At 36.1% G+C, this 68,614-nt stretch overlaps 4 protein-coding genes and 1 non-coding gene across 9 annotated transcripts in view; 2 read left to right on the top strand and 3 right to left on the bottom strand.

Annotated features, from left to right (window-relative positions):
* Nucleotides 1–7,916: 7,916 nt before the first annotated feature.
* Nucleotides 7,917–29,133, bottom strand: LOC106096387 (phosphatidylinositol 4-kinase type 2-alpha). 3 transcript variants are annotated; one of them, XM_013264117.2, is made up of 7 exons: nucleotides 28,686–29,133; nucleotides 27,538–28,531; nucleotides 9,881–9,999; nucleotides 9,477–9,607; nucleotides 9,216–9,411; nucleotides 8,274–9,157; nucleotides 7,917–8,123 (listed from the first exon to the last, which is right to left on the bottom strand). In XM_013264117.2, exons 1-7 carry the CDS (start codon nucleotides 28,806–28,808, stop codon nucleotides 8,048–8,050), a joined length of 2,523 nt encoding a protein of 840 aa, XP_013119571.2. In that variant the 5' UTR covers nucleotides 28,809–29,133; the 3' UTR covers nucleotides 7,917–8,047. The 3 variants fall into 3 exon arrangements, with proteins under 3 accessions (XP_013119571.2, XP_059218483.1, XP_059218484.1); XM_059362500.1 differs by lacking the exons at nucleotides 27,538–28,531; nucleotides 28,686–29,133 and adding an exon at nucleotides 19,182–19,517; XM_059362501.1 differs by lacking the exons at nucleotides 27,538–28,531; nucleotides 28,686–29,133 and adding an exon at nucleotides 14,093–14,349.
* Nucleotides 21,161–21,233, top strand: Trnak-uuu (transfer RNA lysine (anticodon UUU)). Its single transcript has one exon. It is a non-coding gene; the product is annotated as a tRNA-Lys (tRNA).
* Nucleotides 29,134–30,483: 1,350 nt separating the features above from the next.
* Nucleotides 30,484–33,020, top strand: LOC106096347 (coiled-coil domain-containing protein 174). The gene is made up of 2 exons (XM_013264048.2): nucleotides 30,484–30,571; nucleotides 30,634–33,020. Exon 2 carries the CDS (start codon nucleotides 30,735–30,737, stop codon nucleotides 32,463–32,465), a length of 1,731 nt encoding a protein of 576 aa, XP_013119502.2. The 5' UTR covers nucleotides 30,484–30,571; nucleotides 30,634–30,734; the 3' UTR covers nucleotides 32,466–33,020.
* Nucleotides 33,021–33,037: 17 nt separating this feature from the next.
* On the bottom strand, nucleotides 33,038–36,463 carry LOC106096356 (uncharacterized). The gene is made up of 8 exons (XM_013264060.2): nucleotides 36,227–36,463; nucleotides 36,026–36,155; nucleotides 35,715–35,896; nucleotides 35,251–35,375; nucleotides 34,369–34,610; nucleotides 34,108–34,308; nucleotides 33,829–34,037; nucleotides 33,038–33,768 (listed from the first exon to the last, which is right to left on the bottom strand). Exons 2-8 carry the CDS (start codon nucleotides 36,152–36,154, stop codon nucleotides 33,540–33,542), a joined length of 1,317 nt encoding a protein of 438 aa, XP_013119514.1. The 5' UTR covers nucleotide 36,155; nucleotides 36,227–36,463; the 3' UTR covers nucleotides 33,038–33,539.
* Nucleotides 36,464–47,524: 11,061 nt separating this feature from the next.
* LOC106096396 (hexosaminidase D) overlaps nucleotides 47,525–68,614 on the bottom strand; it is a 141,832-nt gene continuing 120,742 nt past the window's right edge. For all 3 annotated transcript variants that reach the window (XM_059363463.1, XM_013264131.2, XM_013264130.2), the window contains exons 2-6: nucleotides 51,380–51,520; nucleotides 50,704–51,249; nucleotides 50,486–50,629; nucleotides 49,160–50,317; nucleotides 47,525–47,923 (exon numbers count right to left, since the gene is read on the bottom strand). In XM_059363463.1, coding sequence (XP_059219446.1) covers nucleotides 47,681–47,923; nucleotides 49,160–50,317; nucleotides 50,486–50,629; nucleotides 50,704–51,249; nucleotides 51,380–51,520 — 2,232 coding nt within the window. In that variant the 3' untranslated portion in view covers nucleotides 47,525–47,680. The remainder of the gene's footprint in view (nucleotides 47,924–49,159; nucleotides 50,318–50,485; nucleotides 50,630–50,703; nucleotides 51,250–51,379; nucleotides 51,521–68,614) is intronic.

Here is a 68,614-nt window from a genome sequence, read left to right as displayed (position 1 = left end):
ATTTAAAAAAACCCATATAAACGAAACCTAACGTCGGTAATCATATTGTAAAATACATTTTGTTGGAAAACCTGTAAAACTTTAGTGTTTTTCTTTTCGAGGCGAGGATACCACAAACCAACCATGGTATAACGCGTTTGGACCACTTGGTTAAGGAGGACATTCATCAGATACCTTTAGGTGTGAAGGCTGCACATTGGTAAGTTGAACTTATATAGAAGGCATCTTCGCAATATGCCTCTACGAAATGAATACAACACTAACCTATCTCGACTCTGTCACACTTGCTGTCTCTTTCCAATACAGGCATGTTTTTTTAGGGCTAACCATTTGATAATATTGGGTTGCCCAAAAAGTAATTGCGGATTTTTCATATAGTCGGCGTTGACAAATTTTTTTACAGCTTGTGACTCTGTAATTGCATTCTTTCTTCTGTCAGTTATCAGCTGTTAATTTTAGCTTGCTTTAGAAAAAAAGTGTAAAAAAGTATATTTGATTAAAGTTCATTTTAAGTTTTATTAAAAATGCATTTACTTTCTTTTAAAAAATCCGCAATTACTTTTTGTGCAACCCAATAGTTTATGCCATTATATATCCAAATTCGGATTTAGTGTGAATTTCTTTCCATTGCCCTGAATAAAACTCTCTTTCTAATAAGTTTCGATTTATTTTTCCGTTTTATTTTTGTTTCGATTATATGTATTGTATGTATATGGATTGAGAGATATACCATTTGCATTAAATATTTTTAATTTTAATCACAATCTGATTTAAGAAATTATAAAATAAATACAAAAAACAATTGTTTATTCAGTTCAGTTTATGTGACACAGACAATTGTTTTTAAAAATAAAAAACAAGAGAAAATAGTGAATTGATTTGATCAATATCATGCTCCCGACTGTTCTCTGACTATGATTGCAATAAATAAAATGAAAAATATTTTGCTAGAATAGTGATTTTACATATTTTTGTTTAAGTTGTGTATGGTTTCATATGTTAAAGAATATTTCGTAGTGTGGTTATAACTAATTTAGGTGATAAAAATGTTCAATAGTCTTTGATGAGAATATTAAAAAAAAATAAATAACTCAAAGCAGTGGATATGAATAAAATACAATTACAACAATCGCAAAAAAATAAAATTGTATAAAATAAAAAAAGGAAAAGCGTGCAAAATTCGGCTATATCAGATTATCGATCGATTTTGACCGTAAATGATAGTTGTTGGAAGTCATAACAAAACACTACATGCTCAATTTCAGCTAAATCGGACAAAAATAGCGGCTTATATGGAAGCTATATCAGCTTCTTGCCCAATTTGGACCGCTCTTGGCACGTTTTTGGAAGTGATAATAGAACATTACATGCAAAATTTCAGCCAAATCGGATAAAAATTGCGGCTTTTAGCGGCGCAAGAAGTCAAATCAGGAGATCGGTTTATTTGGGAGCTATATCTAAATCTGAACCGATATTCCCCATACAACCTACATCGATATTAAGTATATTTGCAAAATTTCAAACGGTTAGCTTTACGCGTTCGACCTCTATCGTGATTTCGACAGACGGGCGGACGTACATGGCTAGATCGACTAAGAACGACGAGACGATCAAGAATATATATACTATTTCGAGGTGTTACAAACAGAATGACAAAATTAGGATACCGCCATCCTATGGTGGTGGGTAATTCAAGTAAAAGCGTGCTAAGTTTAGCCGGGCCGAATCTTATATACCCTCCACCATGGATCGGATTTGTGAAGTTCTTTGCCCGATATCCCTTTATAGGGAAACAAATGATAATGGACCTATACCATCAGACATATGGTATGCCCATTGGGAAACCCTCTTTCGACCACTACTGCGGATGATGTGTTATTGGAACTGAAGGCGGAAAATATAAAATTTATATCAAAATATGTGCATGATTTATTCGCCATCATAAACAAAAATGATGAAACGCGTATATTGGGACTTTTAAAAGCGCACCACACGAAAATAAAATTTACTATTGAAAGAGAAAATCTGGGCATTTAATTAATAAGCGAGAACGGCAATATAATTACCGATTGATACGCGAAGCCAACAGCTTCGGGACGAATGGTTAACTATCAGCCCAATTCTGAAAACTCCCAGGGACTACATTTTCCCTCGAATAAAATCCTTCTATTCTGATTGAATGGAAAGAGGAAAAATATGAGAGAGCGAATTTTGAATTCTCGAAAACAGCTGTTTTTTTTTTGGCTAAACATTTGAATATTTTTTTTTTTGGAAAAATGAACATAAAATGGAGAAATGAATAAATTCAAATTATAAAGGTTGCCAAAAAAGTTTACAAACATGTTTAGTGTTGCTTTTGTAATGATTTTTTTTAATATTTGTTTTGAATAGTACACAATTATGGCCTACAGCTTGTCACCATATTTCTGTGTTGTGATAACAACTTTTCGTCTTCATCCAACAATTTGATGCTTCGAGAGTGGTCTGAACAGATAAATAGATTGTGTCGAGTTGTTGTTGTTGAAGCCACATTTTCATGTGGATGTGGCGATCCACGTCAAGCTCCTGGGAACAGGGAACAGGTTGGCTTATTTAAAGGAGCCACTAACTTGCCTAGTCATAATGAGCACCATAGGCACTCTGTATATGTGCAAGCGCCAGTGCCACCCGACCTCTCACTGAGACTTTCCCCTCGATACCGTTGATTATGCGCGACTGCAGTTACGGCTACTCCGGATGGAGCATTCCACTATCCGCAACCTGTGACAGCAATGAACACCACATAGATCGGAACTCAATGTTCCAGTGTGTGTGGTGCTCTCAGCTATTCCGTGCCGAGAATTTGGCACACATCCTGCATGTTGGCGTTTTCCCTTGCCAAAGGAGTAAAGGCGGCTGAATCTACTTGGGCATAATACTTTAGTGTGTAGTAAAGAGGTTTGCTTCTCCTTCGTCGTCATAAATGCTGTGGTGGTGTGCATGATACGGCGCTTTATCTAAAATTCTACTTTTATGGAGCTAAAACTTGAAGATCTAATCTAAATTTCAGGGCGGTGGCCGTTTTTATTCTTGGTGGTTGGGACGGCTGGTGGAAATAGTACTGCTGAGAAGCGACTTTATTCCTACTTCTGTGGAATAAATGCTGCCAAATGTGGCGCCAATTATTTTTGAAAAATTGACCACAAATATTCCATTAAGAAACAGGCAGAGACTTCTTACATATCATTAAGTGCCGCCCGATTCTACTTTAAGCAAAATGATAAGAGACCCTCTTTTAGTATCCGACTCCGAATGGAGTGCCATTTAGCGACAACTCTTTATACATATGGCCCTAAGAATATTAAAATATGAACCACAAATTTTGAAATCTATGTATATTTATATACCAATTCTAGAATGCTCGTATTTTGTCAATAAAATCGAAAAACTTCTATGGTGGGTACATGACATATTTAAACCGGGAGAATCTAAAAACATTTCTACTTGATTTTTATGATAAAGTGAAAAATAATTTCCATACATTTTAAATTGTTCTTAAATAGTAGGAAGTGGTACAATTTAAAAAAAATTAAATACATAATTTTTTATGCTAGCTCCCTTTCATTTGTTTTCCCAAGTTTTATCGTCTCATTCTCCCTTTTATTTCGACTCAGAATAGCTACATTTTTCCCCTGGGAGATATTTTCCTTTTTTGAAATTTGTTTAGAATAAGGGGAAAAGGGAGTATCGATCAATCTCATTACAAAAAATGGAAAGATCAGAATAATATATATATTTTTTTTTCAGTGTATCATACATCCCATCACTAACAGAAAGCAGTAACATACTCAACGTAATAAATGACAAGGAAATTGCAATTGGACACAAGTCCAACAAGAGATTGAGAGAACTATTTTCTCGCAGAAAAACAAAAACAAACTGCAAGCGAACAACGTAGTGTATGAACTGACATGTTGCGGCAGCGAAGCAGAAACTTGTGGTCGTGTGTATGTGGGAACCAAAGAGCGTAAGAAAGAACAAGAGCTGGCGTAAGAGGGCAATACGGGATGACGAGTGACAAAATTTAAAGACACAACATATTTGAATTGCTTACGATATTTCGTTTTTACTTTATTCAAACTTTCGGTTGCAAAGAAACAAAGCAAAATGCGAAAAAATGTTCGAACGAATGCCCGAATCAAAACAGAATAACCCGAAAATGTTGCAACCCTCAATGTGAATCCAATTGGAATGCAATACAAATGTTGTGTCTTTAACGCGAGTTATTTTACGGTACGGGGAAGACAAAGCAGAAACCCTCTCTTGTATTGGATCTTATACTCTTTGGTGGGAACAACCAAACGAAAGCTGCGTGTGCGACTTACAGAACATGAAGCAGACGTAAAGAAATGAAAAGAGACAATAGCTAAAGCAAAGAGAGAACAAACGCTAAACACCCGAGAGTCTGAGGATACAGCAGAGGATAGACAAAAGTATAAATACAAAGGAGGATAAAGACAATGCGAAATTACAATATTCAATACCCATAGCCTAAACAGTAAAAACCAAAGAGCGTAAGAAAGAACAAGAGCTGGCGTAAGAGGGCAATACGGGATGACGAGTGACAAAATTTAAAGACACAACATATTTGAATTGCTTACGATATTTCGTTTTTACTTTATTCAAACTTTCGGTTGCAAAGAAACAAAGCAAAATGCGAAAAAATGTTCGAACGAATGCCCGAATCAAAACAGAATAACCCGAAAATGTTGCAACCCTCAATGTGAATCCAATTGGAATGCAATACAAATGTTGTGTCTTTAACGCGAGTTATTTTACGGTACGGGGAAGACAAAGCAGAAACCCTCTCTTGTATTGGATCTTATACTCTTTGGTAAAAACAGGTAGTGGCAGTTGCCCAATAACAAAATGTTGAGTGCACCATCTGTCAAAATCGGTGATTGGTGCAACTCTGTTTTTGTGTATGTTACTAGTTCGCGCCATTTTTCGTTGTTTGTGTGTGGTATGGCTCTTAACAATAATACACACACAACCAAAATTCGTTAACAGATATTGCACTCAGCTGTTTATGATACACTACCTGGTAATTATGTCATGCAGTAAAATTCATATTATATCAGGTTATCAGCCGATATAGACCATTATTGGCACAGCTATTGAAAATCAAACCAAAAACCATATGTGCCAAATTTCAACTTAATCGGTTAAGAATTTCATACCAAAACATCGCGTGCAAAATTTTAGACAAATCGGATCGCACTCGAGAAGCTGAAGAAGTCAAGACCCAAGTTCGGTTTATATGGCAGCTATATCAAAACATTGACCGATTTGGCCCATTTACAATTCCTATAGCAACAAAAACTATAACAACATTTTGTACCCTCAAGAAGTCCTATCCTTGTGAATATAATAAACCTTTGCAGACCAAATGGAATGTCTTGAAGCGGTGATACTGGCGTTTCTTTTCCATAACGATATCTAAACGGCAAATGATGACATTTAAGAGACACAATGTACTCTCAACTGTTAGAGTTTTATCAAGCTTCTGAAATCACTTTTTTGGTCAATACAGCAATGCGATTGTGGGTGTTTTCTTAAAGTTGACATCATTGTTCTCTCGTACTAGATGGCGCCAAACGGGTAGTGTTGTTGTGTAAAATGATTGATGCATTTGTTTTTGCTTGTTGTTGTTGCAAATCACAATTTTAAATAAAAATGTGCAATAATTGTTGATAAAACGAATGGAGAATTTATGATAAATTTATCATAATTGCAATCTTTGCAAAAACAATTGGTTTTTTTATTAATAATTTCCATCAAAGACATTAAGGCCATTACTAAGTTGTTAAATAGGTTTATAAGTGATGATAACCTCAATATGATATGTTAACTAAAAATTAACTAGAAATAATAATAATAGGCTAACTACTACAAATTCTTATAATGATATATGAAATTATTAAAAAACATATGTGTATACGTATGTAAGTGAAAAATAAAAAATTAAATGGAATGACTTTTTAATGGCTAAAAAAACAAAAATAAGTATTTTAAATAAGAACTTATAGAACAATAATAACTAAATATTGTGGTATTAAATTTTAATCGATTATAAGTTATGTTCTTTTATTTAGATGAAAATTATTTTGTTCTTGATTTCATGTTTTTCCCTAAAAATGTCTCAAGTTGTTTCGTTATTGAAAATGAAACCCACAACAGACTATGGGTAATTTACCCGAAAAAACTGCCTTGGAGGGTTCTTGTGAAAAGGCAATAAAGTATAAACAATAAGTTGCGTCTAGAAACAAGAATCTTTTTATGGTTACCCACACTCACTTTCGTTGAAAAATTCACAAGATAAGCTGTATCAGTCGTATCGGTCAAGTTGTTTAACGTAAGGTGCTTTGCGTTCGCAAGCTATGCTTAATACATAAATATTGAATTATGGGAGATTGAAAAACATGATGAGAAATTTTTACAAAATGGCGGTCGCATATAAGCCCGCAAAGATCATATGTAGGATTTAATCGGGCGAGGCAGATATCATGTTTGCACCAACATTCCATAACGGGGTACAACTGGAAATGGTACTTTATATGTTCTGACATCCAGCCCTCTTTTTCTCAAATAAATGAAGTAATACGAACCAATGAAACAAACTAAAATGATGCCGGCAATAGTTTCAAGTGTTGCCACTATAGTAGTTTTTTTGCCAAAATATATAGTTTATTGTAGTTTTCAAAAAACTGAATAGAATTCTCAGCTTTAAGCTAAATATTCTGTTCAGCTTTTCAGGCAGAATGCTGTCAAACTCCATATAAAAAAACGTCGGCGGAAAAGTAGTACTCTGTTTATAGAGAGGAAAATGGCAAAAAACTATTATAGTGGCAACATTTTGCCGGCATCATTTTAGTTTGTTTCATTGGTTTCAATTGTTCGTATTACTTTATTTATTTGAGAAAAAATATATAAAATAGAGAAAACAATAAGTGCAGGTAAAGAAACGTGTTTTCGAAACAAAAACATTTGATTGATGTCAAATTTCGCTCGCGAAACAATTACAAATTACAGCAGCTATTCCGAAAGCAGAATAGAAAACCAACCCTAAGGCGAAAACATTGCGCCTTACCGGAGAGAATTACTCTTTGAAATGAGTTCTTTGGCTCATATGAGGGCAAGAACAGTTAAAACTTTGTTGGGTGAGATAAGACAGGAGGAGACAAGAACATACTCGATAATTTATTTTCATCTACGTAAGAAAGTAGTAAAGTATGAAAGTAGTAAAGTAAGAAAGTAGTAAAGTATGAATTGCAATGAAAGCTAAAATTCCTAAAAAGACGGGACAAACATTTTTAACTTTTAAATTTTTGAGCTTACAAAACACAAATTTTTCATGAATTATGGACAAGGGGAGAATTGTATAAAATTCGTGTGATAAAAAAAGAACCATATAATTTTTAAAAAATTAATTTCTCGTAAAGAAAAAGGAATGCTTATCAGAAAAATTTCTAATATCAATTTTAAAGGGATTTAAGGAAAAACAATTTAATAAATTTTATAATTACATTTTCATTGAACTAAAAATAAAACAAAAATAATATTATGCCAAAGAAAATATTTGATTATTTTTTAAATATAAATTTTACACAATAAAATGTAATGTAATGTGTGTAATATCTATGAACAAAAAGAAAATAAAGATAGCCCTAATTAAATTAACAAAAAAAAAAAAAATATATTATATATGTATTTTTTTAAATAGAGTATATATGTATATGTATGTATATTTTATATGTGCACAATGAGACCTTAATAATATTACTTTGTATAATTATTTAATATTTATTTTTTTGTTTTAACTTTTTTTTTCATGAGAATAAGGAACGTAACAAAAACTTTACACAAACGACATGAGAAAAAAAGAGACTATGGTAATGTGAATTGTTTTCGAAACGAAATTTAATCCACATACAAAGATAATATATATAAAAAATTGTTTGTATGTATGTATGTTTTTATTTGAAATGTGGCTGTTCGTATAGAAATGTTAGCACCAGGAAAAGAAGGGGCTTTTATTTTGGAAGCGCTGTGTAAATGAGAAAAAGCCACGAGATGCCCTGGATCTGAAAGTAAAAAAGAAAAGAGGGGAAACCTTATAAAACCTTCTAATAAAAGGTATTGTATAGAAATAATTCTAAGATGTTTTCCATGTTACTTTGGGACTTCAAATAATCCTACTCCCTCCAAATGTTCAAAAAATATGTCTTACTTACCTTTCTATGACGACGGCAGGCATTTGTACCAGTTGTACCGGTGATTTGCCATCTTTTAATGCCTGTGTTAAATTTAGAATTTGTCCTCGCATCACCGACATTTGTCGCTCGAAGAGACGTTTATCGAAGCCCTTATCCTGTTGAAACAGATAATACAAATCCGTACACAATTCCTCAACGAAATTCATATCGGATAGTTGTGGCAGTACTAATTGTTTGATTTCTTCACTAAATGGCACTTTAGCCTGTGGCAGCCAGGCCCAATGATATGGATACGCGCGCCATGAGTCCGGGTGTTTGAAGGGAAAAGCCAAGCCATTATCAATGGCGGCTATTTTAATTTCAGGCGAATCCACCATACTCCATTCATTTCTTTCGTGAGCTTTACGCATAGATTTCTCTTCGGCCACAGCTACGTCGCCACCACCAAAACCATTTGAGGAAACAGACATCGAACTGTTGGTGCTAGAGTTACTTTGTAAAGAACCCGCATTGATATTGCTACCAATATCAACGAGTTGGCCACTGCCCACAGCGATGGGTATTTTAGTTGTTGTTTGTTCGTTATTGTTGTTTTGCGTTTCCACTGGGTCGGTATTAATAATCGTTTCGGTTTTAACCTCATTCGATGATGAGGAACTGGATGCCAAGGTTTTGCCACCGGTGCCATTGACTTTCTTGGTTATTTTTGGTTGGACATATTTGATCAACCAATTGTCGTTGCCACGATCTGTGTTGCGTATTATATAGTCTAATACCACCAAACGTTCGAATTGCACTTGAAAAGATTTTGTTAAGGCCTCGGAGAGGGGTTCCTGCTCGAAACGCCGCAGCCAGTAATCGGCATCTTTGTAACCCTCGACAAAGGTTTGAAATGAACCAGTCTAAAATAACAACAGGAGGCATTAAAAACAATACAAAAATTAAAATCCTTATTGTTACCTTTAGAGGTAAACTCATGCGATTGAATTTTGCTGAAGGATAATGCTCCTTGATGCGCCTTTTTAGTTTGGCTTTTTGTCGATCTATGCGAGCATAGTTAAAAGTTTCCGCTACTAATCTTACCACTCGGGTCTTTGGCACTACATTTAAGTTTAGTTTACGATCCACTAAACTGGCTCCAGCTTCAGATAGATACCTGCAAAAAAAAAAACAAGGAGGCATTATATATCTTGAACCTGAAAGCACAAAACAAATTGTTACCCTTGATTTGGTATCAAACACGCTCGTCCAAAACAACAAGGACAGCATAGCTTATGCATCCATTTGGTCCATTTCGGATTCAGGCGCCCATAGGGCTCCTCATCCTTAGGTTTGAAAACAGCCAAAACTTTCTGGAAAATCAAGCAAAATTAAAAAAAAAATATTTTTTTGGTTGAGTTTTTTCTTAATTAAACTTATGTATTTGTTTTGTGTGACCTGCTACCAAAAATTAATCAAATAAAAGCTCTATTGATCAATTTCCCCGTTTAGAAGTCATATAAAAATTTTTATTAGCTTTTGTTTCAAACAAAATTTATTGAAATCTTTGAGAAATTTTGTCAAGAGAAACCCCTAAGCTGAATTTTAAATAAATTTCTTAAGTTAATTTATTGTTAAAGACTTACCCCGGATGCATTTTTGACAAAATAAGAGCCACTGCTGCCCTGATAAATACGTTCCGGCATAACGCCATGTTCAATGGCAAATTCGACTTGAGCAACAATTTCGGTAAAACTGGGATCATCTGCAAAATACATATAAAAATTATGAAACATTTAATTAAATGTTATAGAGAAATGTAAAAAAATTGTCACAATTGTTACTGAAAAAGCAAAACACTGTGTTAACAGATCTCTAGAAGCTAGACATGAGCCCGCCTATGGAGCTAGTCAGGGACTTAAATTTCTTAAGCTCAGATTCTTTTTGGTGTATGAAGTACTGGCCATAATACGCATAAAAACTTTAATCTTTAACATTGGCCTTACATGAGCCTAGCTAAACCGACCAAATACTCGGCCTGGGGCCGAATTACCGCATACATGAATGAGTAAAATCGTTCGAAATTTGTCTATTGTGAATTATGAATTTTATTTTTTGAATGAAGATTTTTTAAATCTAAGAACGCAAATGTTCAAATCGATCATAATTCGTGAAAAATTTTGAATAAAAATATCTATAAATGCGGTATAACATCCATTATATACGATAAGAAGTTTCATTCCATACGAAAGCACACTCGATCACGTATGCGGTAATTCGGCCTCTGATCTTATTGCTCATTTCTTACTTATCTAATAATTGTACTATACAGTACAAAGTTATAAAATCCCTGTTTTATTTGGTAGTAAAGGGTGATTTTTTAGCCAATATCTTATTGGCAACACTGGTTTAAACAGCTCACGCACGTTTCGTGTTTTGTTTCACTGTCAAACATATTCAGTTTGGTCAATAATTTAACCATGAATCGTCAAACGAACAATGCTTGCAAATTATGAACTTTCTTAAGAAAGCTAATCGCGTAAAATTGTGTTCAGCGGCGAAGCTCATTTTTGGATCAATGGGCACTTATATAAGTGGAATCGTCGATTTTGGAATAAAGTCACAGTTTGGTGCAGTTCATGGGCTAGTGGCATCATTGGACCGTACTTCTTCAAAGATGATGCGAATCGTAACGTAACCGTGAATGGTGAGCGCTATCGTGAGATGATATCCAACTTTTTTGTGCCCAAAATGCAAGAGCTTTACTTGCATGACATGTGGTTTCAACAAGAAGGTACCACATGCCACACATCACGTGAAAAAATCGACTTATTGAGAGGCAAGTTCGGTGAACATTTTATTTCACTTTCGGGTCCCGCCAATTGCCGCCTAGACCGTGTGATTTAACGCCTTTAGACTATTTTTTGTGTAGCTATGTTAAAGCTCATGTCTATACAGACAATCCCGCTATAATTTTCGCATTGTAAGACCACATTGAAGCATTTATTCGTAAGATACGGGCCGAAATGTTGGAAAGAGTATGCCAAAATTGGACTAAGCGGATGAACCATTTGAGGCGCAGTTACGATCAACATTTGAATGAAAAAATCTTCAAACATTAAATTATATGGACCGTTCTATCGATTCCAATAAAGATTTCATTAATTTTTCAGAATTTTATGTGTTTTTTAACTTTTCTATAGCTCCTACAAAATCTTCCTTTATATAGTGTAGTGAAGTAAAAACTACACGTTAATTAAATCTATGCAATTTTTTACATATAAGTATGGCTTACTGTAGAAACACATCTATTGTGAAGCGACCCTTTGTGAATAAATTGATATATAAAATTCTGTCCGGCCATCTTTATGCGTAATTATTGTTGTAAGTTCACACGAAACTCATACCCATGATTTATAAAACCTCGTTTATACTGCTCATTAAATCTGGATTTAAGGATCTCGTCAACTGATGTTATAAAGGGAGAACAGATAATCGAGCCATTAAATCCCGATTTTAAAAGCAGTGTAAACGGAGTTTTATTAGGTCACCATTCACAATTACTAGAAGTAATAAAAACTACATAAATTGATTCACAAGTACATGCATATACACTACTCCTATAACTATTAAAGGCGCATTACGTTCGGCCTGGCCGAATTTTATATACCCTTCGCCATGCATCGCACGTGGAATTTTTTTTATATGATTTTTTCATATATAAAGGAGTTTTATCAAGAACCGTATATGATACGAGATCGGAAGGTCACTTTGTTATGACTTTCCGACACTCGTATCAAGTAATGGCAAAATAAATTTTTATAGAAAGAAATCGTTCGTATAACTTGCCCACAGCGACGCTTTGCGAATAAAACAATATAAAACATTGGGTCTGGACGACCTTAACGCGTAAATATGTTTGTGAGTTCACACGAAACTTCTTATTGGGTAAAATTTTTTTGAGTTTTAAAAACCATTCACAATAACTAAAATTAATGAAAACTATAGCTGCAATTAAATTAACAAAAACTACTTTATTTAATTCACAAGCGCATAAGCAGACACTAACCGTATAAGAGGTAAAATCGCGTTAAGTTCGGCCTGGCCTAATCTTATGTACTCTCCACCATGGATAGCATGTGAGATTTTTTCAAATAAAGGGTGATTTTTTTGAGGTTATTATTTTCATGCATTAGTATTTGACAGATCACGTGGGATTTCAGACATGGTGTCAAAGAGAAAGATGCTCAGTATGCTTTGACATTTCATCATGAATAGACTTACTAACGAGCAACGCTTGCAAATCATTGAATTTTATTACCAAAATCAGTGTTCGGTTCGAAATGTGTTCATTCACCGTAACGTTGCGTCCAACAGCATCTTTGAAAAAATACGATCCAATGATTCCACCAGCGTACAAACCACACCAAACAGTGCATTTTTCGGGATGCATGGGCAGTTCTTGAACGGCTTCTGGTTGCTCTTCACTCCAAATGCGGCAATTTTGCTTATTTACGTAGCCATTCAACTAGAAATGAGCCTCATCGCTGAACAAAATTTGTCGATAAAAAAGCGGATTTTCTGCCAACTTTTCTAGGGCCCATTCACTGAAAATGATTTGCAAGCGTTGCTCGTTAGTAAGTCTATTCATGATGAAATGTCAAAGCATACTGAGCATCTTTCTCTTTGACACCATGTCTGAAATCCCACGTGATCTGTCAAATACTAATGCATGAAAATCCTAACCTCAAAAAAATCACCCTTTATATAGGAGTTTTATCAAGTAATGGACAGATATGGACCGTACTTGTCCTGACTGTTAGAAGTCATAAAAAATACAACGTTCAAAATTTCAGCCAAATCAGATATTAATTGCGCCCTCTAGAGACTCAAGAACACATCGTGGTGTGGGCCGATGTAGATCATACTAAGCACGATTAATAAAATTCATAATGTAACTAACTCTACGTACGGATAATAATTGGCCTTTTGGAGGCTCAAGAAGTCAAATCTTAAAACCGGTTTATATATCAGGTTATGGACCGATTTAGATCATACTCGGCGGAGTTGTTGGAAGACATAATTATGGTTATGAGTTCACTAGAAACCTAAACCAATGTGTTTTTGTTAGCTTAAAATTTAGTTAAAATTTAAAGCTATTCACAATGACTAATGGTAATAAAAACAACATTAATCAATTCACAATTACACGAACACAAAACCTATAACTATTTATGAAAATATTACTGAAAAAATTTGTTCGCAATATAAGAATGCGACCGGTGGCACGTTTTCGATTACGTTTTTTGTAAAAATATTCGAAAGGACATAACATTTCCACAAAATAATTTAAACTAAAATTCACTTGGATCGATGGTAGTCAGAATACCTTTAGAATGAAAAATCAACAACTACACAAACACCAATTGACCAAAATTACTTTGATTTTTTAATGCCTATAATTTGTTTGACCTTTTAAGGAAGGCACAAGTAGGCTCTTAGCTAGCGAGAGAAAATTAACAACTTTTTAAATATTTAATGTATGTGCGTCACACATACCCCCGCTCAAAAATGTTTAATGTTTGTGGCCAATCTACACTTTCAAACTATGGATGTATGTTAACCACATTCTCAGTTTGACATACACATTTGCCCTGAAGATGGGAGTGAAGAAAGGTGGTGAATGAATGGATGGATACACCCGCGTTAATAAATTGACACAACAGTCGATGAATTTTCACTTTCATTTTTTTATCATATAATAATCAAATGCGGGTTGGTAGATAGGTAGACTATTTCATTTACTTATGAAGATTCATGGGTAGTAGGTTCGGTTGTGGTTTTCTGCAAATAGTTACCCATGAATTGCGTTGTGCTACTATTTCCAGATGTTACATATTCGTAGGAAATTGTACTATGCAGAGAAATGTTATCCATGTTGATAGTTCTTTACCGAAGATAACTAATGTTTAGTTTATTTAGCTACTTATCCCCAATTGGAGGAACAAAACACCTTAAATAAAATAGAAAATTCTATTAACGCGGCGTATAGTCTCTTTATATGCAACGTCCGTCTTTGTTTTTCTTAAGTGCAATTTTTGCAAAATCGGATGAACTACTAAAATTTGTTTTGTTCTCCTGTCTGTTGTCTTACACAATGTATTTGCTGTTGCTGCTGTTTATGTGATTTTGCTGCCAGGGCTGGGATATATGTTTTGCAAAAACAAAATATTTTGCTTGAGGACTTTTCCCCAGGAAGAAAAATATTGGGTTCTAGAAATATGGAAATAACGTTTTTCCCGCAGGGGATTTTGTGCAAAAATAGCAAGAGAGATTAACTTCAGTCAGACTGACAGGAAACAAATGGTGTAGGAATTTACATATATAATAAAATGAGACCAACAAACTTGGCGGATAACAGACACTGCAACAAGTCATCAAGCTAGTTCTTCCCCAGCTCTCTCCCAGAAGCTGATAAAGAATACTCCATACGGAGTAGCTGCATTTGCAGTCGCGGACAATCTCAGTGAGAGGCCGGGTTGCGACTGCTCGTGCTAAAATGCTCAGTGCCTATTATGTTTGATACGACAAGGCAAGATATAGGCGCCTTTTAATAACCAATGGGGATTAGTTCCCGCGGCGATTGGTCGTATAAACCGAAACGAGCTTGCTCACTTATAAGAGCTTGATGAGCATCGCCAATTCCACAATTGGCTACCTCTAAAACAAGAACAGCTACCACTAAGAGTGTAGTGTGTGGAAAGTGTACTAAAATTACATATCTTTGGGATATGCCTTTCCTATGGAAAAGGGTATTAAAACTATCCTTTCCTTTGGGAAAGGAAATTAAAACTAGCCTGTACTTTGGGAAAAGGTATTAAAACTTGCCTTTCCTTTGGGAAAGGTACTTTTCATTGGAAAAGGACACTAAAACAACCCTTTTCTTTATAAAAGGTTACTAAAACAACCCTTTTCTTTAATAAAGGTTACTAAAACAGCCCTTTTCTTTATAAAAGGTTGCTAAAACAACCCTTTCCTTTGGTTAAGGGTACTAAAGTTACCCTTTCCTTCGAAAAAGGGTACTAAAACTATTCTTTCCTTTGGGAAAGGGTACTGAAACTACTCTTTCCTTTGGAAAAGGGTTTTTAAACTACCCTTTTCTTTGAGAAAGGTTACAAAAACTACCCTTTCCTTTGGGATAAGGTGCTAAAACTACCCTTTTCTTTGGAAAAAAATAAAAAGGGTAAAAACTACCCTTTCTTTTGGGAGTCCCGTGCCACTACCTAAGCCAGTAATTGACTAGGTGTGCGCTCTAAATCCTAAAATATAACGTCGAAAAATAAAATCTTAGCTAGAAATTCTGTCTCACTTAAAAAATCCTTAATTGTTTTCCATACCACGTCCCTAAGTTGGTTCTTATCTGGTATTGTGTTCCAACCTAAGTGCCGGTATCTGTTAGACGCGAATGCCGGGTAATGACAAAGAAATGCTCCAACGTTTTATCATCTACATGTTCACATGTTCCACACATGCTATCACTTGGCGCACCGATAAGTGAGCTCGTAGTCCTATGTGTCCCGTTACGATACCGAAAGCTATTCTGATCTCCTTCTAACTTCCTTTCAGTAATAGCCTCGTCTTCTCATAACCCGGATCTTCCCGTAGGATTTTCGCAGTCCTCCCTACCGTTTCGCTGTTCCACAGTGTCCGCGGCGTTCGTAGCCAACGCCCTTAGCTCAGACTGCGTCGATCCGAAAGCCTTCGTGTAAACCAAGTTTATTGACGGCAGTCCTCTGGACTTCACGGCCAAACGGCTTACTCATTCCCCCTTACTCCGCTATGGCCCGACACCCAAACGATGCCGATTGTTAGAGAAGGCGTTAATCTCCTTCTTACACCACAAGACAGTTCATGATCTTACCGTACTGGTTCTTAATTGCCCTTATGGGCAGTTTACTAAAACTACCCTTTTCTTTAGGAAAGGGTACTAAAACAACCCTTTCATTTGGGAAAGGGTACTAAAACTACCCTTTCCTTTGGGAAAGGATACTAAAAGAACCATTTCCTTTGGAAACTAACTATTGGGTTGCCCAAAAAGTAATTGCGGATTTTTTAAAAGAAAGCAAATGCATTTTTAATAAAACTTAGAATGAACATTAATCAAATATACTTTTTTACACTTTTTTTCTAAAGCAAGCTAAAAGTAACAGCTGATAACTGACAGAAGAAAGAATGAAATTACAGAGTCACAAGTTGTGAAAAAATTTGTCAACGCCGACTATATGAAAAATCCGCAATTACTTTTTGGGCAACCCAATACTAAAACTAGCATTTCTTTTAAGAAAGGATACTAAAGCTGGCATTTTCTTTGGGAAGGGGAACAAAAACTGTCATTTTCTTTGGGAAAGTGTACTAACACCACCCTTTCCATTGAGAAGGGTACTAAAATTACCCTTTCCATAGGGAAGGGTTTCAAAGGTATCCTTTGGAAAAGAGTACCCAAGCTACCCTCTCCTTTGGGAAAGCATACTAAAACTACACTTTCCTTTGGTGTACTAAAACCACTTCCATAGGAAGTCTGCGCAAAAAAACGAAAAATCCAAATCTCTTTGATTGCCAAAAGAAGCCTTAATCAGTAATTGTTAAACTCAAATAATCCTGAATAGACGATCTTTTAAAATCGATTATATCGTGAAAGAAATACAGTCTATCGAAATTCACTGAAATTGAACAATGAAACTTCATCGCTTTTAGCTTTTGGAGCTAATTTTATCTAATCTACATACCTTTCTGTCTATCGCATATTTATCTGACTGACATAATAAGGATAAGTTAACAACCACACGCAAATGCATTTTCCATCCCTGATGTATTCAGCATTAACCTCGTTTCTCTTCGTATCTTTGCCATACATACAAACACACATACCCATATGAATGTATGTATTTATATATTGGCAAGTAAGTACATACATATATAATCACATATAATTTCAGCATTTCGTATTTGAGCTTTTCCTATCTGCCGAACTAATTTGTGACACAGTAGAGGTGTCAAATCAATGTGCGATAAAAGGGCCTTTTGAAGCTTTTATCTTAGATTTTTGTTTTGTTAGTCGATCATATCGCGATTGGGTATTTCTTATGGTTTAAAAATTTAAACGAAATTTAAAACGATGTGCGATTATATTTGAAGAAGGATAAACTATGATCAAATTTTATAAGATTCAAGTCGAATGATTATTGCTAATTTTTTCCTCCAAAATTGCAAATAAACCAAATCGAATTATTTTTCGATATATGTGGTTCCCATATTTCCCAATGTTTCTTTTTAATTTGTTGTATTTTATTGCTATAGAGCGTAGTGAAAATGTTATGCAAATGACTTTTATACAATACAACGAAGTTCTGAATACGTATACAGTGCAGGTTTATGTTGTAGATGTAAACCATTAGTTCCATTGCATGTTTTTCACAATTAAGTTGGCCCAAATGAAGAAATACATCTATTGTGAATGTTGTTGCCACATGTCTATATACATCTATTGTAAATGATATACTCTAAAAAATTGTAAATAACTCGTAAAAAATTGTAAATAACTCGTATAAACAAAATAATGTGTAAAAATCCGTATAAGTTTTGTTGATTTATAATATCGCATTTGTTTGGCAGGTTTTGTTTAAAAACTTGATAAATATTTTCACTTTTTATCTCAAATAGTTTTAAAAAATTGGGAAACGTCGTACCACCCCATTTCAAATAAACAGGCTTGTAAGGGACACGTTATTTTTTGCGTATTAATTTTTGTTATTTGGGCCCTTTCTTTGTTAACGTCTTTCCCGCATTTTAATCTATAACCAAATTTGTTGTTGGATGTTTGCATTCGTTTCTGCGAGAGGCCAACAACCAACATTGTACTTGAATATTGAACTCTTGGCAATGTGAAGAACACAATTGTATCCTTACACCATTATTTCATGACATAATACTGCAGGCAGGTTGGAAGAAGGATATATTGTTTATTACAGCAAGGAGGAAACTTAAATAGACGTTAGGTGTTATGTATTATCGACATTTCTTAGAAAGGATAATTAATTACTCATTAATTAGTTGAATGAGGCAGGTGAATAAAAGGAATATTTCGAAACAAAGACAAGGATAAGACCATTTACTGTATACGAAATTGAATGAAATGATTATGCTACAATATTTTTTTACCTTATTGAACTTTCAAAAATAAAGTTTATAACGAATTGGGTTTAAGTGCATTTAATTATGGTGCACAAAACAAAGTTTAGTTGAAATCTAATATTCGCATAAAAATTTGAAAATATTCGTCAAGCGAGTTGGCAAAATTCCCAAATCAGCCAAATCAGCGAAGAAATCTGTATCTGAAAATGTAAACCCCCTATTAAATGGCTTTATCTGTAATATGTGTACAATTCGTCCTATGGAACACAATTTCCTTTTATAGCCAATGTTGACTTGTTTTTTTTAATAAGGTTCCTAGATTTATAGCTTCCTTTCATAGATTTTTACGATTACACAATTCGAAATTACTTTAAACAGACATTTTTCAGTAGTTATTTTAGTCAACTTCTTTTTCATCAAACAAAAACTTATATTAACCTTTAAATTCAAAATATTCATTGAAATTAAACTCGGCCGAAATATTTTCAATATATAAAGGATTAATATAAAAAACACTCGCGCCATCCATATGTGAACCTGAAGTTGGCATAACTATACCGGTACTACTAAAACAAAAAGTACTTTTACTCCAAAAAACTTCCCAAAATTTAATTAAAGACAACATTTACAAAATTTGCATACTACATTGATAAGGCATGGTGCGGTGGTTGGGGTTAATTCATGTGGAGTTCTAAGATAAGGCAGAACCCAAAACACACCTTCACATTTAACCATGAGAATATTGCATAGACTTACAAGCATTTTTAAGTGGACAATTCACACAACGACATTGTATCAAACCGACATTGTGCCAAACCAAAGAGCATGAGCTGGAGCTGCAACTGTATGAAGAACTCTTAAAAGATCTTCTAGTTGGCAATTCTCCAACATGGCCAACGGTAAAGTGGGAAGATTCCGAGTTAATGGCTAAACATTGGGTTTCATTGCATCGGCAATTGGTTATCTGATGTAAACTTTCGATTTGGTTCATAACATACTTATGAAAATGGGGCCTTTTTAGGGAACACTTTTGAAATTTGTGAATAAAGATGAATTTTCCGTTAAAAATTTACAAACTTTTAAATTTAATAGACAACAATAAAAAGATTTTTGAGAAATAATTTTTAAATAAAAAAACAATCAAAAATGTCAAACTAGGTAAACACTGTGGGAAAGAATTTAATAATCAATAAATTTTACTATTTTTAATCATATCGTCTTCATAATGAAAAACTTTTGTTAAGCCTTGCTGAATAAGGTTTGCCATAGGAAACTTTCAATTCAGCCTGGCTGAATAAGGTTTGCCATAGGAAACCTTCAATTCAGCCTGGCTGAATAAGATTTGCCATAGGAAACCTTCAATTCAGCCTGGCTGAATAAGGTTTGCCATAGGAAACCTTCAATTCAGCCTGGCTGAATAAGATTTGCCATAGGAAACCTTCAATTCAGCCTGGCTGAATAAGGTTTGCCATAGGAAACCTTCAATTCAGCCTGGCTGAATAAGGTTTGCCATAGCAAACCTTCAATTCAGCCTGGCTGAATAAGGTTTGCCATGGGAAACCTTCAATTCAGCCTGGCTGAATAAGGTTTGCCATAGGAAACCTTCAATTCAGCCTGGCTGAATAAGGTTTGCCGTAGGAAACCTTCAATTCAGCCTGGCTGAATAAGGTTTGCCATAGGAAACCTTCAATTCAGCCTGGCTGAATAAGGTTTGCCATAGGAAACCTTCAATTCAGCCTGGCTGAATAAGGTTTGCCATAGGAAACCTTCAATTCAGCCTGGCTGAATAAGATTTGCCATAGGAAACCTTCAATTCAGCCTGGCTGAATAAGGTTTGCCATAGGAAACCTTCAATTCAGCCTGGCTGAATAAGGTTTGCCATAGCAAACCTTCAATTCAGCCTGGCTGAATAAGATTTGCCATAGGAAACCTTCAATTCAGCCTGGCTGAATAAGGTTTGCCATAGGAAACCTTCAATTCAGCCTGGCTGAATAAGGTTTGCCATAGCAAACCTTCAATTCAGCCTGGCTGAATAAGGTTTGCCATGGGAAACCTTCAATTCAGCCTGGCTGAATAAGGTTTGCCATAGGAAACCTTCAATTCAGCCTGGCTGAATAAGGTTTGCCATAGGAAACCTTCAATTCAGCCTGGCTGAATAAGGTTTGCCATAGGAAACCTTCAATTCAGCCTGGCTGAATAAGGTTTGCCATAGGAAACCTTCAATTCAGCCTGGCTGAATAAGGTTTGCCATAGGAAACCTTCAATTCAGCCTGGCTGAATAAGGTTTGCCATAGGCAACCTTCAATTCAGCCTGGATAAATAAGGTTTGCCATAGGAAACCTTCAATTCAGCCTGACCGAATAGCGCTTGACGCAGTAAACATTCAATTCAGCCTGACTGAACACGGCTTTTTATTAGAAATCTTTATTAAAGGATAAAAGGGTTTCTTTTATAACATCAAGGCTAAATAAGGTTTTCCATAGGAAGAAAATAAAATTAAGCCAATTTAAGCCAAAAATGCAAACATTTTTATTTAACCTTAATATGTGTATGTAACTTCTTTTTGTACATGTTTTATATCAGTGAAGAAAAGCATTTTGTTGTGAGAAGCTTTTTTGCTTATTAACGAATATCCTTTAAGCTTTTTCCTTTAATGTTTGAAATTCCTTTGCTAAAGCTTTGCGAAAGCTTTTGGCCTTAGGAAATGTTTGTACTTTGTCTCAAGCACAGAATGGGCCCGGGTAGCTCAGTCGGTAGAGCGTTGGACTTTTAATCCAACGGTCCAGGGTTCAAGTCCCTGCTCGGGCGGCTCTTTTATTTATTCTTATTCTTATTATTTCTTTATTTTCAATTTTTAATTTGATAGTTTTTATTATAATTCAAGCATTTTCACATATTATATTCACAAATGCATATGTTCACACGTTTGTGTGTGTTCCCTTTATATTACTAATTGTGTTGTTTTTGTTATGTTGATTAAAAAAATTCTCTAAACATGCCTTTGTTCCATAGAAATGACGAAATTATTTAAAAATTTACCAAATCACTGGGGAATGAATCATTTAATTGTAGTGCTGCGTACTATTTCCACTGATATGCATGCGATGCTTAGCCACCAGGGTTCTGCAATTGACATATGGGTTTGAAAGCAAGTATAGCCACTTTTGTATGGTGCACCGAAAACAAAAATATTTCACACTATCAGTTTTATTTGCCCCAATTCTCAGTTTGAGGGAGAGAGAGGTAAGTGAAATGGGATTCCTTTCCCTCTTTTTTTACTACAACAAAGTGAGAATAGCAGCAACTACAGGGTGCGCTAGAGAACGTTACTTATTTGAAAGGTCAATAAAAATAAAAGACATTATCCCGGCTTTTTACGTGTAGTCTTGAAAATGCCATCGGTTAAATAGCGAACTTCGTTGCTAATACACTGATTAAGTCGATTTTTGAAATTCGTTGTTTTTGTTGTAGCTGTGTGTTGTACACTCAGGCGGCAGCCCTTGCCGATGAAGAATCTCAACGGGTCAATCCGGTACGTACAACCGGCTGCCATGGGTTTGATTGATTGATTTTAACCAGGGATTTCAAATAACCCCATAAAAAGGGGAGCGTGCCGGCCATTGGCGATCGCCTTTGAGAGATATGAGCATTCTCATGCATTTTGACGGGCAACAAAATATCGTTAAATTAGTTCTTGCACAACAGGCAATTTTTAATTTAAGGTCTTGATGGAGAATTCGTCGAACAATATTGTCAGAAATTCCATAGCAGCTGCGTCTTTGCGAACCTAACGTCGAGGAAAACGCACAACTGACTGGCCCACTCTTTCGATATCTTTCGGAGTTTTGTTCATCCGTTCAAGTCCATTTCTGGGTTTAGCGACACTTCTATATTCCCGAAATGAGTTAATCCAGGATATAATCGAAACGTGAGATAGAATTTCAAAGAGAGGGCGAAAGACACGTTGCGTAACAACAAGTAAGCGATCATTAGAAAAGATGCTCTTAACGGCGAAGGCCCGCTGCTCCCTAGACCAGCATAATGGCAACTGATTGGAGAGAGAAAAAACGTGATGACTTCCACCTGCAGATTGGCCCCCACTCGACCCCCTCCCCGACAAACTTAACGATGGGTAATTTTTTTGAAAAAAGTAAGTTTATCTGGCGCACCCTTTAAATGTAAAGGAAAAAACAACGATAGTTGCGAACGCATTTATATACGCAGAACAAAACGATTACTCAATATGAAAATAAGTGACCACGAATTTGACATAGAGGAACGAAAAGTGAAAACAACTCTATCACAATACATAGTAACGGTCACTGCTCTTATCGAGCAACATACATATTTTGGACAAAGAGGGGCGAAACGATTCACAATAGAAAGCCTATGGATACAGCAGAATGTAAACAGAACGTTAAACAACTGGGGCCGATTTACCGCATACGTGAACGAGTAAAATCATTCGAAATCTCTCTATTGTGAATTATGTATCTCTTTATTGAACGGGAATTTTTGAAATTTAAGAACGCGAATGTTTAAATCGGGCATTATTTGTAAAAACACTAGAACGTCAAATGCTAGTATTAGATTTTAAAGTTTTTTTTTCAAATTTGGTCCTTTTCACATTTTAATTGTTTTAATTTATAATTTACACGTTTAAAATCATAAATCTTTTGATCTTGTGACTGCTACGCATGATAGAATGTCAATTAGGAAGTGTCCAGAAATTTGACAGCCTAGTGGGAATTTTTGCCACCATCGCAACAGGGTTGTAATGTTGATTTCGTTGTTGTTAAACAATATGTTGTACACTGAGATGGCAGCCCTTGCCGATGAAGGACTCCATCGGGTCAATCTGGTCGTATAATCGGCTGTCATTTCATCTAAAAACATTTTATAAATTTCTCACAAATACCTCTACCATAAAGCAACTTAAGGAGATATTTCTCTCATATGAATGACTGGAGACCGACTAAAAATCAGGGAACATTTGTTGCTGAGTCTGAACCATAATTTACTTAAGGACACCTCTTCGTATCGAATTTTTAGATGACTTCATACATCGCAAACATTGCTAGTCAATGTTAGCGTTGTGTGACTAAAGACGACATTTCCGACCCTTTTTGGATTTAAATAGCTTTGTGATTTATTGCAAAAGTGCGATTATCATACAATTTTGAGAAAAAAAATCTAATTGAACGTAGGAGAATCCCAAAACGCTTTTATCTTGTAGGGTTTTTCTATGTTTCTGTCTTTCCTATCTGTGTGAATCGCCAGATGTTTATTCCCATGACTTTCTGGTTGTAGTTCTTGGATATACCAAATCGATCTCTCAATTTGACTAATGGCAAAGAGGTACAGGTAAAAAGATCACATGACAATGACTCGTTGTTGGGTACTGAATGGTTTGAAGACTTTCTTCTCTACGCTAACTGATGATCAAGTGCCAGCTAATGTTTGCGAAAACTGGACTTCTTTGAATGCGAATGCAATTTGCTCATGAACATTCCATACAGGGGCAATTTAGATATTTATTCACTTTGGTTAGGGTTTTTAAAACTCACGATCGCCCGACTTACTTAATTAGTTTTTTGTATTCTTTCGTAAAAAATTAAATAGTCGTTGTGAGACTATTTTTTAAGAAAATTATTATTTTGTGCGACTTTTTTAAGAACAAACGACATTTTTTGCGACCTTTTCAAAATTCTCAACGCTAGCATTAATGAGGGGTTAATCATCGCTGATATTTTTTTATGTTCGTGGCAAATCTACCAAATCGACAGCTGGGCGATCGAAAGGAAAATATTCGAGGGTGATGCCCAACTATTGTGCGACTATTCGTAGATTGTGACTTTTATGGTTTTTTTTGGCTTTCTCCAAAGCAATCTAAACGATAATTCATGATTTTAAATATTTTTCGTTAAGCCAATATACCCATGGCAGCCGGTTGTACGTACCGGATTAACCCGATGGAATTCTCCATCGGCAAGAGCTGCCGTCTCGGTGTACAACACACTGCTACAACAACAACAATTTGTAAAATTTTCAAAAATCGAGGTTATTGCTTCTACTCTTTTTTTCACAAAATTTGACTCTTTAGTTGGCATTACTGGTATCCAGTATTAAAATAAAACAGCTATTGCTGTGTTTCATTTTAGTACTGGATAGATAAGCCGTGCAGGTTAAAAATAAAACGCCAGCAATAATGAGGGGTTAATCACCGTTGACAATTTTTTTTATGTTCGTGGCAAGCTTTCTGATAAGTCTACCAAATCGACGGTTTGGCGGTTGAAGGTAAAACATTCGAGGGTATTGCCCAACTATTGTGCGACTTTTCTTAGATTGTGACTTTCACGATTTTTTAGCTTATTCCAAACGCTAATTTGTGATTTCAACTATTTTTTGTTAAACCAATATACTATTTGTATGTGTGTAAAAATCCAAAAATCGAGGTAAGTGTTTTTTTACTCTTTTTAATTGGCATCACTGGCATCCAGTATTAAAATAAAACAGATATTGTTGTGTTTTATTTTAGTAGTGGATAGATAAGCTGTGAATGGCAAAAATTAAACGCAAGAGTTCCCAGTGCATGTCTGTTAGTTTGCCATTTGCCAACCTGTCAAAACTATAAGAGGAAAAACATTTGCAAAACCTGTGTGGGCACAGCAGTCAAATATTGTACAATGTATTATGATTTGTTCATGGAATTGCATAAATATTGGATTTAATTTTTCCCCATTCACAATAGAGGTATTTCTGCAAGTGGCTATACCTATTTGTGAAAAACATATCAGCGCAACCCTCACAACAGATGTTCTACTTAAGCCTGCAACTTCGATATTCTGGATAGATGTCACTTACATACAAATTTCACTGCACTGCTAAAATAATACTAAAATAAAGCGCAACTTATGATAACCAATGTTCCCTCTCGTTATTTTGACAACATTCGTACATATATTGAGAGAAAAAACGATTCACAATAGAAAAACCCTACGGACACAACGAAATAAAAACAGGGTGTTTAATCTAAAAGAAGATATTGACAACAAAATGTTGCTATTCTGTTTTAATTTAACGAAAACATTTGCTATGTTTACTTTAGTACTGGATAGACAAGCCATGAAGGGCAGAAAAAACTCAAAAAAATTTTCAGTTCAAGGTTGTTTGTTTAGCATGAGGTGGTAACACCTTTTGCCAACCTGTCAAAACAATTCGAGGAAAAAATGTATACATATATGTTTTTAAAATTTATATATATGTGAAATAAAATTTATAAAAAAGACTTGTGCACGTAAATTTATAAATTGTTTTTTATTTTATTCTGCCATTCACAATAGAGGTTTTTCTACAGTTGGACACATTATTTATGAAAAACATATCATGGCAATCCTGAAGACAGATGTTCAACATAAGGGTTGAACAGAATACCTGCTTAAGGCTGCACTGGTAATTTATCCAGAACTTCGTTGACCTGGATTGATGTCATATTTCTAAAAATTTCATTCCACTGCACTATATAGTACTAATATTCAACTCTGATATGAGAAGTAAAGCTTCTTCTTCAATTATTTTGTAATTTTCGAAAAATAAGCAAACACCGTGTTTCTTATGACATCAAAAGCCCGAGTCAGGAAATGTATGTCTCGAAAATCCGAAAGTATCCCTGGATTAAAATGAAAATGTCCTTTCCCTTATGGTGTTTGTTAGAGCAATTCTTCTTTGAAAAAATTTCAAATCAATTTTTTTGGGCGTAATTATCGAAAGTTTTTTTCAAGGTCGAAAATGCTGTATGACACGTCATTCCAGCCGTGGTTAAAACGTTAGATTACAAACTATATGTGAGGTCGAAAGTCGTTCGTGGACTTTAACGATAAGAAGTAGGAAGTCCCGTAAAGTGAAACAGAAAGTACCCCAAGGCAGATTAAAATCTCCGGCACTCTACATTTGCTCTATTTCCCATCCTCCAGACGGCATCCAGATCGCATCATACTCGGAAGATTGTATGGTCATGGCTTGGGGTATTTGCGTGAGATTCAATCACCACCTTGCCGTTTATTTCGATGTCACAAATTTAAAAATTAGGCGAAGGAGCAAGAATTTCGACTACCAACTACTCCAAAATACCGCCTCCCATTGAAGAAATTGACCTCCCCCCGGCAAACCACAGTAGTTCTGGCTTAATTACGTTCCGCAGATGCAGCCGCCTCAACTCCTTAACAGCAAGGATTTATGCCGACGTGCAAGATGGATGTCCCGATTGTTACCAGGGTCCGCACGATACACGTCGCCTGTTCAACTGCCCAGCCAGACCCACTCGACTCAGACCCAGATCCCTGTGGACGCGCCCTATCTTAGTCGCAGAGTTCCTGGGTCTTGACACTCAACAGATTCAAGCAGACGAAAGACAGAACACAACAAACTGCTACAACAACCATAATTTGTCACTCCAATTTGTGACAAGGTCAGGATCCGGCACGGGATAACTATGAACACCACATCGCTGCCACGAGAAGCTTTTTAAGATATATGGTAAACCGCTTTGAACATGAACATTCCACTAAGGAACAGGGGTAAACTTAAAGATAAAGATTAATCATAAGGGGTCTGTCTCCTTTTTATAGCCGAGTCCGAACGGCATGCCGCAGTGCGACACCTCTTTGGAGAGAAGTTATTACATGGCATTGTACCTGACAAATGTTGCCAGCATTAGGATGGGAAAACCAGTGCCAGGGTTCGAACCCAGGCGTACAGCGTAATAGGCGGACATGCTAACCTCTGCGTTACGATTTTCTCCATACAGTACAATAATCTTTATTATCTGCTAAACCTATTTAAATTCGTTAAATACAATTTGTGTCTTTTGAACTGTCTTCATTCAATGACTATATGTTTAAGAGTCATGCATTCATTAATCGACATTAGAAACATTTGCATGAAAAATTGCAATAAAAGGCTAGCTTTTATTGCACTGGGAGTACATTTGTAGGGCTTCCTCAAACACACACTTTCCATACACTGTACAAGAAAAAAGGCTGTAGCCACCTTACCAAACATCAATACAAAGATATTTTTTGTTCACAGCAAACTACTACTCTACTTTACTTACCCATAAATGTATTACAGCCCACCTCGTAATGATCACGAGCATGTGAGCCACCTCCTCCTCCGCCGCCGCCACCCAATAAAGGTTGCGATTCACGATTATCACTTCCGCTGTGATCCATTATACTTATTCCACATTCAAAATCTACGTCGGGAACTAGACAAATTTCGTCGGTGTCATCTTGGGAATTTATAGAATCCTGGCGTAGATGAGGTGGTAAAACATTGCTACTGAACAATCTCACTTGTTGAGGTGCAACAGCAGCAGAGGCAGCATTTTGTATGGCATATTTCTGTCTTGACGCTGGCGAATGTGTATTGCTACTGCTGCCTTTTGTGTAGCCAGAACGCGATGGACTACCAACATAACTTGGATTTGATAATTTGCTTACAATTGCACTGCTCTCGTCGTTGTTGGCGTATTCATCCGCATCGGCTCTTCCCCCATTCGAGAGCGAGTGAGAGTTTGTCGATGAGATGGTTATTATGCTACAGTCATGAGTATTCATATTAGTGGGAGTTAAGTTCTTTGGCTGTTTTACACTTGTTGATTGTGCCTGAGTTCCATGGCCATTGAGCACTAGAGGTGATGAAAATGAGGGCTCTGTTGTTGTGGTATCGCGGGTATTGAAGAAATCATGTTCATCGAAAGCTAATGCGGTTTGTTCTATGGCTGCTGCAGTCGCTGCCGCAGATTTAGACGGTGAATGGGTGGCATTGCTGATAGCTGCCGTGCATGACTTTCCTTTATTATCTCGACTATAAACATCATCTTCATCATCCTCTTCGCTGAACTCTGATGAAGTATTGTAAGCATTAGCGGCCCTCTTCTGCGTAGCTTTCACAACACCAGTGTGTCCCTCGTCGTCATCATCATCATCATCTTTTAATGATAAGAGCATTGGTTCGTTTTGCTGTGATTGGTGGCGTTGGTGTTTCTTGCTGCTGCGACTCTTTGGTTTTCTACGTTTCTTTTTGTTGAGACCAATTGTATTTATCTGCATTCAGCACAATGAGACACCAAGATGTTGACAATAGTGTTTATGAGGGCGGGGACGTCAGAGATGAGGAAGAGAAAGAAAAAAATTGCGTTATCTTTATTATGAAAACTTTTTTTAAATCTTTTATTTTGCACTCATGCTGGCAACATACCTCAACTTCGGTGGTTAATTTTTGCTGCTGTTGTTGGGTGTTTGATTTGTTTTCTGTTCTCTCATCGTCATCGCTGAAATGGTTCATCAGATCAACATCCGCATCTAACTGCACTAAAGACATTTTCTTCTATGTCCTTGCTAAGTGTATATACAATCGGAACTCTCGAAAGTGTCAATCTTAATTATTAACACTATTTTCTATTTCCTTGAGAAAATCAAGTGAGCTTTGTTCCTTTATTTTGCACTGTGTATTGATTTTTTTTATTAGTAGATGGTGTTCTTTGTTTAATTTAGAGCGTCGTTTCTTTCCTCGTGTTGTTTAGTTATATTTTTTCGCTTTTATCTACTCTATGGGATTATTGTTTATGTATTATTTAGTATTTAATTATTACTTTTTATTTCCTTTTTAACTTTAGCAAGTAATATAGTAATTTAATTCTAAAGAAATTAAATTATCAGCTGTGCATGAAAACTAGGGATCTAAACTCGATTTTCAACTAATCGATGATTCGGATGTCAAAGTGAATAAGTAATCGAAAAATCGATTAATCTGTCATTGGCATTTATGTTACAGGGTAGGGATGGAAAATATTAATTTTGAAATGGTACTAGAAAGGTACTTTTTGGAACGAAAGAGTATTTTGCTCATTTTTTGTTTGCCTTTAAAGGCTGTCACTATGTTCAATTTTCAAATTAAGGTGGTGCGAATAGCGATGCAATCCCAGTTTTGGGCCCTTCATATAAACCTTACCGAAGACAAAGCATATCCATCTTTTGCGGTATATCTATGGTATTATCCAGGTAGTGTGCAGCAAACAGTTGAGTACAATTTTTTCTCGCCACGTGCTCTATCTGTCAATGAGATTTCCTAACTTTCAGTTGAATGTGTGCTTTATATATAAGGACCATTGCACACACATACAATAAAGGAAAAATGGCGCGAACTAGTTACATACTCACAATCAGAGTTGCAATAATCACTGATTTTTTGTCGTTGGCCAATTAAATCTGTCTTGGATATATCAAAGATTAGATGGGCTCATCGCTCGAAACATCCGAATTGTTCGAAAAACTCGTTGTGCTTCAAAAAGTACTAAACCGGTCTCTGGGCTACTACGGAACCCCTCGTTTAGAAAAAAATACTGAAAAAAGTCTTGGCTTTTCCATCTCTGTTACAGGGTGTCATTTATGTTAGGTTTCATTGAATGAAATCTAATGCTTTGAAAAAAAGTTGGATCAATTAATGGTTTTTAACATAATAACACAGGATTCACTGAATAAGGTTAAGCCAAGCGATCAGCCGATATACTTTTTTTTTAATATTTGGCAGTACTTGGCATTGAGGATGTCAACCTGTTCTCTTTTTACATTCATTCTTTGTTTACGTTTTCTCCTATATGATGACATTTTCAATCGTCAGATTTGACATCCTTAATGATGTTTATGGGGCCTATCCACTTTGTGTTTTGCATGTGACCTAACCTTCTATTAGTGAATCCTGATAATAACACTTAATTATTATATCTATTTACTTTAGTAACAAATCAGTGTGGCAGCCAGTACATGTTCTTTTTATTCTTGTTGACATTCAAATTATAATTCCATCACTAAGAATGAAAACTTAAAACCAACACAAAAAAATCAGTGGCAAAATAAAACAGCGGCCAGGAATTTTTGAGTTTTTCTGAATATGGAAAAGTTGACATATCCACTTGTATAACGGGAAAATCATTTCATGTAAAGGAACCATTATACCATTAATATGACATTCATTGGAATTGATAACAATTAGTATCCTTAGGGTTACCAATTCCAGTGAATGAATGGAAGCTAAGAACCAAAACAAAACTTAAATTTTTTTTGTCCGCAAAGAAACGAACATAGGTAAATATATTGAATATATTGAAATGAAATACTAATTTCAAGTCTTGTTTTCTCAACTTCAGGATAAACAGCATCCTGCAACCCACAGTTCAATCATCTGGGTGTTGTCGTAAAAGCCGTACACCCTATCAAAAACTAATTTTGGAATTGGTACACCTTAAGCATGAACGATCCGAACAAAGTGATAAATGTTAATCTTTCCTCTTTGCTAAGTCTCAAGGCGGAATTATTGCGAAAGCAGACAGAGGCCAAAGCAAAACTACAACAGAGAAACTCAAACCCACCCTCAGCTCATAGGCTAGGCAATGGAACCCTTGAAGATGATGATACGAGCCGATCTTACCGAAAAAAGGATAAAAAGAAAAGAGCCAAAGAATTAGACAAGGATGAAAAAAGAACGATTTATGAACACGAAGATTCCCTACTGCTGGAGAAATCCCAAAAGGTTTTGGAGGCCAAGGCAAAGTTTTATGAGCGAATGTCCAAGTCTGGGGGAAATCTAAACTCGGATGACAACTGCTTGGTGATGTTTAACAAAAAGAAACAAGAAGAATCTACCACGGAAGTTACAGCAAACCCAGAACGGACATTAACCGATAGCAGCAATGCAAGTAGTAGCGATGAAGACGAACCTGCCGATGGGGATTGGGTAGAGTACACCGATTGTTTGGGACGCACTCGTAAATGTCTTAAACAAGATTTGGAAAATGCCAAACGTCGAGATGCTGAGCTTGCAGCCAGTATGCCGGAACGCTTAGATCAAACCAAAGCCAACTGGATGATAGATACAATGGGAACGCAACAAAGCGAAAATATTGGGGATGAAGATGAAGATGATATGATAGGTCCTATGCCCCCACCATCCCTCTTTGGCGATGGTTTGTCCATGATGTCCAAACATGAAGAACAAAAGGCCAATTGGGAGCGTAAAGAGCAAGAGAATTTAGAGAAGACCGATGTGCATTATCAGGATGTGTTCTTCGATGAAGCGCGCCAACATGGTGTAGGCTATTATGCCTTCTCCACGGATGAGGCCGAACGTAAGAAACAACAAAAAGAATTGCTAAAGGCAAGAGAAAAAACCCTGGAGGAACAACAGCGTAGAGAAACTTTGCGTGCTCAAAGAGAAAAAATTATAGCAGAACGTGTATTTGCAGCCAAAAATAGGCAAAGGGCTCGTTTGGGTTTGCCGCCTCTTGAAAAGGAGGAAGAACCTGAAGAGACGGAAGAAAAATTGCAGGAGACAAAGGAGGAGCGTAAGGCACGCAAGAAAGCTGAAAAATTGGAAAGAAAACGCTTGAAGGAAGAAGAAGAAAAGGAAAGAGAACGTCAAGAACACATACGACCTTGGGATCAAGAAAAAGAGGGAGTCAAAGGTAAAACCACCAACGGCGAGGATGAAGCCCAGGGAGAATGGCAATACAAGCCAGAACGTGAACCTATGACACAGGAACAATGGAATGAATACAAGAGAAATGAACGAAATTCTGAGTTTGCCCCACCGCCGGATATACCCTTAAAGCGTACAAATTTTAGAAGCACGCATAACACAGCGTTTTACAATAACGTTCCACCACCCAATATGATGGGCTATGAGGAACCAATGCCTTCAATGTTTAATATGTATCAAAGCTCTAGCAAGAAAGAGAAGACATTTAAAAGAAGAAATTATGAGGGACCCATGGAAGAATTACCTGAAAAAGCAAGAGAAGGAGTTTGTATACCACCACCATCTAACTTGGAAGACTTTTTCTTGCCTTCCCATTCAAAGAGACCTAAGACGACTAAAGAGGTGGAAAACTCTATAGAAGCTGGTCTAAGATTTATACGCGATAATTGCGATAAACAAATGCCGGCCACCAAATCCTCTTGGACAGCCAAAGCGGACTATTGAAGTTGCTGTAACTTACCAATGTTTTTCATAATAAATCAATATGTAATCCTTTGGTTTTCTTTTTCAAATTTATTTTGTTTTAGACTAAACATTATTTATTGTCTGTATAAAGATTTAAATAGTATTTTTTGTAGGATGTATTATTTAAAGTTTTTTTTTTCTTGGCACTGAAGAAGAATGTATCGAATGATGCAATTGTTTTCTTTTTTTTGACACAATAATAATAAAAATTTCACGAAACAGCTACAACTATTAGCACAACCAATAATATACAAAAATATGAAGCAAAATATTTTTTGTTTAGGAAAGATCGAAACCTTTTTTGTAAAAACTTAAAAAGTCGAATCCTGCACTTTTTATATTGCAATTTTTATAATTTGAATATCTAACATCAAATTTTTCCAAGGTAAAATATACTTATGCTAAATGGATGATATTGTTATATGAGCTTTTAATTAATGTTGATCTTTTATTTATAGGATTGAAAGATATTCTGTTTATTTGTAAAGAAACACATGGCCTCTGACTTGTGTACATCTACAACCCTGGAAGGAATGCTCCATTTTGTTTAAAAAAAAATCAAGTAGAAGGAAAAAAAAAGAAAAAATGCTCAGCGAGATATTATGAAGAATTAGGTGAGTTTGAAAAAATTAAAAAATTGCTTTAAGATTTGTTGGGCTACTTGAGACCAAGAACATGGTAATCAAAGTAATACTAGAAATTAGGAAAAAAACAAGTTTAGATTTTATGGGTTATTGATTTGATTTGGATATAGAAAAACTGGATACATTTAGTTTTTACAATTGTTTTTCCATTGGATACATTTATATGTTGACACTTTTTGCTTAAACACAAACTCGTTTAAATAAACCATTAAAAATACCATTTAATATACTTGCATACAGAATAATAAATAATATACAAAAACTAGATCTCATTCTAATTATCTAAGCTAATTCGGTCAATCTATAATCTTAAAGTATAGTTTTGAGCAAATAATAAGATTGTCCTCAAAACAAATCTGTGGGCATTTTCTTGCTATGCAATATATCTAGGCTTTGAACATAGTATAACTTATAGCATACCCATATCAACCATATCTATTAGTATTTCCGACATTTTCTGGCGGCATAAATCATTGGGTGGAAAATTTAGTTCCGGTGCACCATATGGACTATCCATGGCATCAGCACGGTTTATATACATATCGGGAGCGTCTTCTGAAGAGCAAGTGCTAATTGGTATAATATCCAAGGATAAGCCTAAAGCAAAACTGCCATATTTTTTTAATTCCAAGTGAAATCTGTAGGGGAGATTATTTTTTCTTTTATAAAAGATCTTTGTAAACTATTTGGAAACTTACAGATTCTCAAATTTCTCGTAGCTATTGCAGAAATCTGGTATTTGTGAACATAACGATTGTAGCCACAAATACAAATCGCTGGTATACATTTTCAGGAACTCTGCCAAATGACTATCTCTCATGGACTTGCTGGTACAACAAAACAAAAGATTAGCCACATCTAGGGTTATCGAACTGTAGCGTATCATTTGAAAGTCCACCAAGCAAACCTGCAAAAGGGAAAACATTTAAAAACTGTTTGGTTTTCTAGCACACCCCCATCATTGCTTAAAAACTTACTTCCAATACTTTGCGTTCACAACCTAGACTAGGCTCATATCTGTATAAAAAATTATTTGTCCAACAATCGCCATGGCAAAAAGCGGACAATGCAGATTCTTCACTAACCATGTTGACCATGCGTTGAAAAAAAGTTGTTACTTCGGCAAATTGTTTAAAAATTTGCAAATATTTGGAATCTTCAGGCAAAACATCGGAAATCTAAAACGGAAACCAAAAAAATTTAAATTTTTGTATGGGATTTTTTTGTGATACACTTACCATTTTTATAGCATTTTTGGTTAATGTCTCATAGTATTTCTTATACCAGTTGGCATTGTCATTGGAGAACAAGGCCTCAGCGTTTAATTTTCTTAGATTCTCAAATTGTTTGGGATTTTCAAATTTATAGGCCAAACTCAAGGCATGAAACTGGGCTACTTGTCTTAAAACAGTGCGAGTCTCATCAATAGTTAAGCCTTGTTTCCGATCAGGCATTTGAAATCCACGTATCCTTAAATCCTCTGAAATGGGAAAGGGGGAACATTAATTTGAGTTAAATAGAATAAGCCATAATCACTAAAAGCACGTTTAAATCATCACTTCTCTCGTCAGCTCATTTTATAAAGTGAAAACAGATGATTGTGTCATTAAAATAGGTTTTCACTTTACAAAATCAGCTGATATGAGCCATTAATCCGAATTTAACGAACAGTATAATGCGCTATAAGGCTTTAAAAGAAGAGTGTTTGTGTACTCAAAAATCAGTGCAAATTTCACAAATATTTACTGGAAGTCGTTTGCGAACTTTATTTGCCAGCAGAAGAGAGCGTGAGAGTGCTCGAGAGCAAGCAAAATTGTAAGAGTTTGATAATTGAGAGCTTGCAAAATTCTGCTGGGGGCTTTTTTCCCAGCAGCAAATTGCGGCATCGAACAGATGTTTTTTGAAAACCAGCTGTTTTATTCAAATAAAAAGCAAAAGAGAATAAAGACTGCTCTTACTCTCCTGCAAATGTTTACTGGAAAAGTACGGGAACAGACCAAATACAAACGAAAGGCTTTCGCTAGTCTGAAGCTTATTAAATCAAAACTACAAGCCAATGAAGCTCGTTCGTTAATTTTTTTGAGTACTAACGCCTTAGAGGATTTTTTTGTTTCTCTTACCCATTATCAAGAGATCCGATCGGGCATAATAACACTTGGGAAGGGCTTTAAATAATTCTTTACTTTTGGTGCTTTGAAATTTTAAAAGCTCGGGCATTATGGCGGTGTAAAATTCAACTTCATTTCTAAAAATAAATAAATAAAAAAGAAAATATGAAAATTAGATTTTTGTGGAATTTTTTTCGAAATTTGAATAAAAAACGTCGATTTTTTTACTTTCAAAACTTTTGTAAAGGCTAGTCAATGTTGTAAAAGAAAGTCAAATTGCCATCATTAAAAAAAAATCCCCGAAAATTGTCGTAATTGATAAGAATGTTTGATAATGGTGTATATTTTAGTATTTTCTATATTTCTAAAATGTTTGCCGTTGGAATGGCAACTTTGGTATTTTTGAAAAAAAAAATTTAGTCAATTTAGTAAAGGATTTAATGGAGGACATTTAATAACGAATAAAGCGTTCTTACCTAAACAATTTGTCACTCTTATAAGCCTCTCTCAGCTTAATGTTCTCTGGCAAACGTTTGCATATCACATTATTTTCCCATTTTTGTTTTTTGCCATCAAGGGGACATTTACGCTGTCCTGTCAGGTGTATGCGATACAAGGTGGCCGTGTAATTATCGCCACGTCCAGATCCTTGTTCTTCCTGTGAAAGCAAACACATGTGTTGAAATAAGAACTCTCATTATTGCCATATAACCCTTGGCGATTGTGTGGAATGACGGCACTTTCATGATTCACCCACACACACACACACACACATGTGCATACATACCTCAAATGTATCGATTTGCACTTCCGGTTCAAGGCATTTAAAGATATCTGCAAATAATTGCAAAGTTAATTTCGAACCATTATCCATGCCATCAGCTGTAGCCATTTGAGAAGTTTCAGTTATGCCCATTCTAATTGATTAAATTAAAAGAACATTAAATCGACTGTGTCTTTGCCAAAAAAAAGGATGCACACTACTTACACACCCACAAGAAGGAGAATTTATAATGTATTCAATTCTCGAAATTAATTCAAGCACAAGCAATGATGTGTTTTTTTAAAAGCAATACCTAGTCCTAAGACTTTGTTTTCCCTTGGTGTTTTTTTTTTATAAAAATTTTCTCCTAACGATTTGTAATATCCTTAAGCTTCTGGAATTTTTAATGAATGCTTGTTCTTGTTTTTGCACCCCCATAATATTCACTTTGATTTTCCTCTACTGACATTTGCCAAGTGTCACAGGATAACATCTGATTTGTTTGTTTTTGCATAACTTCCTTATTGTGTCACGTTTTGATGGTTATTACCCTGCTGCAACCGGCTTTTTGCCACCCTAATATGGGGGTGCAAAGCATTTCCTTGTATCTTCCCTTTCAATCGTGAACTGTTGATGATGCTTAAGCGACTTGCCAATATTAAAAACAAACGATTTAAGTTTGGCAATATGTTATGAAAAATACAATAGAGCTAAATTACCGTTACTTCTCTGCCAAAAGTAACGATTGAATATTCGGTAGGCTTGTACTACGTTTAAAAACACATGTTTTTCGTTGTTACTTTTTTGAAATACTACAAAAATCGCACTGATAATTACTGAATGAAATCTGAAAGTTTTTTTTTGCTTAAAAATCTTATATTTGAAAAAAGTAACCACGACAAAGTGCAGAAAATTTTTTTTTATCACGTTGTTTTGTTTTATCAGGTTGTTTTTTTTAATTAAATTTTTTTGTTTACATAGCCTCCTTTTTGCATGTATAGTGTGTCTTTCCACTTAAGCCGAGTATTCTGTTCAGCTTTTCAAGCGGAATGCTGTCAAACTCCATATAAAAAAAACGTCGTCGAAACGTTGGCTCAAAATAGGCGGAAAAGTAGTACTCTGTTTATAGTGAGAAAAAACTATTATAGTGGCAACACTTGAAATGGCATAATTTTTGCTTGTTTTATGAGTTCAATGGTTCGTTTTTCTTTATTTATTTTTAATTTATAAGTGCAGATAAAGAAAAGTGTTTTGGTATGGAAATAAAAAAATTCCGCTCGCGGAACAATTAAAATTTTTAGCGGTTTGGTAGTCATCACAAAATACTACATACATGCTCAATTTCGGCCAAATGGGACAAAAATTGCGGCTTCCAGAGGCTCAAGAAGTCAAATCGGAGCTATATCAGGTTATACACCGATTCTGACCGTACAGTTGTTGGAAGTCAAAACGTAACATCACGTGCAAAGTTTCAGCCAAATCAGACAAAAATTGCGGCTTCTAAGAGCTCAAGAAGTCAAATCGGGAGATCGGTTTATATGGGGGCTATATCAGGTTATTGAGCGATTTGAACCGCACTAGGTAAAGCTGTTGTTAGGCATAACAGAACACTACATGCAACATTTTAGCCAAATCGGACAAATAATGCGGCTTGTAAGGGCTCAAGAAGTCAAATCGGGAAAACGGTTTATATGGGAGCTATTTCAGGTTATAGACCGATTTGGACCGTACTTGGCACAGTTGTTGGAAGCGACAACCGAACACTGCATGCAAAATTTCAGCCGAATTGGACAAAAATTGCGATTTGTAAGGGCTCAAGAAACCAAATCGGGAGATCGGTTTATATTGGAGCTATATCAGATTATAGACCAATTCGAAACGTACTTGGCATAGTTGTTGTAGTTGTAACAGAAAACTAGGTGCAAAATTTGAGCCAAATCGGACAAAAATTGGGGCTTCCATAGGCTTCATTTTTGTGATTGAAGCAGTTTCAATTAAAAAATTAATAGGATCAATTAATTTCGTGATTGAAACCGATTTTTATTTTTTTCTGTATACCGAAAGTAATGTATTTCTCATTACTTTCGACTCATTACTTTAAGATATATGTATAATAACAGGATAACATCTGATTTATTGTGCTTACATAACTTCTTTATTGTGAAAGAGTTTTGATGTTTTTACACTGTTGCAGTCGGCTTTTTGCTCTCAACAAGTGGGATACAAAACACTTGCTTGAGAATTGCTTCTTATCGACTTGCCAACATTAAAATAACGAAGAAAAGTAACGATTTAAAGTTCATTGAGTAAGAAAATATTATCACAGGCTAAAATCTGATTTGTTTTCTTTGCAATACTTTTTTTTGGTTATCCCAGCCACGCTTTGGTGGTTATTACTCTGCTGCAGTCGGTTGTCTGCACCCGTAACAGAGGGGGTAGCAAAACAATCTTTTTCTTCCCACTCGTGATCTGTTTAAAGCTACCTTAGGGTATTGGCAACATTAAAATACAAGTTTGACAGATCAATATGTTGATAGCAGTAGAGCAAGATTACCGTTAATGGTCTACTGAAAGTAAAGAATAAATGTTCAAGTAATAAGAAAATTGTTATCACAGAATAACATCTAATGCGAAGGCATGCCTGTCTTTCCCGTTGTATTACGTATCGATGGTTATTAGTCTGCTGCTGCCGACTTTCCGCCCTTATAAAAAGGGACACATTTCTGCCTTTCTTCTCAGATGATTTTGTTCGTATGTCTTCCTCGTTGTGCGACGTTTCTGCACTCATCACAGGGGATGCCTTGTTTGAAGCTGCCAAAGGGACTTGCCATCATTAAAATAACGATTTTTGTTTGGCAAATCAATATGTAAAGTATTGACTAGATTTGAACAGAGGTGCTCTGTGTTAAAAGTAGTACGTAGACTTGGTGGTGTGGGGTAAAATATAGTCAGCTCCGCCAGACTTTTACCTTTTCTTACTGGTTTCGTTTGGCACTGGTGGTACCTTTTTGGGTTTTCGTCACTTCAAAAAGCACCAAATCTAGTGCTAAAAGCACTAAGTTGGCTCCACTGCCTTTCTTTTATTAATGCTGCATAAAGCTGCCAAGGGACTTGCCATCATTAAAATAACTATTTTAGTTTGGCAACTCAATATGGTGAATAGCTGTAGAGTAGAATTACCGTTATTGTTTTCCGAAGGTAAAGAAATAAAAAAATTTAATAAAGTAAACATTAGGATATACACTCGATTTATCGATTATTCGTGACCCTTAAAATAAACAAACAATTGAATATGCTAAATTTTTTAAACAAACAATTAATTGAATAATTTTCGATGGGCTATAATTAATTAATCATTTGGACGTTAAAAATCCCAAAAACATATACATATGTATATTGGGTTATTTGCCTGCCCTTGCGCGTCCATTTGGCTTTTATGGTACTTATTTAAAAAGTCTTAATGAAACTTTATATTTAAAATTTCATTCGATGAGGTAAAATTTGTTTGCTTTATTTTTACTAACGAATTTCAATCGAAAGATTAAATAAACCTTATGTCCCATTTTGTGTTATTAGACATATTAATCGATTAGTCGGTTATTGGTCAACCTCTTTCGGTCTTATTCGATCATTCGCTGAAACTGAATTTTCAAATGACGTTTAATCTAAATCCAAAAATACAAATAAATGTACACCCTAGAAAATATACACTAAGTTCGACCTAGCCGAACCCATGGTACCCAACAGCATGTATTTTCCGACATATAACACATTTTACCTTAACTCTTTCTAATTTTGAAGTCATTTTGATTTCGGCGATTGAGGGGACTCAAGATGTCAAACCGGGGGTAAGGTTTATATGGAGGCTATATCTATTTACACCAAATTTCAGCTAAGTTGAAAAAATTTTAAGACTTCTACCAATGGGCAGTGAAATGTCTTACCTATGGGCAGTGTAATGTCTTATCTATGGACGGTGAAATGTTCCCACATTGGGTACGCAAATTTTGCTCTGAGTGTCCAAAGTAAGTTATAGAACGATACTCTAAATTCAAGCCCATGGGCTTATGCTTTCGTGCATGTACAACATAATGTGTTATTTGCCCAATACTGCTTCAAACTCATATCGCTACAAACCATTAGGGTTATGGTGAAAAATTGTTGCAAAATAAAAAAGCCTGCAAAATCTTCAAAATATCTTGAAGAAAATCTTCAAAATATCCATAAAAGAATAAATATGTTTACAACAAGTAAGAGCTTGCTAAGTTCGGTCGGGCCGAATCTTATATACCCTTCACCATGGATCGCATTTGTCGAGTTCTTTGCGCGGTATCTCTTTTTAGGCAAACAAAGAATAATAAATAAGAACTGTTATGCTATTGGAGCTATATTAAGTAATAGTCCGATTCGGACCATAAATGAATTGAATGCTGAACATTGTTGAAGACATTGTGTAATATTTCAGTTCATTCGGATAAGGATTGCGCCTTGTAGGGGTTCAAGAAGCCAAATCGGCGGATCGGTTTATATAGGATCTGTATCAAGCTATAGATTGATTCAAAACACCTCATGTAAAATTTCAGACAAATCGGACGAAAATTGCGCCCTCTAGAAGCTCAAGAAGTCAAGACCCAAGATCGGTTTATATGGCTGCTATGTCAGGTTATGAACCGATTCGAACCACAGATGTTGGAAGTGATACCAAAACCCCACGTGCAAAATTTTAGCTATATCAGGTTATGAACCGATTTAAACCATACTTAGCACAGTTGTTGGAAGTGATACCAACACCACGTGCAAAATTTTAGTCAAATTCGACGATAATTGCGCCCTCTAGAGGCTCAAGAAATCAAGACCCAAGATCGGTTCATATGGCAGCCATATCAAAACATGGACCGATTTGGCCCATTTACAATCCTAACCGACTTACACTAATAAAAAATATTTGTGCAAAATTTGCAGAAATGTTTGAGTACACGAACACTCTTAACATGGGACAAAAATGAAGGCATTTGGAATCTGAATAAAAATTTGTGATTGGTGGTCTACAACTCTTTCCAAACTTTTTAAAGAAAAACAAAAATCTACAACATGTGTGTCAAAATAAAAGTATTTGAGAGAAGAGTACGAATAGGACATTCCAATTTGGGGAAAGTGTTTAGGGAGGCCCAAAAAATATACCAATCAGGACAATATGGAAACGAAATGTAAAGTTGTTGGTTGATGAAAGACTCCATAGGGCCAATGCTGTACGTTCAACCGACTGCCATGGGATTGAAAAATGTGAGGTGTTACGGGGTTGTAGATTAAGCGGGCATTAACATTTCGGTTAATGTCTCTGGTCAGTTTGAATAGAGTGTATTTGGGTAACTACATAGAAATAGATTTTGAATCTGTCATCTAAATGTAACTATAGGGGACAGTTACAGTTGCGATGTATTTCGCTAATTTTTGGAATTATGTTGCCAATACGCAAAGGACTACTTACTTGCTAAAATTTAAAATTACTTACCGTTATTATTTTAATAAAAAAAAAACATTTTCATAAATATTTTTATTTATTTTTAATATAATGAAGACAATATTTCCTTTTATTAAATAATAGTAGATATTTTTTTGTTTAAATCCGAAAAAACACGAATATCGCATAATTGTTTGCTTGTTAACTTCTTTTTTGGTTTAATGCTATATGATGACCGCCCGCGTCTCAAGAAAAAAAAAAATACACAAAATTTATCATCAATAACTTTGTAATATTTAGTATGTACGAGACAAGTATGTAACACAGGATTCACTGAATAAGGTTAAGCCAAGCGATCAGCCGATATACTTTTTTTTTAATATTTGGCAGTACTTGGCATTGAGGATGTCAACTTGTTCTCTTTTTACATTCATTCTTTGTTTACGTTTTCTCCTCAGGATTCACTGAATAAGGTTAAGCCAAGCGATCAGCCGATATACTTTTTTTTTAATATTTGGCAGTACTTGGCATTGAGGATGTCAACTTGTTCTCTTTTTACATTCATTCTTTGTTTACGTTTTCTCCTATATGATGACATTTTCAATCGTCAGATTTGACATCCTTAATGATGTTTATGGGGCCTATCCACTTTGTGTTTTTGCATGTGACCTAACCTTCTATTAGTGAATCCTGTTTTCTCCTATATGATGACATTTTCAATCGTCAGATTTGACATCCTTAATGATGTTTATGGGGCCTACCCACTTTGTGTTTTTGCATGTGACCTAACCTTCTATTAGTGAATCCTGTATGTAACATTTGTAATGTCAATTAGTTTTTTTTTGTGTTCGACTAACAATATGAAATACGTACGTATGTATGTATGTTATTTAGGATGAACTTGTATATTTAGGAAGTATATTTTCCATTATTAAATCTTAAAAACAATTTGTGTGGTTTTAGTTGTACCGATATTTTTACGTACTTGGTAATGGGAAAGCTGTTTAAGCTTTGGATTGAAAACATATTAAATAAAATGTAGAAAAATAAATTTCGAGGAAAAATAAATTAACAATAAAAAAAATGTTTCAGAAAAATATTTTATCATTATTGATTTTAATAATTTGTAATTTCATTCATTTATTTTTAATTTATTGATAATTTTTTTTTTTACTTTTTTATTATTTTATGTTAATTTATTATGGGACACGATTTTTTTTCAAGTTAATGTAATAAATATAAATGTTTACCATTAAAACATTATATCAGAAAAATATACTTACGGAATTGGAATCTTCCAAAATCTAAATTTCACTTTGAAAACTTTAAATTGGCAGTATCTTCTAAACTATGCGGCTTAGAGGAAAATTGGCCTTTTGGATGGAGTCACGAATCTCCATACAAAAATTCGAAATTTCCTCAAAAATTCAAATTTCACCATGAAAACTTTAAATTGGCTGTATCTCCTACATACTATGCGCCCTAAAGGGAAATAGGCCTTAAATCGTTACTCCATCCAAAAATTCAAAATTTCATTGAAAATCCATCAAAAATCGAAATTTCACTATAAAAACTTTAAATTGGCTGTATCTCATAAACTATGCGTCCTAGAGGGAAATGGGCCTTAATTCGTGACTCTGCTAAAAAAGTAAGTGTGGTAGAGGGTGATCGACATACGACTTAGCTGCTTAATGAAGGCATACCCAATTCTGATAATATTACGATAAAGCACTATGCGCTCTATGAAAACCCTGCAAAATCAAAACTTAAATCCAAAACCTCTATTAATTTATGAGCAGGGTTGTGCTATTGAGACTTTGATTGCAGTATATAGAGAACCTAACCTTTAGTAGCAACGCGTAGTGTAAAGTAAAGATATCGGGAGAAAAGCAGAGATGAGAAATATCTTTAACGCAGCAAGAATAATGAAATGGAAGAACAACGAATAATGAAATATCAAGGCGATGGCTTAGTTGTCGGCTTATTTCTGTGAAAAAATCAAGCCGACACAATATGGTAACAGATAGTGACTAGAGGATATGCAAAGAGCATTCTTTCAAATTGTTGAAGCGATGGCAGGGATACCTTCAAACCAACCATTGAGTTTATACGGTTTAGGTAGAATGAGATTTAAAAGCAATAGCACAGTTATAGAAAAACAAGCAAAAAGGCGTTAAATTCGGCCGGACGGAACTTTGCATACCCACCACCTCGGGTATATATGTAAACCACCTTTCGTCAAAATTCGGTGAAAAATGCATACCTTACGCCCCATAGCAGCTATATCGAAATATGTCCCGATTTGGACCAAATATTGTACTAATAAGTACAAGTCATTGTTCAATTGTATATAACAAATATATTGGTCTTTTAAGTAGCTATATCTAAAAATAAACCGATCTGAATCATATACGACACGGATGTCGAAAAGCCTAACATAAGTCAATGTGTCAAATTTTAGTAAAATCGGATTATAAATGTGCCTTTTATGGGGCGAAGACTTTAAATCGAGATATCGCTCTATATGGCAGCTATATCCAAATCTGGACCGATTTGGGCCAAAATGCAGAAAAATGTCAAAGAGCCTAAACACAACTCACTGCCCCAAATTTCAGCGACATCGGACAATAAATACCTTTTTTATGGTCCCAAAACTTTAAATCGAGATATCGGTCTATATGGCAGCTATATCCAAATCTGGACCGATTTGGGCCAAAATGCAGAAAAATGTTAAAGAGCCTAAACACAACTCACTGCCCCAAATTTCAGCGACATCGGACAATAAATACCTTTTTTATGGTCCCAAAACTTTAAATCGAGATATCGGTCTATATGGCAGCTATATCCAAATCTGGACCGATTTGGGCCAAAATGCAGAAAAATGTCAAAGAGCCTAACACAACTCACTGCCCCAAATTTCGGCGAAATCCGACAATAAATACCTTTTATGGTCCCAAAACTTTAAATCGAGATATCGGTCTATATGGCAGCTATATCCAAATCTGGACCGATTTGGGCCAAAATGCAGAAAAATGTCAAAGAGCCTAACACAACTCACTGCCCCAAATTTCGGCGAAATCCGACAATAAATACCTTTTTTAATGACCCCAAAACTTTAAATCGAGATATCGGTCTATATGGCAGCTATATCCAAATTTGGACCGATTTGGGCCAAAATGCAGAAAAATGTCAAAGAGCCTAACACAACTCACTGCCTCAAATTTCGGCGAAATCCGACAATAAATACCTTTTTATGACCCCAAAACTTTAAATCGAGAGATCGGTCTTAATGGCAGCTATATCCAAATCTGGACCGATCTGGGCCAAATTGAAGAAGAATGTCCAAGGGCCTAACACAATTCACTGTCCATAATTTCAGCGACATCGGACAATAAATGCGCCTTTTATGGGCCCAAAACTTTAAATCGAGAGATCGGTCTATATGGCAGCTATATCTAAATCTGGACCGATTTGGGCCAAAATCCAGAAAATTTTCAAAGAGCCTAACACAACTCACTGCCCCAAATTTCGGCGAAATCCGACAATAAATACCTTTTTTATGACTCCAAAACTTTAAATCGAGAGATCGGTCTATATGGCAGCTATATCCAAATCTGGATCGATTTGGGCCAAAATGCAGAAAAATGTCGAAGGGCCAAACACAATTCACTGTCCACAATTTCAGCGACATCGGACAATAAATGCGCCTTTTATGGGCCCAAAACTTTAAATCGAGAGATCGATTTATATGGCAGCTATATCCAAATCTGGACCGATCTGGGCCAAATTGAAGAAGCTTGTCAAGGGGCCTAACACAACTCACTGTCCCAAATTTTGGAAATATCGCACAATAAATACGCCTTTTATGGGCCCAAAACCTTGAATCCAGAGATCGGTCTATATGGGGGCTATATGAAGATATAGTCCTATGTAGCCCATCTTTGAAATTAACATGCTTATGGACAAAAAAAGATTCTGTGCAAAGTTTCAGCTCAATATCTCTACTTTTAAAGACTTTAGCTTGATTTCAACAGACAGAAAGACAGACGATGGACTTGGGTAAATAGTCTTAGATTTTTACGCTGATCATGATTATATATACTTTATAGGGTCGAAAACGAATATTTCAATATGTTGCAAACGGAATGACAAAATGAATACACCCCCATCCTTCGGTGATGGGTATAATAAGGTAGCAGGGGCAGATGGGTTGCCAGCTGATTGGAACCTCAACACACTATTCCCAGTGTAACGGAGGGAAGGCAAGACAGTATCAGCCCAACCAATAAAGTTTGTCTCACGCAAACAGCTGTTAACAGCCTGCCAGATTTAACGGTATTAAGATGTTTGATTTTTTTTCTTCTCTTTGTTGTGTCTTTCTTTTCTCAAATTTTTTGCACACGTACACACATTTTGCACATGCTCACGCACTCATAAATTTCTTTATGTGTGTTGACAGGCGCTTAATTCTCACATCCGAAACCGCAAGAAGGTTTCTCTTAAAACTCTTCTGATGACTGATGAATTTCATAGAAATTTGTTCAGTTTTAGATATACCTCCCATATATATGCATCTCTCGGTTTTCACTTAAAATACCTTTGCTAAAGTATTTATCAATCGATCTTTACAAAAATTTGTATAACGGTTTACTCTACGGCTTCTACAATATGTACAGATTTTGATCGAAATTCTACATATAAAATTTAACATTGCACATCCAATGTGGTGTAGGGTATCAAAAGGTCGGCTTCGTCAGACTTTAGCCTGTCCTTACTTATTTCTTCTACGAAATTAAAATATTTTTGACAAATAACAATCGTAAGCCATGATCCAATTGTACTTACGGAACAAAATTAATATTCGAACAAAAACTCGCACCAATAACGGATGCGAGAATTAGGCCCCTACTTGATGTCAAAATGGCGAGTTCTAGGGATTTCTGTCATATGATTTCTATGTTGTAGTACAATAGCAATTACAAAGGAATAGGTGCAAGTAAGCTCAAAAGTTTCAAACCAGTGATGGGTATACTGACTATACGACGTAACTATGCAAAATAACAACAATGCTTCGTACGAACGAAGCCAAACGAAGCTGCTTACACTGTACGGTTGTTGTTGTTTTTATTGTAGAAGTGTGTTGTGTGCTATTTTTCGCCTGCTTGATTCTGTGTAATATCCAGATTCAGACTCTACGACTAAGGTGGGGTGCGTGCTGAGGGATATGGGTCTGAGTCGAGTGGGTATGGCTGGATAGTAAACAGGTGATGTTTATCGTGTGGTCCCAGGTCAAACACATCGGATATGGCCCATAAGGCCCATAAAATTCACATTTATTATCCGATTTTGCTGAAATTCGAGAACGTGATTTGTCTTAGGCCGTTCCACATATTTCTTTAATTTGGCCTTGATCGGTTCAGATTTGGATTTAGCTGCCATATAGACCGACCCTCCGATTTAGGGTCTTAGGCCCATAAAAGCCACATTTGTTATCCGATCTTCCTGAAATTTGGGACAGTGAGTTGTGTTAGGACAGAACATCTTTCGCAATTTGGCCTAGATTGGTCCAGATTTGGATATATCTTCCATATAGATCGATCCTATGTAATGTGGGTATGGCTGGATAGTAAACAGGTGACGTTTATCGTGTGTTCTCAGGTCACACACATCCTGCACGTTCTAATACATCAATCGTTGTTCTGTAGGAGTTAAGGCGGCTGCATCTGCCGTATCGTATGGTTATTTTCGGTTGTGTGTGGTTGCCTATGTATGCTTTAAACCATACATTAACATTGCACTCAACTCAACAATGTTTTAAATTAAGTATTATTATTTTTTTTTATATTTAATTTTTTTATGTATTTTTTAACATAATTTACATTAAAAATTTAGTTTTTTTCAAGTTTACCATTTTTTGTATTTTATTTTTTAGTAATTAAATTTTTTTTTTAATTTTTTCAATAAATTGTTGATGTTATATTTTTTATAATATCGTTTATAATTCTTGTTACCTAATTAAATTAAATTGAATAAGTAAAAAAATATTTCTTTGGAAAATATACTTTGTTTTTACTTTAAAAATTATACGATATAGGGTGTTTTTTAAAAGGGTATGTATGTATGTTGGTGTGATTAGATGTTGTTGTATAATGTTAACGTTTTCGACTTCTTCGGAAGACATACAATGAAATAAAGAAATACTCTACTTGGTATGTACTTCAATGTTGCATATGATGTTGATGTTGATGCTGGTGTGATTGAGCGATCTGCTGCTGTTGTTGACTGCTGCCAACATGATGGTCCTCTGTTATGAGATGCAAATCATGCAAAGCTTGTGCAATGGGCAAGGGACGTTGAGGCCAGTGATTGGGTTGCAATAACAATTGAGCATTAGCCAAATGGCGTTGCAAAGAGCCAATTGTGGGATATATGGACTGTTCGATAAATTCGGCAATGGTGTACTGGAAAAATAAAGAGAAAATATAAAGAAAATTAGAAAAAAATATTTAAAAAAAAACTGAAAAAAAAAATTCAAAATGCCTGTTAACGTCAAAACAGAATGAGTTGTTGTTTGTTTGGGCGTCGTATTGAAAAATGCAAAAGTTAAAAATTGTTTTACTTTTGAGCGTTACTTTTGTGGGATTTGTTTGAAGAGTTAGATTTTCAAAATCGCACCAAAAATTGTACATACTAAAGCCTTAAAAATCGAAACGATTAAAAGATATGTGGGAACTTTACCTATATCTGGTTCGATTTTGATGGCATTTTTTGCATGTAGTACGACGTCAAATAAAACATCTCCTCCAAAATTTTGTAAGGATGGGACCAAAATTGTGGCTACTACAGCTTTAAAAGGACATATCGGATGAAAGATATATATGAGAGCTATATATAAATCTGATCCGATTTCAATGAAATTTCGCACACATATTGGGACGTCGAAAGACACACTTTGTGCCAAATTTTGTAAGGATGGGACCAAAATTGTGGCTACTACAACTTTAAAAGGGCATATCGGGTAAAAGATATATATGGGAGCTATATATAAATCTGATCCGATTTTTATGAAATTTCGCACACATATTGGGACACATATTTTCAAAATCAATAGCGTTCGTCCAAAAAAGAGACTTATGCAAAATTTTGTGAAAATCGGACAACAAATGCGACCTCTACCTCGATTACAAGAATACATGGACAAACAGACAGACGGACATAGCTAAATCGAATCAGGAAGTGATTCTAAGCCGATCGGTATACTTATCAATGGGTCTACCTCGTCTCCTTTTTAGCGATGCAAACAAATGCACAAATCTATAACACCCTGTGCCACAGTGGCTATAACAAAGCATAACGTCTAGGCTATAACAAAGCATAACGCGCTCAAGGCCAAAACAGAATGAGCGCGTTGAGCTTTGTTTCTGAGCATCGCGTTTTAAGCGAACCACAAAAGCAACGCGGAAAAGTTAAAACATTTTCAACTTAGATGCTTGAAAGCAAGCGTCATTCGGTGTTGCCACACGTGTAGGAAGTAGTGTTTTTAGACGTCAAAGTTAAAAGTTGTTTAACTTTTGCGAGTTTATTTTTTGACATTTGTTTGCAGAGTAACATTTTTCAACGCGACGCTCCTCAGCGCTATCATTCTGTTTAGGTCTTCATGCTGTTTTGGCCTTTACTCTATGAACCGTTGAACTTACCTTATCAAATATTTCATACATTAACTCCTGAGCCTGTCGTGACATACCCTGCAGCTCACTTATATACAATGGGGTCTTTTGCGTTAACTCATGCACCCTTATGGGTGAACTGAAATTATGCCGCACATTATAATCGGACATCCAAGCACTGCGATCCTGCACTTGATTCAAATACATTTGTACTTCGCTTAGTAGTTCATAGAGTCTCAGGGAGTATTTGTAGAACTGATGGCCCACATAGACACATGTGGAGAATAGTTGATTGTGATGAGAGTTCGGTTGCAGATCTAGCCAGGGATGACCGGAGCGCCGCTTATCCAATTGATAGACACATTGCAAAACTTTGAGCAAATCATTTTCCTTGGGATTTGTATCGAAGTAGCCCTTGGAGACCGTAGACAAGGAGACCATTAAACTGGGTATGCCAGTGGGCAAGAGTTCACATAGCACCGCAAAATGATCGTAACGCTGCCAACCGGTCAAAACAAGTCCCTGAAAGCCTTTGGAAAATCTTGCTCCCTCTTTGGCAATAACAGCTAGCCAGCGTATATTATTCTCCAAATGATTTTGAATGGGCGGTATCATGAGACTCTCACCAAAAGCCCCCTTAAAGGCTGAAGCAGCCCAGGCTGTGGGAAAGACCCTAGTATAACGCTCCCACAGCATAGGCGGTATAAAGCGATAGATGTCATTGACATATACCCAAATCATGGGCTCCACGTATTGGCCGATCTGTGAGTGCTGCATCTCACTCAGTGTCATGCCACGCAACATATCATCCCAGATGATCACTTTCAGCTGGCTCCATTTGTTCCGGACAAAGTGGGCCACATTGATGACATGATTCATGAATAATTCTCCCCTGGATTTTTGTCTGCACTGAACACATTCTCCCATGCGGGCCACCTCATCACATCCTATGTGTATGTGGGTCATCTTTAGTGACTCCACTTCCAGATGGAATTCAATCACTTGGGTGAGCATGGCTTCGATGAAGAACAGAGAAGGTTTTTGACTAGGACAAATCGATTGTGGGCTATCGGGTAGCTCGCGCATTGAGGCGAACTCTTGTAATTTCAAAGCGTATTCCATGTGGCCAAAGGTTTGCACTAAGGGCATTACTTTGAAGCCAAAGTGGGCGCAGGTTTGTAGGAAATCCTGAAATGAGAAGAAGAAAACAAATCTTAAAAAGCTCTTAATAGTCTAGAATAAGTCTACTTCAAATAGAAAAATTGAGCCTTCTGGGGCTCAAATATTGAAAAAAGGGTCGCGGGGTTTTTTCATTCACATTGTACCTCAATATTCAGTGTTTGTTTTGGAACTTACTTTCAATTCTTCCCTATTGTAAGCATTTTTGGCCGCAAGCGTTGAAATGTTACCCTCAAATGGGAACATGTCCTCATATTCAATTAACAAGCCCGTAGCACCCAAAGTTTTCATTACCGGCAAGAGCTGCTTCAAAAAGGATAACTGAAAACAAAAGCGGGAACCATTTAAAAATAAAATTGCAATAGGTTTTCCTTTTTTTTCATTCAAACAGCTACCTTGGGTGGTGCCCCCTTCAGATCCAAATGCACCAAGCGTTCCTTGGGCGGTTTAGGACCGTCTGGCCCTATACCAGCCACCACTGGTATACCCATGCGCTGCAGCTCATGCTCATACTGCGTCTGACGCTCGGCCGATGACAACATCTGAGCTTCGTTTTCCATTTGATTTTGTATCTCATCCATGACGGAGTTTTTGACGCGCTGTTGATTTTCCAAGATTTTCAAACGTTCCTCCTCGAAGAGATAACTTTCACCAACTATGGGACCTTTTTTGCGTCTTGCCACCAAGGAAAGTGTTTGAGCCGAGGCTTCTTCTATTATCACCGAATTGGGATTTTTGGTGGGCTTGAGAAATCTACCCAAACCAGAGTTTGCTAAACTGTTGGGATGTGTCTGCGAACGCAGATCCTTTTTTGCCTTGGTGTTTAGCTTATCAGATTCCTGTTGGAAGCGTAAGACACGATTTGCTTGGGAGATGAGTTTTTGCAGGACATAAATGTGTTTGTAGGAATCCTTGTCTATGCTATCGGCATCGGGGATATTCTGAGAAAAATAACAAAGAGATTGAAGGGAAAGATATATGAAAAGTAGAGAGAGAGAGAGAGAGAGGGAAAGAGAGTGTAGAGCGACAGCATATATTAGAAATATCTTTTGATTTCTTTTTTATTCTTACATTTACACCATAGCCTTGTGGGAAATTATGATTTGTATCCAAATAAGCCCAAGTCCACAGGCCAAAGAGTACAAGCGAGGACAAAAGTAAAAGCAGCGATATTTTACGACGCCAAATTAATATGAAAATATTTGTGTGCATCTGAAAATAAATAAAAAAAAACATTAGTAAGAAATTAAAAAAAAAAACAAAATTTAATTAAAAAAAATTAATAACATTCACCTTAAAATACACGAAAATTCTTTTTCAAAAAAAAAAAAAATAATAATTTCCTTAAAAAAATTGTTATTTGTATTTTAACAATATATGTATGATTTTCATAGACAATTTGATAAAAAATTAATTTTCATAAAAAATTTCGTCAAAATATGATATTGTAGAAAATTTGTACAAAATTTGATTTTCATCGAAAATTTTGTAGAAATTGAATTTAAAGAAAAGATTTTGTCTAAATTTAATTTTTACAAAAAAAATTAGCCAAAATTTGATTTTTTGAAATTTTTTTAACTAAATTTTAAAAAATTTTTAATTTTTGTCACGCTAGCTTTCGAAGAAATAAAGATAGGCTCTTGAAATTTTGCACAAACAAATTCTTCCTATTACAGTAGGCCAGTTGGGATTGTAAATGGATCATATCGGTCCATGTTTTGATAGAGCTCCCATATAAACCGATCTCCCGATTATGCTTCTTGAGCTTCTAGAGGGCGCAATTCTAATCCGATTTGGCTGAAATTTTGAACAGTGACTTCTTTTATCACCTTCAATATATATGCCTGGCCTGAATCGGTGAAAAACCTGATATAGCTGCCATATAAACAGATCTCCGGATTTTACCCCTTGAGCCTCTAGTGGGTGCCATTTTTATCCAATTTGGCTTAAATTTTGAACAGTGACTTCTTTTATGACCTCCAATATTTGTGTTGGGTATGGCCTGAATCGGTATAAAACCTGATATAACTGTCATATAAACCTATCTCCAGATTATACCTCTTGAGCCTCTAGAGGGCGCTATTCTTATCCGATTTGACTGAAATTTTGAACATTGACTTCTTTTATGACCTCCAATATATGTGTTAAGTATGGCCTGAATCGGTTTAAAACCTGTATAGCTGTCATAGAAACCGATCTCCAGATCATAGCTCTTGAGCCTCTAGTGGGTGCCATTTTTATTCAATTTGGCTTAAATTTTTAACAGTGACTACTTTTATGACCTCCAATATTTGTGTTAAGTATGGCCTGAATCGGTCTAAAACCTGATATAACTGCCATATAAACCGATCTCAAGATTATACTTCTTGAGCCTCTAGAGGGCGCTATTTTTATCCAATTTGGCTTTAATTTTGAACAGTGACTTCTTTTATGACCTCCAATATACGTATTAAGTATGACTTGAATCGGTCTAAAACCTGATATAGCTGCCCTATAAACCGATCTCCAGATTATACCTCTTGAGCCGGATTATACCTCTTGAGCCTCTAGAGGGCACTATTTTTATTCGATTTGGCTGAAATTTTGAACAGTGACTTTTTTTATGACCTCCAATATATATGTTAAGTATGGCCTGAATCGGTCTAAAACCTGATATAGCTGCCGTATAAACCGATCTCCAGATTATACCTCTTGCGCCGGATTATACCTCTTGAGCCTCTAGAGGGCGCTATTATTATCCGATTTTGGTGAAATTTTGAACAATGACTTCTTTTATGACCTCCAAAATATGTGGTAAGTATGGCCTGAATCGGTGTAAAGATTGATATAGCTCCCATATAAACCGATCTCCCTTTTGCATTTCTTGAGCCCCTAGAGGTCGCAGTTCTTGTATGATATGGCAGAAATTTGTCAGCCAAATAACAACCTTCAACATACGCGCCATATATGGTCTGTATTTATTTATAACCTGATATAGCTCCCGATTTTACTTCTTGAGCCCGTATAGGGCGCAATTCTTATCCGATTTGGATGAAATTTTGCACAATGACTTTTACTATGGTTTCCAACATCCAAACCAAGAGCAGGGTATATATGAAAATTAATCTTCCGAAAAGAAAATCCAAGAAAATGAGGAATTAATTTTCAGCAAAAGAAGAAGAAACAGAAACACAGCGAACTGTTTTTGCTTTTTATTTAAGCATCCATTATTTGTGTGAATGCAAAGCCATAGTGGTGAGAATGCGAGAGGTGACTAAAAGAGGTCACTATAGGGGTGCGGGTGTGTGGCGGTGTGACACGTGTGGCCTTACATGGTGTTCTTTGGCATGAAGGTCATTCAGTAGCTTAAGCTGCGGCTATGAACAAAGCAGTTTGCGGCTTAATATGTTGCCAACGGTTAAATTCATCTTTGACAACGCACTTGTTTTAACATTGAAATAAACATTAAATGGAGCCAAATTAACTAATTGTGTGCCCACACTATGCACTTAATGATTGATATAGTTGGCGGAGAGTTAAAACATGTAAATAAAAAATAGTGCAGTATTTTTGCTTACATAATGTGATGGGTTAAGGTAAAAAATCAATATCTTTTTGTATGTTTCTATATTCAGATAGTTTAAAATGATCATGTGACGAAAATAGAGCCCTTTATATATCTATATCAGAAAGGGGTTGTGTGAGGAATTGCCCTGCCATAGAACAACCCAAAGCAATCTGACATAAAAATATGACGTCAAGTGTTTGGGGGTTATCCTTTTTCCTTAAACCACCTACCATGACAATGAGTGTTTTACAAGAAGAGTACGAACCTTACTTTGAAATATGTATTCAACTTTTAGAGAGTTTTACCCCAGAAGGCTTACTATGACAATATGGGGCTCAAACTCAAGGTACTTGAGAATAGAATAGAAATTTGACATCGTTATTTTGGGACAACAATCTCAAGGGCCTCCAAACCTGCTCGAAAAGACATGTGGCCGATTTAAAAAACTCTGGCAGCTATACCAGTTTATGAACCGATATAAACCATACTTGGCGGGGTTGTGGGAAGTCATAACGAAACAGGTCACAACAAAAAAAAAAAAAAACAAAATTTCAGCCAAATCGTATTGGAGTTGCTTCCTCTAGAGCCTCAAGAAGTCAAGACCCCCGATCGGTTTATATGACAGCTATGTCAGGTTATAGACCGATTACAACCATACTTAGCACAGTTGTTGGAAATCATAACAAAACATTTCATGCAAAATTTCAGCCAAATCGGATAAAAATTACGCCCTCTAGTGGCTGAAGTCAAGATCCAAGATCGGTTTATATGGTTGCTATATCAAAACATGGACCGATATGGTCCATTTACAATCTCAGCCAACCTACACTAATAAAAAGAATTTTTGTAAAATTTCAAACGGCTAGCCTTACTCCTTGGTAAGTTAGCGTGCTTTCGGCAGACAGAGGGATGGACATGGCTAAATCGACTTAAAATGTCATGACGATCAAGAATGTTTATACCTTATGGGGTCTTAGACGAATATTTCGAGGAGTTACAAACAGAATGACGAAATAAGTGTACCCCCATCCCATGGTGGAGGGTATGAAATTTTTTTAAACAATAACATTTAATTCCTTTACAGGGAATTAAATGTTATTGGGTTGCCCAAAAAGTAAATTTCATATAGTCGGCGTTGACAAATTTTTTCACAGCTTGTGACTCTGTAATTGCATTCTTTCTTCTGTCAGTTATCAGCTGTTACTTTTCGCTTGCTTTAGAAAAAAAGTGTAAAAAAGTATATTTGATTAAAGTTCATTCTAAGTTTTATTAAAAATGCATTTACTTTCTTTTAAAAAATCCGCAATTACTTTTTGGGCAACCCAATAGTAAAAGACACACAAATGTTTAAATTTGTACTGCTGAAATCCTGCATTATTTAACATCATTGTAAGGGTATTAACAGGTGTATTTGTTTGTAACACCCAGAAGGCAGAGAGAGAGAGAGAAAAACACATTCATAAGTTTACTGATCAACTCAGAATAATTTTCTGATTCGATTAAGCTATGTCCGTTTCTCTGTCTGTGTGTCCCTCGGTATGTCTGGTTGTCCGTTTGTCTATCTGTCCGTCTGTTTGTGTATTCGTTCGTCTGACTATCTGTCTGCCTGCCTGTCTATCTTTTCGTATATCTGTCTGTCTGTCTGTTTGCCTGTTTTTACAATTTCCATCCGATCGTCTTCAAATTTGCCACAGTCATCTCTTTTGGCCTACAGGCGAAGACTTTGAAATTGAGAAAAAAACGTTTTCGTTTTGGTTATAGCTCCCATTTATGTGTTCGTTCGATTTGGACTTATATTGCAATAACATCGTCATTTGTTATCCGCGTCTCACGAAAATGTACACGAGGAATTTTCAGATTCTCGACATTACTGGGGATTTTTATAGAAATCATATTTAGGCATAGCTGCCATATATATGTATCGCTCAATATAGTACATATTGAGCGATACATATATATGGCAGCAAAAGCCTTTGAAAGGTCAATAAAAAACGGATTTTGTCAAAATTTTGCGCAACGGTTTCTTTTACGACTACCACAATATCGGGTTTAAACTAAAACTGCAATAATTTTGTGATTTGTTTAGTGATCCTCACGATGGCATGAAGTTTTTTCTTATGATTCTTCTGATCATTGATGAATTTCTTAGAAATCGTTTCAGATTTAAAAATAGCTTCCATCTGCTATTGTGTTCCCACTTAAGTGCCGAACTCTATTAGCTGCGAAAGTTAGGAAATGGCATAGGAAACACTCCGACGTCTCATTGCAAACGTATTTACTACTAATCTTCTCCAAACTTTGCACAATGATTTTCTCTATAATTCCCACAATATGTACGAGTTTTGGTCGAAATTCTACATTTCATATGTAAGGTAATTTAAATTTCGACGCCTTACCATTTATACCAAATGTGGTGTAGGACATCAAAAGGATGTCCGATGGCCGATTTTAATCCTTACTAGTGACAATTTTGTTTTCTTTTAGTAGCTTTGTATTATTAATAAGACACTAGCAATGAAAAGAAATTATCTTTATTTAGAACAGGGTGGCGTATGATGTATGCTTTTTGAATTTCATCATATCAATAGAACGTATACGCCACGGTGTACAAATGTTTTCATTCATTATTCCATTCTCGACCAGGGGGGTTTATATTTCGTTGGTAATTAATTTTTTAGAAAATTTTTCTTAAAATGTTTTTTTTATTTTAAGAAAAATTTGTTGAAACTAAATCTTAATTTTATTTTAAATTATTTTGGCTTTTTTTATTTTTATTATTATTATTTTTTAATTTTATTTTGTTTAGTTTTAGTCAGTCTATCACAAATTTTGGTTTTTGTTTCTTTTTGTATGCTGCCATTTTCCATGGGTACATGGTTGATGATATTAAGATAAATTTCCCTTTGAATTAAGACAAATGGATACAACAATGGCCTATTCCTTTTGGTAACCTTCATTTGAGTAACTTTTTATTTATTACCCATTCTTCTATCGACTGCTATTTATTGTGCTTTGATTTCTTATAGCTGGGCCACTTTTTCATGGCAAGAAAACAACAAAAAAATGTAATAAATTTTCCAAAAATTGCTGACTGTTGATGGCAGTTCTCTACAATTTGTTATTAGTTGCCTGGTTTGTTTTGTATGCGGCTCAAGTGAAGGCAAACAAAAATCTTTAGGCTTATTTCTCATTAAAAATTCAATATGTTTTCATTAAGGATGCCATCAGCAACACCGCTCCACCCCTATCATTGAACAAATATACCAGCCCCATAAAAACAATGACTGACACAAGAGTTTTCTTTGTTTTCACTTTCATCTCCCATGCCCTCTCTCCACCTACGTTGTTGAGTTTTCAAAAAAAAAAGGCAGACAAACCTAAAACCCTGCCGAGAAGTCAGTCGTTGTTGAATAAATTTAGCCATGGCTAGTTGAACATGGCTCCGGACAGACGCATGGACAACTGGCATAAAAGAAAGAATAAAAACAGCATCCTCATGCTAAGAATACTTGTTTGCCTGGCCATAGAACAGTTCCTTACAAAAGCCAAATGCAGAAACGTACACGGAAACTAAGGTGTGTGTCTAGGCCTATAAGCTGCTCATAGTTTGTTTGTGTGTGTGTGTGTGTATGTGAGAGAACAAATAAGTATGCATGACGTTGGAAAAACTTAAAAAGAAATGAGTGGATACTTGGAATAAGAATTACATGTAACAGATACACCAACCATAAACATATCATGGTTAGATGATATCTATCCCCTATTCATTCTTGGCAAACAAACAGTAGTTCGTTAGACAGTGGATGGTAAACAAAAAAAAATTATCTTAATTTATTTTACAGACGTTCTTAAAAAAAAGGAATTTAGAAGAAGAGCACTAATTTGTTAGCCAAATTGGGCCAATTGACAATTCCTTAGAGTGGACATATAGAACCATGAACACAATTTGGGATTCAAGTTAAAGGTACGAGTATGTAGCAGTAGAGTACGAAATTTGATAATTAGTTTGGGGGGTGTCCCACCCCGTAAGTATCAATGGAGTTTTCTAAGACCCCCAACAGGAATGTGACCAGTTTCAAACAATAGGTAGTTCAAAGGAAGGGTTCCTTCCATTATTACAAATTTGCTAAATTTTAATGAAAAAAAACCTTCGATAATCCATAAAATCGTTTATAATCCTTTGGGGACCTATGAATCACAGTGCCTTCGTTCTCCAAAGTTTGTTGATTTTTGACGTTTACTGTGGGCATTTCTTGCTGACTTGCCTTTTAGCTTGGCCTTTTTCCACAGAGAGCCTCCGCCTAAAATGAAAATCTCACAAAGCCAAATTGAGGGGATAACGTTAACAACTTGAAGCAGTAATAGCAACAACAACGAGAATAGCAACAAAAACAAGAGACCCACAGCCAAACGACTTTGGCTATTGGCTTACAACTGTTAACCGAACATAATACCTGGATTGGAGTATCCTTTTCTGGTCTACGAGTATGTGGGACAAAATGTTTTATAGGGCAAAACACACACACACACACACCCATACACATACAAACTCATTCAAAGGCAGTTGGTTTGTGTGTGTATGTGTTTGTAATACAGTTGCCATTAAATCCCTTGCTGCCACGTAGTCGTCCATGTTCATGTTTTCCGTTTTCAAAAGATTTCCGTTTAGTCAAAACTAAACTTCCTAAACACCACTTAGCTGTATGAGTATGGTATTGGAAAATATGCATGTGCTTGTGTGGATGTGTGTGTATAGTAAATGGAATTGTGAAATAGGTACCCTGTGGCCTTTGAGGGTACCTATTTTATCGAAATTTCCACTCAGTGTTATCATGGCCGAAAGGCTTTTCATGGAATTGTTTGTTAGATATGTCAGCGGATATCCTGGGGAAAAAGGATTCAAATTTTCTATCGCCAATAAACGATTTTATTTCTATTGTATTGGGCATAAATGCATTTGCATGTAAAGTGGAAAATATTTGCTTTTTTGGCCTTCATAACATTTTTGGGTGATAAGGGCAAATAAATAAATAAAAGATTAAAGGGTTGAATCCAATTTCGTGGAAGTTTAAATAAAATAAATTTGTGAAAAGATGGCTTTAATAAATTTTTTAAACTGAATTTCAAAAAAAAAACAAGTAAAAAGGCGTTAAGTTCGGCCGGGCCGAACTTTCGATACCCACCACCTCGGGTATATATGTAAACCACCTTTCATCAAAATTCGGTGAAAATTTCATACCTTATGTCCCATATCAGTTATATCAAAATAGGTTCCAATTTGGACCAAATACTAATAAGTATACCAGCTAAATTTTAAAATAAACCGATATGAACTATATACGACACGGATGTCGAAAAGCCTAATGTAAGACACTGTGTCAAACTTCAGTGAAATCGGATTATAAATGCGTCTTTTATGGGGCCAAGACTTTAAATAGAGATATTGCTCTACATTGCAGCTATATCCAAATCTGGACCGATTTGGGACAAGTTGCATAAAAATGTTGAAAAGCCTAATACAAAGAACTGTCCCAAATTTCGGCGAAATCGGACAATAAATGCGCCTTTTATGGGGCCAAGACTTTAAATCGAGAGATCGGTCTATATGGCAGCTACATCCAAATCTGGACCGATCTGTGCGATATTGCAGAAGTATGTCAAGACCCTTAACCTAACTTACTGTCCCAAATTTCGGCGACATCGGTTAATAAATGTGGCTTTATGGGCCTTAGACCCTAAATCGGAGGATCGGTCTATATGGCAGCTATATCCAAATCTGAACCGATCTGGGCCAAACTGACGAAGGATGTTGAAATTTCAAAATTTCAGCTCAATATCTCTATTTTTAAAGACTGTAGCGTGATTTCAACAGACAGACAGACGGACGGACATGTCTAGATCGTCTTAGATTTTTACGCTGATCAAGAATATATATACTTTATAGGGTCGGAAATGGATATTTCGATGTGTTGCAAACGGAATGACAAAATGAATACACCCCCATCCTTCGGTGGTGGGTATAAAAATTAATAAAATTATGGTTTTAAAAATTTAACTTTTAAATTGAAAAAAATAAATTTAAACAGATAGACGGACAGACAGTCAGAAGGACGGACGGATGGACAGACAAACAAAAAGACAGACATACAGAGGGACAGACAAACAAGCAGACAGACAAAAAGAAAAACAGACAGCCCGACAGCTAGATATATAAACATACAGATAGACATAGAGACAAACAGCAGACCCAATGACAAACAGACGGTGAGAAAAGCAGATAGACAGATATACAGACAAATAGATCAGACAGACAGACAAACATTCTAATATATATAAAGACGGACAGACACACAGACGGACATATTGACGGATGGACAGACACACAGACGGACATACAGATGGATGGACAGACAGACAGACGGATGGACAGACAGACGGACAGACAGATGGACAGACACACAGACGGACATATAGACGGATGGACAGACACACAGACGGACATACAGATGGATGGACAGACAGACAGACGGATGGACAGACAGACGGACAGACAGATGGACAGACATACAGCCAGACATACAGAGAGACAAACAAGCAGACAGACAGATAAACCGACAAACAGACATGCAAAGAGACAGCCGGACCGACAGATAGAAAACAGAAAGACAGAGCTAGACATAGAAACAAACAGCAGACCCAATGACAAACAGACGGACAGAAATAGAGACAAATAGATCAGATAGACAGACACATTTAGATATACATAATGGCAGACAGATGGACGGACAAACAGACGGACATACAGATGGATGGACAGACAGACTGACATACAGATGGCTGGACAGACAGAAGAATGGACAGACGGATGGACAGAAAGATGGACAGACATACAGCCAGACAGACAAACAAGCAGACAGACAGATAAACCGACAGACAGACATGGAAAGAGACAGCCAGATAGAAAACAGACAGACCGACAGATAGAAAACAGAAAGACAGAGCCAGACATAAAAACAAACAGACAGACCCAATGACAAACAGACGGACAGAAAAATAGACAGACAGAAATAGAGACAAATAGATCAGATAGACAGACACATTTAGATATACATAATGACAGACAGATGGACGGACACACAGACGGAGAGACATACTGACATACAGATGGCTGGACAGACGGACAGAAGAATGGACAGACGGATAGGCATACTGACAGACACACGAGCAGACAGACAGACGGACAGACAGATAGAAGAACAGACAGACCGACAGCTAGACATATAGACAAATAGCAGACCCACTGACAAACAGACGGTCAAAAAACTGACATACAGATATACAGACAAATAGGTAGGCATACAGACAAACAGTCAGACAGACACACATAAAGACATGCAGATAGAAAGACACACAGACGGATGGACCGACAGACACACAGACGGACATACAGGCAGATGGACAGACATACAGGCAGATGGACATAGCAAATCGACTCAAATCTATTTTCCTAGGGAAATACTGTCTACCACTGATTTTCGCTATTTTCAAAAATGTTTGAGCCTGAATTGGAATATATCGGCGTCGAATTAATGCACCCAGCGAAACACAAGTTTAACATACAATATTGGAGTTAGGTATCTGGAGGAATGCCCTAAGCTACAGATGGACAGACAGACAGGCAGATGGACATAGCAAATCGACTCAAATCTATTTTCCTATGGGAAATACTGCCACTGATTTCCGCTATTTTCAAAAACGTCTGAATTGGAATATATCAGGATCGAATTAATGCACCCAGCGAAACACAAGTATAACATACAATATTGGAGTTTGGTATCTGGAGGAATGCCCTAAGCTACAGCTCGACCCAGGATATCGGAACAATATGGGTGTTAAACGTAAGATTTTCGAAATTGGTATACAAATTTGATATCAAATATAGGGGTTAGTTAACTAAGCGGAATACCGCACAGAGCTGCGGGGCATATAGACCGATAGGGGCAAAATGGGCAACAAAAACCAAATATTTTGAACTAGAATATGAATTGAATATCCAATTTCGGGGTCAAGTAGCATCGGGGAGTGCCCCTGCCCAAAGCCCCATCGAGAGGACGCTAAACCCGATAGAAACAATAAAGGACTCAAGCTAAAGGTTTTTGAAATTTCAATGCAATTCTAACATCCGGAATTAGAATCACATAACTGGGGGGAGTGCCCTCCCAAAACACCATCGAGCGGGCATATAGACCGATAGGAACATAATTGATATCAGACGAAAGGTATGTGAGACTACAATACGAATCTGATATCGATGATCGTCAACAACCTGAAGAGATTTAACTTCGCCCGGGTTTTTCCAAATAGAAGCTGTCTTTGAGAGATGCTCAAACCAAGACCCTTGATTTCCTCCCTAATATTGCTCTATTTTAGCGGAGCATTGCTCTGCGACTATTTGCAAGAGGAGAATATGTGCGACTTTACTCCTGTATCAGTTGGCCTATAACATAATCCTATACAGCCTGTGTCGCAACTTGCTTAGTCCGTGGTCCGTTGTACCTTTTCCATCGTAGGGATTTCTGTCACTCTTATCATGTGTCCACCCTTGCCACCTATGGGGTACCTTTGCATTCCCACTGTACATGTTTTGCTTCAAGCAAACTGAACCAGGGTTTTTTCTATTGACCGCATGTCTTTGGGCATGTGTATGTGTGTTAATGTGTATGTGTTTATATCTGTCTTTTTGCCGTTTGATGTCTGTTGCTCTTTACACTGGGCTTTCATTTGTAGAATTTTAACAAAAGCTGTCTTTTCTCTCTCTCTTTTGGGAATTTTTATTATCAAAGAAAAACGTCTGAAATTGGCCAAATGGTGAACAATGCCATTAGTCAAGGCGACCGGGTCTTGATGTGGTATCAACACCAACAGCCACCTGTCATTTCAGCCTCCTGCTACTACTGCTCCTCTTGAAAGCCACTTCTCCACGGGTGAGTGATCAGCATACATGACTTTATAGAGAAATGGTGAAAATGGACATACAAACAAAACAAAGGAAACAAAAAGGGTGACTAAGACAGAGCTAAACGTTTGTGAAGGCTTTTTTATACAAAAAAGCTATTTAAGAACCGTAAAGTTCAGAAGGGTCTCATAAGGAAAGGGAAATTGGCAGAAAGTGATTTCATTAACAAAATTTAATATTATAAGTATTATTATTAAAAATAGATTTTATTAAAAAAATTACTTTGCATAAGAAAATTTATTTTTAATAAGAGAATCGATTTTTTATAAAAATCGATATTTAATTATAATTATCGATAATTAATTAAGAAAAATGATTTAGATACAAATATTTTTTTAATAAAAACTTCAATTTCAATAAGAAAATTCGATTCGTAGTTGTTGTCAGAAAATTGATTTTTAGTAAAAAAAAATCGAATCGGTTTGATATAAAAGTTTGCGTTTTTATTGAGAAATCGATTTTTGTTAAAAGATCGATTTTATTAAAAAAATCGTTTTTTAATAAATATTCGATTTTTGATACAAACAACAATTCTGATAAATAATTCTTAATAAAATTTTATTTTTTATACAAAAATCAAGCTTTAACTTAACTAACTTTTTATTTCAATTTTAATAAAAAATCGATTTTAAAGAAAATATTGATTACGATAAAACCTTCGTTATCTTTAAAACAATCGATTAAAAAAATTGAGTTTTTAAAAAAATCGATTTTTAATCTAAAGAAGCGATTTCCAACATAAAATTATTTTTAACCAAAACTCCATTTAATAAGAATTCGATATGTGCAAAAATTATTTTTAATAAAAAATAATCGAATTTTAGTTAAAAAAATTGATTTTTTAAAAAAGGAGATTTTTAATGAAAAAAAAAAAAATTTTGACAAAATAATTTTTTATAAGAAATCGATTTAAAAAAAAAATAAAATTTATCAAAATAGTGCTCTGTCACTCGAATAACCCTTTTAAAATTTGAAATTCTATTTCTTTCCCTCTATACACACAGCCATACATATGTTAACAAACAAAAATTTGTTCTTTCCACTGAGCCGTGACATGCAGCAGCAGCAGCAGCAGCACTGCATAAGGGCCACAGTGAATGATGATGTCAATGTGAGTGAGTATGTGTTTATGTCTATATGTGTTTTAGCTCTTGTTTTCTCCTTGTCCCAAAGTGGCCACTTGTAATGACCTCAATGATGCTGAAAATGCTCAAAACAACAAAAACACATGAAGAACTTGAGACCAGGCGTTAAAAAACAAAAACAGCAAAAATGGTAGTCCAATTTTTTTTTTTGCCTTTACTGAGGGGAACTATGGTTTTGTTTTTTGGTTTTTATTTGTTTGGAGAAATCTTTGGTATTGGAAAATCTTGATAAGTTGGTTTGGAAAACAGCAGCATTGCTCATCTTTGATCTTTTGGAAAATCAAAATAAAGCCTCTCATTGTGAGTAATTGAAAATTGTGGACAGCAAGGCAAAAAAGGTCAAAAAGGCATTGAAGAAGGATTGTGGAGACAAAAATAAAGTCGAGTCATCTAAATGTCATGTTCATGGATCGAAACACAAGGGAAATTGTATATCAGAATCTTTTCATCCTTTGGAAAATTTATTTCAACTTTGGGTTATCATAAAACTTTAAAGCCAAATGTCATCTTTCTATCCACTGTGCATTAGTGGCCATCTACAAATGTGGTAGGCGGAATTTTCACTTGGTTGGCTTTTTTTTCGCATCCAAGCCGAGCGACATAAGCCAAAGTAGTGGTGATACCTGACGTACACCAAATATCCAATTCGCCGGAAATCCTATTAATCTTGATAAGTCCTAATACCTACAAAATCTACCGAATATCGTATCTACTTAACTAAGCAGCTCAATTCCATAAATTATCAACGCAGTATGGCGTTTACTAGCTAAGGTGCCACATACCAGCTAGGGTGCTGGTTCAGAGCTCACAACACCACTTTGAATTGTAATTATTGAAGTACAATAGGTTAGATTAGGTTAGGTTGAAAAGCGGGTGCAGATATTAATCTGCCCCATGCCACTATGGACATACACCTAAGCCAGTAATCGGCTTGTTGTGCGCTCTAAGAACTATAAAATAACCTCTAAAAAGAAAATTTTAGGTAAGGAATTCCATGCTACTTACAAAATCCTTAATTTGCTTTCAATACCACTCCCCTATGTTGGTTCATGTCTGGTATTGTGTCTCCTCCTAAGTGCCGGAATCTGTTAGACGCGAAAGCCTGGCAATGACAAAGGAAATGCTCCAACGTCTCATCATCTTCCCCGCACCGATTTTATATAAGTGAGCTCGTAGTCGTATGTGTCCCGTTATGATACCAATAGCTAAACTAACCTCTTTCTTGTTTCCTTTCACTAATAGCCTCGTCTTCTTACGATCTGGATCCATCCATAGGATTTTCGCCGTCCTACCGATCGTTTCGCTGTTCCACAATGTTGCATGCACATTCGTCGCCCTCTCCCTTAACTCGGATGCATCGACCCGAAAGGCTTTGGGTTAACCAAGTTTATTGACGGCAGTCCTCTGGCCTTTACCGCCAAATCGTCTGCCCTTTCATTTTCCCTTACTCCGTTATGGCCCGGCAGCCAAACGATGCGGATTTTCCCATCCTCAGAGAAGGCGTTAATCTCCTTTTTACACTGCAACAATGTTCGTGACTTTATCGTTCTGGTTGTTATTGCCCTTAAGGCAATTTTACTGTCGGTAAAGATGTTCACACTCGACGTCCTCGCGTTAGCACCACTCAACTTCACGCATTCCGTGATCGCCCGGATCTCCGCCTGCAGGACCGTATTATGGTCAGGCAGTCTAAAATAGACTTTAGTCCCTGGGTTCTCAATGTAAACCCCCAAGGCAACTCTGTCCTCTAGCTTTGACCCATCCGTGTAACATGGCCTTCCAGATGGCAATACTAGGCTTCCGTCAATCTAAGACTGTGCCGATGGCGGCAGTGCTTCGCACTCGACTTCAAGGTTCATTTCAGGTATCCGATCGGAAACCTCTTCTCTTTCTTTCAGGTTTCCTATCGTCGCCTCGATTAAACCGCGATGGTATGAGCTGCTCCCATCCTCAATCCATTCTCCCATCGCCTTAAGTTTCATAGAGGCAGTGGCTGCCTCACACTTAATCTGTATGTCAATGGGTCGGATATCTAGGGTTGCCCAAAAAGTAATTGCGGACAAATTTGACAATTGCGTTGACAAATTTTTTCACAGCTTGTGACTCTGTATTTGCATTCTTTCTTCTGTCAGTTATCAGGTGTTATTTTTAGCTTGCTTTAGAAAAAAAGTGTAAAAAAAGTATATTTGATTAAATTTCATTCTAAGTTTTATTAAAAGTGCATTTACTTTCTTTTAAAAAATCCGCAATTACTTTTTGGGCAACCCAATATAAGCTGCTCCCATCCTCAATCCATTCTCCCATTGCCTTAAGTCTCATAGCCGCAGTGGCTGCCTCACATTTAATCTGTATGTCAATGGGTCGGATATCTAGAATAGTCTACAGTGCCCTAGTGGGTGTGGTCCTCATCCCTCAGCCTATGCCAAGACAACTTGTTCTCTGAACCTGTTGTATGGTCCTTGTGTTGCACTCTTTCTCCGTAGCAGTTCACCAAACTACTGAGGTGTAAGTAAGTATTAGTCTAATCACGGTCCTGTAGAGCCAGTGAACTATCCTCCAATAGTTTCATACTTTACATCCAAATACCTTCCACCTGTCTCCAATATTATCTCGAACGATCCATGTGCCCGCTCGTAGGGAATTCGGAGTGGGGCGCTCCCCTAAGTTACTTTAGTCCAGTTTTCGATATGAAATCCTTTCTATATCCAACACCGAAGTAAAGGGGGTATATTTTTTGGTCGTTCCGTTTTCAATTCATCACAATATGTATTTCCAACCCTTTAAATTTTATATTCTTGATGATGTCATAAAAATCTAAGATGATTTAACCATGTCCTTCCGTCTGTTTGTTGAAATCACGCCTAAGTTGTAAAAAATGGAGATATTGAAATGAAACTTCGCACCGAACCCTTTTTCTATGGCAGAATAGTTTCGGAGAAGGGCTTTATAGCCTCCATATAGACCCATCTCCCGATTAAAGGTCTAAGGCCTATAAAATTCACATTTATTATCCGATTCCGCTGAAATTTGGTCCATCGAGTTGTGTTAGCCTTCTCGATATATGTGCTTATGGTTTTGATCGGACTATATTGGTCGATCTCCAGATTTTAGGTCTTTTACCCATAACACGCACATCCATAACCCCATTTCGTTAAATTCTTGGCAAAAATTTAATTTTCTACATTTTAAACTTTAAAGTTTTAAGACTTTGTTTGAAGCTGCCATTGCTTCTCGCCTAATTAAATGGAAATTTTAATTTTCTCTCTCTGCTGTCAGTGGTGGCAGGTGGTCTGTCTTGTTTTCACTTTTCCTTATAAATATTTGATAAATTCAGTTTTAATAAACATTCTCAGAATATTATCATTAAATTTGTTATTCGCCCCCTTAAAGGAAAAAAACATGAAAACAAAAAACAATTTCCTGCTAGAAAATGCCGCTGTCCGTGTTTTTCATGCCACTCGAGTTTTCCCCATTTTTGCTGGCTTGCAAATGATGTCAGCTAACTCTCAGAGTCCAGGCAAGCAAAACTAGAAATTCTCTCCAGCAAGTGGGGTACTTGGAATGAGCACTGCCCATGGCGGTGATGGTGGTGTTGGAGGAGCATTTTCAATGTTCCATAATTGCAATGCACTGCCACCAACTAGTCTAGCCAATGCCAGCGGGGTGGTGGTGCCTTAAACGAGTGTGTATGGTGCACAAGGATGCGGCATCATGGCTATCACACAAAATTTGAATGCTTTACATGAATTTGCAAAAGCCAGGGAGATTGTGGCAGTAGCACTTGATTGCAAGGGGTGCAAGAGGTCTCTTAAAATGCTGACAGTTAGGTAAGGAGATGTGTGCTTTTTTTTGGAGAGGGGATAGCAATTCATTGGATTGCAAAATTCGTTGGATTTAATTGAAAGCATTGAGCAGGGACTATCGTTGCCATGGTTGCTTGTCCCTATCAAGAAGTTGGTTAGGTGATACCCTTCGCACAGAAGATGCTATGAGGAGCAGAGTCATTGAAATCAAGGGATATTTTGATCCTCTTTTGTGGGTGTTGGTTGTGTCAAGGTGAGGAAAAAGGGACATAAGGATTGGTCATTCATAGCTGTGAATTTCAAGTCGTTGTAAGGGCAACATAGAAGCTAATGAAAGGATTTCTCATTAAATAAGAAAATTTGAAAGAAAGGTTTAAGTTTCCACAAAATTTTCTATGAAAATCTAATTTTAATGAAATCTTAATATAGGGTGACCTAGTAAGCGGTTGCTAAATTTGTTCGCAGGTCATCCTTTAGATGAATTTGGAAATGTGTTTCATTATGGCTTTGTTCGGACTCAGAAACTGCTGAACTTATAAATCCAAAAACAAGAGTTTAATATTCAACTTTTGGGACCAAGTATCTAGGGGGAACGCCCCACCCAAAACCTCACCGATAGGGCATATAGACCGATCAAAACAAAATGGGTGTCAAATGAAAGGTAATTGGAAGTACAGTACGATTCTGACATTAAAAGTTGAGACGAAGTAATAGGACTCATGTATACAGGCAATCCAACGAATCAAAATCTCTACATTAGGGCATGTTAACCGATCAGGGAAATATGGAAGTCAA

The sequence above is a fragment of the Stomoxys calcitrans genome, chromosome 2, assembly GCF_963082655.1.
Source record: "Stomoxys calcitrans chromosome 2, idStoCalc2.1, whole genome shotgun sequence".
Classification (NCBI taxonomy): domain Eukaryota; kingdom Metazoa; phylum Arthropoda; class Insecta; order Diptera; family Muscidae; genus Stomoxys; species Stomoxys calcitrans.
Note: the sequence above shows the minus strand (reverse complement) of the source record. Positions and strands in the feature narration are given on the sequence as shown.

Coding starts and splice junctions, on each gene's coding strand:
- LOC106096387 (XM_013264117.2), bottom strand. CDS start 28,808: ATGTCTTTAGTGCAGTTAGATGCGGATGTTGATCTGATGAACCATTTC. Junction 9,608..9,880: donor TTGTCAAAAATGCATCCGGG/GTAAGTCTTTAA, acceptor TTGATTTTCCAG/AAAGTTTTGGCTGTTTTCAA. Junction 8,124..8,273: donor CCTGCCGTCGTCATAGAAAG/GTAAGTAAGACA, acceptor TTTTACTTTCAG/ATCCAGGGCATCTCGTGGCT.
- LOC106096347 (XM_013264048.2), top strand. CDS start 30,735: ATGAACGATCCGAACAAAGTGATAAATGTTAATCTTTCCTCTTTGCTA.
- LOC106096356 (XM_013264060.2), bottom strand. CDS start 36,154: ATGGGCATAACTGAAACTTCTCAAATGGCTACAGCTGATGGCATGGAT. Junction 35,376..35,714: donor AAGAGTGACAAATTGTTTAG/GTAAGAACGCTT, acceptor ATTTATTTTTAG/AAATGAAGTTGAATTTTACA. Junction 34,038..34,107: donor GTGAACGCAAAGTATTGGAA/GTAAGTTTTTAA, acceptor TCCCTTTTGCAG/GTTTGCTTGGTGGACTTTCA.